The following is a 72,089-nucleotide window of genomic DNA, read 5'->3' as shown; positions in this document are numbered from 1 at the left end:
AAATAAGAAAGAAATAAGATAAGATAAAAAATAAAATAGAAAAATTATCCGGAGAGAGAGAGCAAAGGAGAGGAATTGGAAAAGAGGAAATAACGAGGAAGACAAGAGGGTGAGATAAATGGTGAAGTGATGAGAGAGAGTAAGGGGGAGGCATGGTTGGGTGCTAGAGAGAAAAAAAGAGGGATAAGGCTGTGGTGGTGGTAAAACTTTGAATGATTTGCATGGAAAAAAAAGGAGTGAAAGAGGTGGTCTTGCATAGGAGAAGGAATAAGCAAAGAATGGGGCTTGGGTGTGTTGAAATATTTGCTGAAAAAGAGAAAAACAAGAGAAAGAGAGAGAGAAAGGATTTTATATTTTTGTTCCATCATATTCGATACATCTCAAAGATTATGTCTATGTGTATAGTACAAAACAATAATATAGGTTGATACAAATCATCGAAAAAAAAGATACGGAATGAACAAGTTTTATATGATCCTTAAAATCACTCTAATTATAAGATCATGCTAATAAAGAAAATAATATGACTTATATAAAATCATGCTAATAAAAAAAATATATAATATAACACATATATTATATAATTTCTAAAATTATGCTAACATCTCTCTCAAACTCAAGACGTACTATAGGTGCCAAGTAGACCTGCTTATCGAGCGGGCTAGGTAGGATTTGGATTGGGCTCAACCCAAGGGAAGGTAGTGATTTTTCAGGTTCGAGCCCCGTTGGGCCGATCTCTTGGCCTCCTTGTCAAGTCTAAGTCCACTTCATGGGCTTCAGGCTTCCAGTTAGACCTCAAGCTTTTCTAAATTTCTTTCCTTCTTGATTGTATGATGATATTAAAAAAATCCATTAAGATTGGTAAAAAAATTGCAACATTTTCTGCTCTTATGATTATGATCCAATGCCTTCCACATCTAGGCCAACAATCCAACCAAGAAGAGACCACGTCCACTGTAGCAAGTCATGGACCACCCACATACATGCACTCCCTAATGTGTGATCATTATGGCAAGTCCCTTGCCCTCCTCCACTGCATGCTCCATCCCCCAACCCCTCACACGATGCTCCACCCTCTGTGCCACCCCTCCTCACTGCCACTATCCTCTCATTCCCTCCACTGCTATCCAGCTCCACTCCCATAACATCTTCTTTGGCTCCTCCCCAGCCCTTCATCCTCACTGCCCTCCTCTCCTCATACTCCTCCCTCTTCCTCCTCCTCCCCCTTGCCACCAACTCTTCACCGACATCTCCCCCTCCACTTCGCCGACACCCTCGTCATCGCCTTCCACCATAATGAAATCATGGATTAGTTTGGGAAGAGCCAAAGACTTTAAAAGGTGGCTGGGAAGATGGGACCATGTGAGGAGGACGTCAGGAGGTCAGGAATGAGGTGAGCTACCAAGCACACCAAGGAGGTGGCAACTGGCGAGAAGGTGCTGCAGGGAGAGCAACCCAAAGCTTTCATTGTGATGAAAAACATGGATTAGGTTAGGAAGAGTAGAGATTTGAAGAGGAATTAGGGATCAAACTTTAAAGAGTTGGATATATCCAGCTTGGATCTTGGCCGGGTCGACGTAAATCTAAGCTCGGGCCATTAAAAACTCAAGCTTGATTTTTAAGTCTGATCTGACCCATCAGATTGAAACTAAGGTCCAAGCCCATTTTAAGGGAACCCATAATAATGAGTAGATCTAGTGCCAGTTTGAGTTTGAAAATCATATTATGATTATATCCAAAAGTTGATGTGGTGAATCAGGAGATGAAATAGTAGATTAAAAAGCTGATGTGATATATTAGAAGCTAATACAACATCTTAAAGAACAAAGTGATAGATCAAGATGATGTAATAGCATAAAGACTGATGTGGCGATCAAGAGCTATCATAGTAGCTCAAATGCTAATGTAGCAAACAAGAGTTGACATAGGAACTTAGAAGCCGATATGGCATATTATGTGTCAAGCTAATGTGACCACATAAAATACGACATGGTAGATTAAGAGCTAATATAGTAGCTTAAAAACTAATATGGTAGATTAGGGAGATGACACAATAAACAGATATGTTTTGGCAATACTAACATGGTAACCAATGTGTCCACTAAAGTGACTAACTAATATGGCAAACTAGTGTATCTATTGATGTATCCAACTTACGTGTTTGCCAACATGGATGATTGACATTTGTAATGGCTGACTGATACATTTGATTATATAAACTATTATGTCTAATTAGTGATTGATAAGCTATGGTGTGGCAGGTGTCATGGGGGTAGTCAAGAATGATATAACAGGATGATGTAGCTTGTCTATGCTAACATACGCAGTGACATATTAATTACTATACTGCTTTAGATCATGTAGCTATAAAAAACATAGAAGTGTGGTTGCAGTGAGGATCAAGCATTCAAAAAAACGACAGCTGAAAGTTGATGATCCTTGTAGATAGAGGCATCATGGAAGAGGAGCAAGAGACCTCAAATTGGATAGTGAAGTAGCCAGAGATAGAAAATAAACTAGAGATGGAGAGAAAGGGGCCAAACAACGATAAGAAGAGATGATAGAAGATTTAAAGTTGACAAGAAAAGTAGTGGAGAGGAGCAAAAAATAGAGATCGATAGACCAGCAATAAAGGTCTTCAAAGCTTTTAGATATAGCATCGACGGTCATAGCAGAGGCAGAAGAGATGAACGACATCATGCTAAGTTATTGGTGACTCTGATATCATGTTAAAAATATTTACAGAAGAAGAAAAAAATAAAAGAGAAAGGATTTTATATTTTTGTTCCATTATATTTGATACATCTTAGGGGTAATATACACGTGTGCAGACTCTATACAATAAAAAAATAATATATGCTGATACAGGATCATGCTAATAAAGAAAAATATCAAAAATTAATATACAATTATTATGTGATCTCCAAAATCACTCTAACAAGATCATACTAACAAAGAAAATAATATGGCTAATATAGGATCATGCTAATAAACAAAAATATTATGGATTGATGCAAGTTGTTATGTGATCCTAAAATACACTAACGTGATGCATAATAGAAGAAAGTAGGAAGAGGCAAAATCATGTGATAGGGGGTCTCGTATGGGAGAAAGAAGTGGTAAGCAAAGACTAAGGATTTAAGTGCATAATGAAGAAAGTGTAGAACGGTGAGGGTGTCATGCAAGGAAAATAGAGAAAAGGGATATGCATGAGAGTTTCTCATGCTATGGAGGGTGAGATGGTTGGGAGAAGAAGTGAGATCTCCTGCAACTCCACTTAGCTCACTCATCCATTTGCTCTTTTTGAGCTGCACTTAGGGCAGCCTCAATCGAGTTGAGACTAAGTCACATAAAACCGACAATCTTCACAAAACTTTCAAATTCTAACTAGATTGTCCTCAATTTTCTCAAAAAAATAAGACTATCCTAAATGGCAAATTAAAAATACTTAGTAAATTTACTTAAGTTCTTTATATCTCAAATTATGAAATTTATTAATATCCAGTACATTTTTCTATAAAAAAGGATATCGGGCATATATGCAAATCACTCTAGCCATCCAATCCCCGACTAGTAGCCCATAAGATAAATACTTAGAATTACCCAAAAAATAAAGGTGTCAACAAGAAAGAAAAATCAAAGAAAAAAGAGAGAAAGAGAGGGTATATTTACATTATTTGAATGTGTGCAATGGAAAATACAAAACCAAATAACTATATCAATATTTACAATCATGCTGCTCTACTTCAATTATTTTCTTGCTTGTTATTTTAAAGCAATTGCTATTTCTTTCAAAGGATCATAAAATATGACCCACAAACATTCTTGAAGCTTCTCAATATATCTAAGCCAATTAAAGAGATCCATGAATCATAGCAAGGAAAAAGGAAAGAACTTGGAAGTAACTTAAAAAGTTATCCTTTGAATAGAAAATTAACATAATAAAAGTAGAATAAAATTATTTTAAATAATACAAAAGATTCATCAATCCACTTACATTTCAACTAAGAAATTCACATGATGCAAATGATGCTAGAATGATTATCCTTCTATAAATATAGCAAGAAGGATTCTCAATATAATAGCTCCCAAGCTTACTAGCTTGTAAACATCTAACTATATAAGGTTGTAACTCTCTTTATCTAATAAAATTATGACTCAAGATATTACTTTAAAAAAGATGTTCTTCAAAATATGAAAGCTTTGATTGGTTTGCTTTTTTTTTTGGAAGCATTATATAAATACATATATCTCAAAGAACAAGACAACGTGGAAAATTGTAGCCAATATAAGCCAACCAAATAGCTAATTCTTTATCTGTAACATGAAAATGATTTTTATGAAAAACATGCCTCCCTTAATCTTGTGCAAAACATATTTATAAAGAATGATGTGTTTGGATGATAACTTTGGTGATTAAAGTTCACCTTTCATGATTTAATAATAAAATTTTATAATTGGGTCTGACAATTGATGTATATCAAGGAGATCAATTTTAGAGTATCTATAAGGGAGGGATTTTGCTTTCTTTATTATCCTCATTCATAAGTAATGTGAGATACAGGGATGAATGAGTACCATAACTAAAAATTTGCAATGTTTACAATAATAGATAATAGATATTAAAACTAAAAATTTACATCCCATCCCATAATTATTTAACATTTGGCCACCATGCAAATTCTTGCTTAAAATTTTAGATGGAGTTTGAAAATTCTCTAGTTCATAATTGAAATTTACATACTCCTAGATTCATACTTGAACTCAGTCCATAGCTAAAATTTATAGTGCAGAGAGGATAAAAGGAAAAGAATTAATAATAAGCCTTTAGTGGTGAACTTTAAAGTCACAAAGCCAGGAGGGTGTGAGTGCATGAAAAACTTGGCACTTTATATATGGCTCCCATAACAAAGAGAGTATAAGATGCACTATAAACATACCAAAAGATTTTAGCTTAAAGACTATATGGTATGATTTCTTCGGAATGCTCAATAGTAACACCATCTCCCCACTCTTCTCCTCCTACTTCATCTAAGCCAACCAGCTAGAGATGAAGGGTTAATCTATCTCCATAACATTTTCAACATAAGGATAATTCTTAGCAATATCGTTACCATCATCAATAGGAAAAACCACATTAGTTTTTGGGTACTTAGTATATGAAAGGCAATCTTGAGTAGTCTCCAATCATCTCCATAATATTTAAGCCTTTCCACCATATATGACATGTGTTTTGAAGGGAAGCATGGTGGGTGATGTGCATGTATTTTTAAATCTTTTTTTTTACAGTAGAACATATATAGATTAAACAATTTAATCTATAATGCATGCATAGATCAAATCTAAATCACCATACATGATCTATGATATGAACTAATATACATATATGCACATCTGAAATATAAAATTTAGCAAGTATAGGACATATCTAATATATATTTAAATCATATCTAAATATTAATTGAATATAAAATTTCATACCTGGGTATGGATAGTAGATCACTGCATCCAAAATTTGTAGTAGATGGTTCTTTTGATGCTTGATAGCCGCACACTTGTCCAGCCTCTACGGATATCCACATGAAGTCCTCGTGCTGATCGATCTCCCCAAGAGTGCTAGCTCGTGAAAACACCATCTATTGACTGATTTGAGAAGAACATGATGGAAATGAAGAAAAAAGAGATCCTCTCCTTTTCTTTCTGGATCCATGCATCTGATCTCTATAATAGAGATCAAAAGAACCCTTTTTTTCAATTTTCCATACATAAGAGAGAACCTTTCTCTCTTCCTTTCATGTCCTTAAGAAGAACTTTTCTTCTCTGATTTTCTATGATGAAAATCAGATCTAATTTAATTTTTTATACTAAAAATTACATAAAATCTTAAGATCTAAAAAAATTCAAAAGAGGGATCCAAGGAAGAACCGTTCTTCTCTCTTTTTCTACTTGATCTAGAACTCTAGATGTTGCTCCTAGATTGATTTTGATGATTACAAAGCAGATTGAAGGGATACAAACAATTGAAAAAGTCCTTATGCTCTTCAAGGGCAAAATCATAATTTCACTAAAATCCTGATTTGATAGTACATTTGGTAGAACAAATGATTGAAATCTATTGGTGAAAATTTTATTGTGTTTGGACTAATATTTTTGAAGTTATGAAGGTTTGAAGTGCATGAGTCGACTCATGAGTCAACTCATGGCACTATGAGCTGAATGGCACGCAAAAAATTCCCATGGCACGCTGGATTTTTGACTTGGCACGACCTGTGAGTCGACTCATGAGTCGACCCACAAGGCATGAGTCGACTCATGAGTCGACCTCTGCTGATTTGAGCCGAAAAATCCAGAAATCAGATCTTCTGGTCTGTTGCAACAGAAGTCGACTCATGAGTCGACTCCTGAAGCATGAGTCGACTCATGAGTCGACCCCTGCGACGGGAAATGTCAGCAACGGCTATTTTTTTGCCCGTTTTAATTGCCATTTATGCTTCCTAAAAATCCTCTAACGGCTCTTTATCTGCCTAAATTATTTTCTCTTGCTACTAATGCCATAAAATGCTTAAAATGGTGAAAGAAATTGCAGATTAAATAGCAGATCAAATTGCAAAGAAAAGTGTGGAAATCGGGAGATCAAACGTGAGATCAAAAGAGAAGAGAGGATCCTAAATCTGAGATCAACGAAATATTCAAGAAGAAGAGAGAGGATCCACAATATTCAAGAGAGTTTGTGAAAAAGAAAAGCAAGAGCATTCAAAGAGAGAATCTTTCAAGTCGATTGTTTTCAACCTTGATCTAGAGATCGTTCAAAGCTTTCAAGAGATCTTCAATCAACAATCAACCTCTTCTCAAGCGTTCAACCGTTCATTCATCTTGAGAAAATCTGAAAAAGGGGTTCTTCATTTGAGTAAAGCTTTTATTGTTATATTTGCTCATTTAAGGAGCTGTTTTGTATTCATCTGTGCTCTAAATATTCTTACTCTTTGTGAGTTTTTGCTCTTGTTTTTGGAGGATTTCCAAAACAAGGAAAGGTTGATCCGAACCTGAAATCGGAGTGTTTTGGGTTTGCTTGTACCCGGGAAACAAGTGTTCTAGCTTGGGATAGCTAGGGTCGGAGTTTCCGACGTCTTGTATTCTAGCTTGGGATAGCTAGTGTCGGAGTTTCCGACGTTTTGTATTCGGGTTGAATACAAAGGATAGTGGATTGAAATTCCAAGTGGGATCTTGGGGAGTGGATGTAGGTGCAAGGTTAGCACCGAACCACTATAAATCCTTGTGTTTGTGGTGTGCTTTATCGCTTTATCTTATTTCTTTATTATATCCTTGCAATACTACTTTAGATAATTAATATTGATTTAAAGCCATTGTTTTGTTCTTCATAAGTTATTTGTTGGGCTTAAAATTTTTAGAAACCCAATTCACCCCCCTCTTGGGTTGCATAGCTGGGCAACAAGTGGTATCAGAGCCAGTGCTCTAGCCCTTCTTTGATCTAACAATCAAAGAGCCAAAGATCTATGGCAACCCATGTTGGAACTTCTCTAGCTGAGGGGCAATCAACAAACCGACCTCCACTTTTCAATGGGTCTAATTACACCTATTGGAAAGCTCGGATGAAGATTTTCATACAAGCACTCGACTATGATATGTGGAGTATCATAGTGAATGGTCCTCACACACCCACCAAGATTATAGATGGTGAGGAGTCAACCAAACCCGAGAAAGAATGGGATGAGGTTGACAAGAAATTGGCACAATTAAATGCCAAAGCTATGAATGTTCTTTATTGTGCACTAGATGCTAGTGAATTTAATCGCATTTCTACTTGTGCATCTGCTAAAGAAATATGGAATAGGTTAGAAGTCACCCATGAGGGAACAAATCAAGTAAAAGAGTCTAAAATAAACATGCTTGTACATAAATATGAATTGTTCAAAATAGAGCATGATGAGTCCATAACTGCTATGTTTACTCGTTTTACTGATATAATCAATGGTTTAAAGAGTCTTGGCAAATCTTATACTAACAGTGAACTTGTAAGGAAGATTCTCAGGTCACTGCCAAGAACTTGGGAAGCCAAGGTGACTGCCATCCAAGAAGCAAAGGACTTGAACACTCTACCTCTAGAAGAGCTTCTTGGATCCTTGATGACTCATGAACTTAGCATGATGCAACATCAAGAGGATGAAATCAAAAAGAAAAGAACCATTGCCCTCAAATCCACAACTTCACCTGATTATGAAACAGATGACTCTGAAGATGAAGATCAGGATGAGGAGATGGCTCTATCATCCGAAATTCAAGAAGTTTCTAAGAAAAAGGAAACAGGGGATGAGAAAGAAATTTACAAAAGGGGATCAAAGCATAGAAAAGGAGAAAGATCAAACCCCTATATGCTACGAGTGCAAGAAGCCAGGACATTTCAGATCCGAATGTCCTCAATTGAAGAAAGGTCCAAAGAAATTCAAAAAGAAGGCAATGATGGCGACCTGGAGTGCGAGTGATGACTCAAGCTCCGACGAGGAAACCTCAACCGAACAAGCCAATCTGTGCCTGATGGCACATGAAAATGAGGTAACTTCTGAATCCACTAGTGAATTTATTTTGAAGAATTGCATGAAGCTTTCTATGATTCAATTGATGAATTAAAGAAACTAGGGAAGAAAAACAAAGAGCTGAAATTGGAAAATCAGTCCTTAGTGAAACAAGCTGAAATTCTTTCAATTGAAAAATTCACATTGATTCAAGAAAATCAAAACTTTAAGGATGAAATTAACAGGCTGAAATCTATAGTAGATAAGTTCACCTTAAGTTCAAACAAGCTAAATATGATCCTTGATAATCAGAAAGCTATATATGATAAGGCTGGACTTGGTTATAAACCCCTGAAGAAACAAAAATTTTTGAAGGATATTTATGCAAATTATTCAAGCAAAAAGCCTACAAATATTACTTGTTTTAAATGTGGAAGAATAGGACATAAATCATACACATGTCTTATTAACAAATATGCAAACACAAAGAAAATATGGGTTCCAAAAGGAACCATTCTGACTAACCTGAAAGGACCCAAGAAAGCTTGGGTACCTAAGACAGAAACTTGATCTGTGCTTGCAGGTGTGTCTAGCATCCCAAGAAGGAAACAGGAAATGGTATCTTGACAGCGGATGCTCGAGACACATGACTGGTGATGAATCACAATTCATCACGCTTGATGCTAAGGATGGAGGGATGGTCACCTTTGGAGATAATGGCAAAGGAAAGATCATCGGGATAGGTAACATTGGTATCACTCCCTCCAAATACATTGAGAATGTTTTACTAGTTAAAGGTTTAAAGCATAACTTACTTAGCATCAGTCAATTTTGTGATAAAGGAAACAAAGTCATTTTTGAATCTTCATAATTAAATCAAATCCTTTTAAATCTAAAAATTAGCATGTTCTAAAATTAGAATGATTAAAAATTTACATCAAACTGATATAAGGTTGTCCTGATATAGGGTTTACCCCCTATACTGTAAAGGTTGTCCTAGTTTGATGTGAATCGATTTTTGAAAAGATATTTTTAAAATATTTTAATTATTTTTTAGATATATATTTGATATGTGTAAATTTAGTTTTAGATCTGAAATTTGATGTATATGTGATGCATTTTTATTTAGATCTGAAACTACATATATTTGATATATGAATCATCTGTTTGCATTGTGACTAGTCCTATCAACGATGGCATTAAATTTATAGGGCATAGGCATGGCAATATTTATATGGAAGACTTGAATGATTTAACTAAATTAGATAATTTTTAAAGAAAACCCCCTATGAACTTTGGAAAGAAAGAAAATCAAATATTGCATATTTTCATGTTTTTGGTTGCCGATGTTTTGTATTAAATAATGGCAAAGAAAAACTTGGTAAATTTGATGCAAAATCAGATGAAGCAATCCTTCTAGGTTACTCCTCCACTAGTAAAGCATTTAGAGTGTTCAACAAAAGAACCTTAGTAGTTGAGGAGTCCATACATGTTGTCTTTGATGAATCTAACGATCTTCCTTCAAGGAAGAATGAGGGTGTTGATGATGCAGATCCACTAATAGAAGGTATGAAGGAGATCACTCTGAAAGATTCAGCAACTTCAGAAGACAAGGATCAAGAAGATGAACAAAATGAGAAAGGTGAAGAAATTCAAGAACAACCTCAAGGTACAAATGACTTACCCAAGGAATGGAGGTATGTTCACAACCACCCTAAGGAATTAATTATCGGTGATCCTATGCATGGGGTAAAAACACGTTCTTCACTTAGAGATGTACTTAATCATTGTGCTTTTGTATCTCAACTTGAACCTAAAACTTTTGAAGAAGCTGAAAATGATCATAACTGGATTAATGCTATGCAAGAAGAACTCAGTCAATTTGAAAGAAATAATGTTTGGACCTTAGTGAAAAGACCTAAAGATTATTCAATAATTGGCACAAAATGGGTCTTTAGAAACAAATTAAATGAGCATGGAAATGTAATTAGAAATAAAGCAAGACTGGTTGCTAAGGGATATAATCAAGAAGAAGGAATTGATTTTGATGAAACCTTTGCACCTGTTGCTAGATTAGAAGCCATTAGACTTCTACTTGCTTATGCTTGCTTTATGAAATTCAAACTATTTCAAATGGATGTTAAAAGTGCATTTTTAAATGGATATATTTCTGAAGAAGTATATGTAGAACAACCCCCTGGATTTGAAAATCATGCTTTTCCCAATCATGTCTTTAGATTAAATAAAGCTTTATATGGTCTAAAACAAGCACCTAGAGCATGGTATGAAAGGCTAAGCAAATTTCTACTAAATAATGGTTTCTCAAGAGGCAATGTGGATACAACTCTATTTATTAAAAGAAACCAAAATGATATGCTAATTATACAAATTTATGTTGATGACATAATTTTTGGGTCTACTAATGAATCCCTTTGTCAAGACTTTGCTAAGCTTATGCAGGGAGAGTTCGAGATGAGCATGATGGGAGAACTCACTTTCTTTCTCGGACTCCAAATCAAACAATCAAAAGAGGGAATCTCCATCACCCAAAGCAAGTACACCAAGGAACTACTCAAAAGATTTGGAATGGAGAACTGCAAACCTATTGGCACACCAATGAGTCCCTCAAGTAAGCTTGACAAGGATGATGAAGGTAAAAGCATAGACTTAAAATACTATAGAGGTATGATTGGCTCATTATTATATTTAACTGCAAGTAGTCCTGATATCATGTTTAGTGTTTGCTTATGTGCAAGATATCAATCTAATCCTAAGGAATCTCATTTGAATGCTGTTAAAAGAATCCTTAGATACTTAAATGGTACACAAACTATAGGGTTATGGTACTCTAAGGACTCACAAATTAATTTGTTAGGATATTCTGATGCTGATTTTGCTGGATGTAAATTAGATAGAAAAAGCACAAGTGGAACTTGCCAATTTCTTGGAGTTAACCTAATCTCATGGTTTAGCAAGAAACAAAATTCGGTGGCACTGTCTACGGCTGAGGCCGAATACATTGCAGCCGGAAGTTGCTGTGCTCAAATCTTGTGGATTAAGCAACAACTCGAAGATTTTGGAATCAAACTTAATGAAACACCAATAAAATTGATAATACAAGTGCTATAAATCTATCTAAAAATCCAATACAACACTCAAGATCTAAACATATTGAGATAAGACATCATTTCATAAGAGAACATGTTCAAAACAAAAATATAATTCTTGAATATGTTTGCACTGAAAATCAATTAGCCGATATCTTTACAAAGGCCCTTAGTGAGGAAAGATTCTGTGAAATTAGGAGAAATCTAGGAATTCTAGATCCATTTATCTGAAATTTCTCAATTTCCAAAGAATAGATGTCAAAAACTCTTAGAGCTCAATTTTTAACATCTATCCTGGTTCCAAAAGCTCAGTTTTATCACTCTAAAAACTTATCATTGAGCAAAATTTTTCTCCCAAAATTTTGAATTTTTCTGGAATTTATTTGCATTTTTCCTGATTTTCTGAACTTCATGAGTCGACCCCCATGAGTCGACTCAATGGCAAACTTGTTAATCCCACCAACTTCCATCGGGTTCATTGTTTTTAAAACGGGAAACCTTGTTTATGAGACGACTCATCTTCTCGTTGTCTTCCTTCCGAAAGCCGTCCTCTCCAAACTTCTGTTTTGCTCCAAATCCAAGGATTAATTTCGAGGCAATTCTCCCTCCTCCTCTCCACCAAAAATCGTCTCCTTGAAAAGGATTTTTCTGTGCTTTCTCGCAGTGATAGGCGCGGGTGGAACGTGCCCTAGAACTTCACCGTTCATTCAAAATCCACTTCTTTTCTCCACCAAAATTCTTCTTTACTCTTTTGTGATCCCTCCTCCACTGAATTCAAGTCTTCTTGTCTGCTACCTTATTGGATATGGCTCCAAAGATAAAACTTCCCCAAAGAAGGAAATCAATCCGAGAGCCTGAGGAAATTATCCGAAAGAAAAGGCATGCTCAGTCTTCCACTGTTCCCAATCCAGTTTCAGTACCTGCTCAAGGTCCCTCTCAACCCTCCATAAGCCCCTGTGTAAATCTTCTTTCTGATAGAAAAGTAGAAACCGGGAAAAATATAGATTTTCGGTTCTTTGAGAAAGAAGGCTTTACTTTTGCAAGTAAGATCAAAAATCAAGGATGGGAACTTTATTGCTCTCTTAAGGAAGTCACCTATGTTGATCTAGTCAGAGATTTCTACCAGAACCTAAATTATGGAAACGGGTCTGTGACTTCAACTGTAAAGGAGATTGACATCTGTTTGGATTCTAGGATATTGGGAGAGATACTTCAGTTGCCTAGTGAAGGATACTCATATATGGAACTCCCAATTAAAGAAGAAGGGATCAGAATTATCTTAGGAGAAGATTTTTCAGGAAGTTTAAACAGATTGGAAGCAAAGCTACTGTCCATTGAAATGAGGGTCCTGCATCAGATTGTGACAAAACTATTCTTTCCTAGGAGTGGTAGACATGACTTACTATCTGGCAGAGATGTATGTGTCATGTTTCATATCATCACTCAGACCCCCCTAAACCTCCCTACACTTATGATAGAGGCCATGAGAGAAACTTTGAACAGATCCAAGGCACACTTGCCTTATGGTATGGCCCTTACTAGAGTTTTTAGGAGGTTTGGAGTTAGCTGTGAGGGGGAGACACCTACCAAGCTCTCACATGTGGACACTTTCAACCAACACAGCCTACACCGAATGGGAATTACAAAGACTGTTGGTGGTTGGATCAAGGGCTCTGAAGAAAGAGCTGAGGAGAGAGCTGAGGAAAGAGCTGAAGACAGAACTGAAGGCAGAGTAGAAGAAGAAGGTCCATCTTCTCCTTTACATGATTTCAGGGCAGCTTCACCAGATACCCAGTTCATTCATGATACTGAGGCTGGCCCTTCTGAGTTTACTAGGATGCCCACACCAGTGTATCAGCCAGAGAGCAGAGCACCTCATTCAGAGTTCAGACTGGCTGACGATCAGATCGAGCATATATCTCAGCGTGTGGCTTCTTTGTTGTCTAGCCAGTGGAGTAGTACTTCTTTTGCACCTGGAGCTACTTCTTCTGATCAGACCATTACTCCCCACATCTCCACTATATTTCAGATGATTTCAGATCAGTCCGTCAGGATACAGCAGCTTGAGGATACAGTCTGGAGACTTACTGGCAGAGTTCTTGACTTGCAGGGGCAAGTCCTTGCATTGGCCCATCCCCAGCCACAGGAGTCTACCATTGAGGTCACAGACCTCACTGCAGAGGCTGGCAGGCTCAGAGGAGCACTAGAAGGAGGATATGAGCTACTGAGGAAAGAGATCAGAGGATCGAGTGAGCATGCTACCACCCAGTTCACTGCTCTACTTCAATCTGTTTCCAGAGCACTGAACGTACTTGATTCTATCAGACTCATGATATCAGCCCTAGTATCTCAGCGTTCTCAGCCACCCAGTTCATCTCGTTCTCTTGCTCGTGGCAGAGGCAGACGGGGTAGAGGACGCACTTCTGATCCATCATCTCCTCACCCTATATCTGATGACTCTGATCATTGACTTATCTAGATCTTAGGAGTTAGTATCTTGTTCTAGGATCTATACCTTGGGGCCATGTATTGACATTTAGCTGGTTGAATTTTATGAAACAATTATGATTTTAATGGAATCATCTTTTACCTATATTTCTACCTCTTTGTAATGATTATATTTTGGTTATATTTCAATCTCCGATACATCTGTTGAAATATTATCTTCTCCTTATTGTTGTTTGCTATTGATAATTGCTATATTAAGGGGGAGCAAACATCTGTGAAAAACTCTAAAGAGGAAGAAACTAAAGAATATTTTCAGAAAAGGAAAAGAAAGAGTTAACTATGTTTGATGATGTCAAAAAGGGGAGAAATTAAAATTAAACAAAAATTGAAATTAGACAAAAAGCAAAACCCTAAATTATGAGAAAAAGGGGGAGAAATTAAATTAAAACAAATATTGAAGAAATTAAACAAATATTGGAGAAATTAGACAAAAACAAGGATTGAAAGATTAAACAAAATTTGAGAAATTTTGGTATCGAAATTTGGTATCAGACAGAGAAATTTGGTATCAGACAGAACTTTAATCCATCAAAAGCAAAATCATGAGTACAATGCAAATAAGTATTTTTTATATATATGCTCTGATATTCAAACTTGCTTTTGAAATTTTACTCACCTTGAGACATCAATAAGAAATTTGTTTTACTCTGATACATCCTACAATTTCTTTCAACTTGATCTGATACATGATAACATTTGATCCGATACAGTGTGAAGGTTTCTCTAAAATATTATAACATTTGCTCTGATACTGTATGAAATTTTCTCTGATACATTAAAAATTTTCTTGCTCTGATACATTATAAAATCTTTTCTGATATCATTGTAAAAATTATTTTTGCTCTGATACATAGAAAAAGTTATTTATCTTCTCTTGCTCTGAAATATCTTGAACTCAAAATGATCTAATACCCTTTTCAAATCTTTAAGAAAATGGACAAACTATTTTTGCATTTATATTACATGCCAAAAGAATCATACTCTTTTCAAGCATATACACCCATAATGGATTCTTTTGAAATTAATGCATTAACATAAATATTTTTGTTCATATGTTTTGTCATCATCAAAAAGGGGGAGATTGTTGCTCCTAGATTGATTTTGATGATTACAAAGCAGATTGAAGGGATACAAACAATTGAAAAAGTCCTTATGCTCTTCAAGGGCAAAATCATAATTTCACTAAAATCCTGATTTGATAGTACCATTTGGTAGAACAAATGATTTGAAATCTATTGGTAAAAATTTCATTGTGTTTGGACTAATATTTTTGAAGTTATGAAGGTTTGAAGTGCATGAGTCGACTCATGAGTCAACTCATGGCACTATGAGCTGAATGGCACGCAAAAAATTCCCATGGCACGCTGGATTTTTGACTTGGCACGACCTGTGAGTCGACTCATGAGTCGACCCACAAGGCATGAGTCGACTCATGAGTCGACCTCTGCTGATTTGAGCCGAAAAATCTAGAAATCAGATCTTCTGGTCTGTTGCAACAGAAGTCGACTCATGAGTCGACTCCTGAAGCATGAGTCGACTCATGAGTCGACCCCTGCGACGGGAAATGTCAGCAACGGCTATTTTTTTGCCCGTTTTAATTGCCATTTATGCTTCCTAAAAATCCTCTAACGGTTCTTTATCTGCCTAAATTGTTTTCTCTTGCTACTAATGCCATAAAATGCTTAAAATGGTGAAAGGAAATTGCAGATTAAATAGCAGATCAAATTGCAAAGAAAAGGTGTGGAAATCGGGAGATCAAACGTGAGATCAAAAGAGAAGAGAGGATCCTAAATCTGAGATCAACGAAATATTCAAGAAGAAGAGAGAGGATCCACAATATTCAAGAGAGTTTGTGAAAAAGAAAAGCAAGAGCATTCAAAGAGAGAATCTTTCAAGTCAATTGTTTTCAACCTTGATCTAGAGATCGTTCAAAGCTTTCAAGAGATCTTCAATCAACAATCAACCTCTTCTCAAGCGTTCAACCGTTCATTCATCTTGAGAAAATCTGAAAAAGGGGTTCTTCATTTGAGTAAAGCTTTTATTGTTATATTTGCTCATTTAAGGAGCTGTTTTTGTATTCATCTGTGCTCTAAATATTCTTACTCTTTGTGAGTTTTTGCTCTTGTTTTTGGAGGATTTCCAAAACAAGGAAAGGTTGATCCGAACCTGAAATCGGAGTGTTTTGGGTTTGCTTGTACCCGGAAAACAAGTGTTCTAGCTTGGGATAGCTAGGGTCGGAGTTTCCGACGTTTGTATTCTAGCTTGGGATAGCTAGTGTCGGAGTTTCCGACGTTTTGTATTCGGGTTGAATACAAAGGATAGTGGATTGAAATTCCCAAGTGGGATCTTGGGGAGTGGATGTAGGTGCAAGGTTAGCACCGAACCACTATAAATCCTTGTGTTTGTGGTGTGCTTTATCGCTTTATCTTATTTCTTTATTATATCCTTGCAATACTACTTTAGATAATTAATATTGATTTAAAGCCATTGTTTTGTTCTTCATAAGTTATTTGTTGGGCTTAAAATTTTTAGAAACCCAATTCACCCCCCCTCTTGGGTTGCATAGCTGGGCAACACTAGAGATCCCCAAATGCCCAATCAATTTTTTTTGATATTTTTTCTCTAAATTTTTATGTTAAAAATTAGATCTTATCTAATTTCTATCTTAAAAAAAATAAAAAAAATCTGAAAGAAGAACTCCTTCTTCTTCAAGGCTACGCACAAGAAAGAAGATCCATCTTCTTCCTTGATCTAAAACTTCAAGAAGCCCCAAACCCCAATCAAATTTTTTTTAGTATTTCTCCTCTAAATCTGTATATTAAAAATTAGATCTAATCTAATTTTTATCTTAAAAAAAATAAATAAAAAATTTGAAAGAAGAACTCCTTCTTCTTCAAGGCTGCGCACAAGAAAGAAGACCCATCTTCTTCCTTATCTTTCTCTCATTGAAAAGAACTTTTTTTCTTCAATTTTTTACTATATAACTAGAAGAGAAGCTTTTTTTTAATGCCCAAAAACCAGTAAGAAAAGGTCTCAAAAATATACCAAGATGAAAAGGAGAGGAGGGGTTGGCGTGTGAATATTGGGTTGGACGCCCTCTCCTTGTTTTGGCGATAAGAAAAGAAGGGAAGACCCCTTCTTTCTCACGGAAGAAATGAGGAGGCACACACCTCTTTTGGGGTGTGGGATCTCATGTTAAAAGGATTTGAGGCATGGAGAATTAATAGCACATGGTTTGGTTCCAAGTTGGTTAAGTCCTATTCCAAATAGGATTCAAGATCTTGATCAAATTCTAACTAATTCTTGGACCCAATTCTAACTAACTTAGAAATTAGTTATAACAAACTAACTAATTGGATCCTAGCTCAATTATTAGGCCCCAATTGAATTTGTAATTAGTTAGATTAAAACCCCATTGATTTAGGGATTGATTCTAAATGGAGGTCAGGTGCTTCATTTGATATTAGGGCTTGATCCAATCAAGTCTATTATTCCATAGGGTTAGATCCAATCCAAGTCTATATAAAATTAATTGAATTATATTTAATTTAGAATAATTTTAAATTCATGCATCTCTGAGATCAATTGAAATAAGTCCTGTTATTCAATAGAGCTGCATCCAATTAATTCAAAGCCAATCTAATTGAATCTAATTCAATTAGATCTAATCCAATCCCTATTGCTCAATCAAATTGAGCCAATTAACAATCATATTGTTAATTAATTATTTCTCTAATTTACTAACCATTAGTAAATAATTTATTATAATTCTTGCATAGGATTAATCATCAATCAAATTGATAATTAAATCTTCAATAATTCATAATCATCGATCAGCTATTTGATTAGACAGGTACTTCTATGTGTGTGATCCCATAGGTTCGAACCTAAGCTGATAGCACAAGAACGATTCTTGTACTAATCGATGTAACCATCTAGTAATGAGATCCGATATCTGGATAGGTCGAATGTATGTCTAGCAACATTCTAGAACCCATGTAGATATAGTTACTGTATAATTCATCTCTTTGACACTCGATACTTAAAGATGATTTTTGATTAAACTGTCAACCCAAGAAAAGTGATCCACATTGTGTCTCAATCTCCAAAATTCTGTGACTCCTCACTAGGACTACTTTGATCAAAGTTTTGCTGAATTGAAACACAATAATGCATCATCTCTAATTTTACTTGGAGCGGTCAATCCCATCTTGACTCGCACTCAGACTTCATAAGTACTTGACTGTACCCAAAAATTTTTCATCATCGAATTAAAAATTTGGATAGTCTGACACCAAAACACAGTGAGTTGCTTGCAAGTCACCGAGGCAGCCTCAGATCCGAGGGATACTTATACCCATATCCCATCAGAGCAGCTCCTAATAGCAGAGTGCTCTGGAAGTGATCACACTCAGTGAAATGTACTCCTATATATCACCCATATGCCATATCCATATCACCACATATCTTGGTTAAGAAGACAACCAACTAATATGGCATACAACGATCTATACTTGATACAATTATCGTTCTTGTGATAATTATATTATTTGATCATGAGCAGGATATAAAAACCACATGATAATCCTCCTTTATCATTTTGAAAGTAATTCTAAAGACTTCATCATAACATCTGAGTTCTATTTTAGAAGATGTATTCCTTATGATGAATCTGCCAGATAATATTTATTATTTTATAATTCGTATACTTGTATGGAACACAATCATCTACAAGCTAGATGATTGACTTTAGGACATATTTTCTAACAACTCCAACTTGGACTAAAGCTAATCTGATCAGTGTCAAATACCCATCTTCCATTTTAAATCATTGAACTCTTTAGATCCGATTGCTCTAGTCAATGGGTCGGTCAAATTCTCCTTTCAATCGATCTTCCTTAGGTTGGCTTTATTTTGATCTTATCGAAAAAGTTAATTGCAATACAGAAAGTGTTTGGTTCATAGATAGAGCATCAATTCTTCAGCTTGAGCTATGGCTCCAGTACTACTGTCAATATAGCAAAATTAGACCATCAATGGAGGGTGCCTCTCCAAGCTTGCTAATGAACTTCCATAACCAAACAATTTCTTTACCAGCATCAAATACCGCAAAGAACTCCATATCACAAATAAAATTTACTACTGACTATTACATGGAACCTTTCTAGCATGTCACTCCTCTTTTAGGATAAAAACACAATTTGACACAACTTTGTCATTTTGATCTGACTAAAAATTGAAATCAATATTCTATATATTTTAAGTCAGACTCTCCATAAACGAGTCATTGGTCTTTAGTATTTTATAAATACTTAAGAATGGTTCTCATAACCTTCCAAATTTTTATAGAGAATAGAGATGACAACTAAGCTTTTACTCCATGTAATGTAGGGATGTCATTCTCGATTAAGAGAATTTCATCTCAAACAACACAAAGAATAATTTTATAGAACTAATAATATATTTGTACATACAGGATTCTGTTTCATTCACAATGAAACTATACATTCAAAACGTATATTCCAATTTCTGGAAGTTTGATTCAATCTGAATGGATTTGAGGATTGTCACAAAAAAAAATATTTCTTCATAGTCAACACTATAACTTTGATGAAATCCTTTGACAACCAGACAGAATTAATAGGTCTCCACATTTTCATCTGCACCTCTTATCCATTTGAAATCCACTTATACCCTATGGGTCTTACCTTTTCAGGTGAATCAACGAATGTCCATACATCGTCGATCTTTATGGACTTTATTTCAGATTTTTAATAGCTCCAAGCTACTTTTCAAAGTTAGATCCCTATATTGATTCGTATGAGAGATCAAATCTCCTTTTCAAACTTAGAAACTGAAGTATCTGTTCGGCTGATACAGTACTCTACCATATCTATTTAAGGATGCTTTTACATTGGACTTCAAATTTGATCTAATCAACTCTAGTTCTGTTGGTCTATGTTAGAGTCAGTTCCTCTATCTATCAAGCTTCACCAAGATTGCTCTTAACGGTATTAGTTTCTTCATCAAGAAACTTTTTTTCTAAAAAGAATACCTTAAGATTCATGAACATCTCATGTCCATATGAAAGGTAGAAGAAATATTTTTAAAATAATATTTATCAGATCAAGATCTAAGCTAGTCGATTTGTGAACATTTCACATAAGCTCGACACCTCGAACCTAAAGTAAGAGAGTATCAAATTATTCAAGTCCATATCTCATATGGAGTTTTGGTGATCGATTTGCTTGGAATGTTCTCGAGTATATATCAAGTAGTCTCTAAAACATAGCCTCAGGCAGACCAGCAAAGCCCATAGTGGATCAAACTATATCTAACAAGGTTTAATTTCTCCTTTCAGACATCATTTTAAATAGTGATGTCCCAAGAGAGATCTATTAAGAGAGAATCTAATTTTCTTCAAGACATGTCAAAACTTACTGTAAAAATATTTCCTTCATCAGTCAAATCGATGAATTCTAGTACTCTTTGCAGTTCATTTTTCTACTTCGTTACGGAATCATTTGAATATGTCAATCGATTCGAATTTGTGCTTCATAAGCAAAACACACCCATGTCAAGATAGATCGTCGGAGATTTTAATGAAGTAGTAAGCCCTCTTTTGGCACTAATGTTCATGAGTGTAAATACATCAATATGTACCATAACTCAGAACATCGCTAACTCATTCATCTTTTTTCAATAAAAGGTGACTAAGTCAATTATGCCAAATACAGGTTTCAATGATATTGTCTAATCTAAGGTACTAGTTAGATATGTACTTTACACTAACAGGCTATGGTAATAAGTTTATATCATTTTCAATGGTCCATATATTATTGCAGTATCATTCACAATAATATCACAATAATCATACTTATTGACACCATCAATAAGATTGTATAATAGTGACAATCACCTAAAATGATATCTTCAAGATTGAAAACAAGCTCAATGATTCTTGATGTTAAGACTGGAACAGACTTCCATATCTTACATTTAGGAGTCTCTTACCATTTTCAAACCTTCTACTATCTTGAAGTCTTTTGTAACTATTTACAAACATGACTTATACTGTCGATATCCTATACCTTGATAATAGAATTACCAATAGAGAAACCTTAAAGAATTATCATATAACTATTTTGACCAGTAATCATTTGCTGATTTTTCTTTTAAGCCTGTTTGGGTTAGCCTGAGATTTCTTGATTAATTTACTCAAAAACTATATTCAACTTCTGATACTGGCTATTGAAGTTAGATCTGATAATATTTTCACTGTCTAGCAGTGAAGAGAGTGATTATTTTTCAGCCATTTCTAAAAAGAGAATAATTGATCTATTAGTATATGAATTATTTCAAGCCTAAAGACTTGGACTCTAGTCTAAAAATTTTTCTACTATTTTATACGAATTCGTAGCCTCTACCTCCAATCTGAGGAATTACTTTAATTCCTTAGTGGATGTTAGAATCCATACATACTGCATTTAGGCTCGAGTATGGCTCAGTCAATCTTAGTGCATCCATAAATAAGTTCACAATCAATTATTTCTCCAAATAATTTTTAGCAATCAGATTTTGCCCTGAGCATCTTTTCAGCAGGCGGTGGCGTCTCCATTGAAAATCCTAGTTAAGTCCAACTATTAACATGACAATATCAAGTGCATCCAATAAAATGAATGTCCAGATTCGAGTGTGGCTCGACCAACCTGAGCATTGATCTAAAGGTACAATAAGATAGTCATATAATGGATGATAATTTTAATACATAATAGACACTAGGCGTGGCGCCTCCAATGCCTATTTGGAATATTAGACTCATTATCACACACCTTAATAGGTGGCTATGATCTAGTCATCCCCATAACTAACTCATTTTATGGACCAAATAATTTAAAAGATTTGGTTAATATATCTTAGAGGACATCAGTCGACCTACAAGTCATAATCCTCCCACTGACTCATCATGCCATGAGAAGGATTAGTGACTAGTAGGTCCAACCGACATGTCGTAGATTCTCCCACTGACTTTACCAAGTCATGAGAAGGATTAGAGATAAATTGGTCCAGGATACTTAAATCAGTCATACTGATTAACCTTAACAACATGGGTCAACTCGAGTCACCTAGTGATCTAATCAGCCTAATGACTCGGGCTCAATCTTTGAGCCTGGATCAAGGTCCATTTGGTTTGATCAAAGATATGGTTGAGCCTGAATCAAGGTCCATTTGGTTTGATCAAAGATATGGACTCGATCAACTACAACTATTATTTTTGATCTAGAGTAGCCTTGATCTAATCTAAATCAACTATTAGTTAGATTGGATCAACTACTCTTTCTAGTCCATTAAGTCTTTGATTCTAACCTTAGGTCTAACCCAATTAAAAGGACCTGATTTGAGATATCCCATGCCCCATGTTTTATGCAATATCATTAGATCTACAATTATAATTCTAGATCTAAAATATATTTCTTAATTCTTAATTAAGTATAGCATCAACATGGGTTAAGATTATGAAATAATTTTTTATGTAAACTTTTTACATTAAATCATAAAATTTTTTAAATCAAATCTAAATTTTTGTGATTTTCAATCAAAGTAATTTTGATGAATCAAGATTTGATGTAACTAGTTTCTTCATAACTTGTATCACATACAACAACACCTAGGGTTTCAAGATCTAAGATTTTGCAAGAAAGTAAGTTTTCTCTTTTCGCTTTCTTCTTCATGGGACCTCACAGTGGCACCCTTACACGCCATGAAGAGCACCCCATTGAATGGAAAGAGAGGGTCATGTAACCCTACTAGCTCCTATATCGGACTGCCTGATAATTATCCAATCTGAGTACTTTGCTACTCAGAACATCTAATCTTATTCACATATTATATATGCAAAAATTTATATCAGATCTAAATTGTATTAGATCTGATTTTATATTAAATCATATCTAAAATTAGATTATAACACATCTCATGCATTGCTAAATTTAGATTTCAACTCTACATGCACATGTGTTTATGTCATAACGAATCTGGCTCTGATACCATTTGAAGGGAAGCATCATGGGTGATATTGAAGGAACTAGATCTAGGGTTTCAGGGTTAGATCTTGAAACTTTTTCAAGATCAGACAGCGAAAGACTAAAATAAATCAAAATTTATTTTCTAAAATCAGAGAATCTCTAGATCTAAGATCCTATTACATAATTATTGCATAGCATTAAATCAAAAATTAAAATATATAGAGCATGAACTACATGTTGATCATATCAACATGTTTCTATACTACATCTAATGTATGTATTAAATAATAGATCAGATCTATTACCTTGCAAGTTAGACGTTCTAACCTCGCTGATCCAGGTTTGAGGATGATGTTGCAAGCCGCACATGCATCCGACCGCTAGGAGTCATCCACACGAGTGCACGAATCTCGACCAGAAGTCCTGCTTCAGGAAATTAGCACAGTATGCTAGTACTGCGCTGATCCTTCTTTGATGGTTGATCAGGTGCCTCCTTCTTCTTGATTTGGGCTCTTTCAAAGATAAGAAGTAGGAGGAGGAGTTTCAGATCTGAGACACTCTCAGAAAACTCAAGATGGAGGAAGGAAAGAGATGAAAATGAAAAATCTTAGAAGAAGACCCTCTTCTTCTTCTCGTTTCTCTCTCTAAACACCCTATCTTGTGTCTATTATATCTCCATGACCCAAAGGTCTTTCTCTCTGATTTTTGGAAGACTCAAAGGTATCTCAAATCTCTATTTTATAAAAAAATTTAATGAAGAAACTCATTTTATAGAGAGAGATATGATAGAGTCCTTGTCTAGGTCAAATACCTAGTCAAGGCTTATCCAAACATGGCAAGATAAGGGGCGCCCAACTCTTGAGCACCTCCTCCTTATTTTCATACATGGACTATTAGAAAAGGGTGTACAATATGTATCCTAAAATTCATAAAAATTTCAAAAAAAATTTGGATAAATTCGGTGCAAAATTGAAAGAGTTTTGGATTTCTAAAACTCTATCTCATAGAATTCGAAATCCAAACTTATTCCTCTTTGATTTGATCCAAACCACCTTCCATGTAAGAAAGAAGAGAGAAAACCTTTTGTGGACGTAGGAGAGACCTGGGAGAGGACTTTTATTGCACAAAATAAGAGGAGATTGGCATGGAATAAGAGAGAGGGCGTGGGGAAGGCTTATGTGGTGCAAGATGGAATCCTAGTCTTACTAGGATTCTAACTCATGACTTATTTTAATTTAGTTTGTCAAACCAAATCAAACTAAAATTAGATCAACCCAATTAAAATAGATCTTAACCCAATTAAAATCTAATTTAATCAGATTAAATTAGATTTAAATTTGATTTAATTTTCTAATCAAATTAGAAATTAGATTGACCCAAGTCCTAGTTGAACTAGGACTAGTTTTTCCTTGCACTTGGCTTATCCAATAAACCAATTGGACTTGATCCAATCAAGTCCAAACCAAATCTAATTAAATTATATTTAATTATACTTAATCTCAATCCATCGATTTAATCAAGTTAAGCTAATTAGCAATCAAATTGCTAATCGATCCTCCTGCAACACTTGCACTGGGTTAAATATCAATCATATTGATCATTTAACCCTAGAACGATTCTTAATCATTGATCAACCATCCGATCAGATCATGAACTCTAATGTGTGTGACCTCATAGATCCGAGCCTAAGTCGGTAGTATAGGAATAAATTTTTATACCAATCGAAGTGACCATCTAGCAATGGTACCCGACGACCGGATAGGTCGAATGTGTAGAACAACATTCTTAGAACCCATGCGGATATAGTTTTCATATAATTCATCCCCTTGACCAAAATGATCATAGGACATCTCAGAGTTCAACTGTCAACTCTGATTAGGTTGTCCACATTGTATTTCAAAATATCAAATCCATCTGATGGATTATCCTGGCCAAGGTTTTGCTAAATTAAAATATAGCGACTCATTCTTCTCCAACTCTTGGAGTGGTCAATCCCATCTCAATCACACTCTGACTTTGCAAGTACTTGACTGTGCCCAGAAGCCTTCCGTCCCTGAATTAAAAATTCAGTTAGTCCAGTACCAAAGCACAGTGAGTTGCTTGCAAGTCACTGAGGCGATCTCAGGTCTAAGGGACACTTATACCTATATCCCATCAGAGACATTCTCAACAGCAGAATACTCTGGAGTTGGTCATGTTCAATGATGATGTACCCTTACATCTCACCTGTATGCCATACCAGTGTCTCCACACTCCTTGGTTAAGAGGACAACCAACCCATATGGCCTACAGCGACCTATGCTCGATAGAAGCTGTCGTCCTTATTAACAGCTTATCATTTGATCGTGAACAGTTTTAAGGACTAATCGATAAATCCTCTCTTTATCGAACTTAAATAGTCCTAAGGACTTCATCATAACAACGGAGTTCATTAGAAGATGAAAGCTTATGATGAAGATGCCAAATATATTTTATTTATTAACAAATCAATTACAATACTTGGTTGCTCAACCGTCAACAGCTTGACGATTGGCTTTTGAGACATATTTCTCAACAACTCCCACTTATCCTAAAGCCACTCGGCATAGTATCTAATACCCATCTTCGACTTGTGGTTGTCAAACTTCTTTATTGCCAGGGCTTTAGTGAAGGGGTTGGTCAGGTTCTTCTTTTCGTCGATCTTCTGAAGGTCGACGTCACCTCGATCCAAGATCTCTCGGATCAAGTGGAAGCAGTGCAAGATGTGCTTCGTCCGCTGGTGTGCTTTGGGTTCCTTCGTCTGAGCTATGGCACCAGTGCTGTCACAGTAGAGCAGGACTGGACCATCGAGGGAGGGTGCTACTCTGAGCTCAGTGATGAATTTCCTCAGTCACACAGCTTCCTTCGCGGCATCCGATGCTGTGATGTACTCTGCTTCACAAACAGAGTCTGCCACAGTATGCTGCTTGAAACTCTTCCAGTAGATAGCTCCACCATTCAGAGTAAAGATATAATCCGACATGCTTCTGCTGTCATCATGGTCAGATTGAAAGCTGAAGTTTGTGAACCCTATAAGTTTCAGATCTGACTCGTCATAAACCAACCATTGGTCCTTAGTATTTCTTAAATACTTAAGGATGGCTTTAACCACTTTCCAGTGGTTTTTTCTAGGATCAGATTGGTATCTACTCACTACTCCTAGTGAGTATGCCACATCTGATCTTGTACATGTCATGGCATACATGATAGATCCCACGACCGAAGTATATGGGACTCTACTCATACGCTCTCTCTCTTCAGGACTTGTCGGACAATCATTCTTAGAGAGAGAAATTCCATGGCCTATCGGTAGATAGCCCTTCTTAGAATTCTCCATGCTGAACCTCTCCAGCATAATATCTATGTACATGGACTGGGATAACCCAAGCATCTTTTTAGATCTATCCCTATAGATCTTCATCCCTAGGATGTAGGATGCTTCACCCAAGTCCTTCATGGCGAACTGTGATGACAACCAAATTTTTATTCCTTGTAGTGCGGGGATGTCATTTCCGATTAAGAGAATGTATCCACGTACAAGACAAGGAATACCATAACTAGACCATTTGCCTATTTATAGATGTAGGGCTCTTCTCCATTCTTAATGAAGCCATACATTTTGATCACCTTATCAAAACGTATGTTCCAACTCTGAGAAGCTTGCTTCAATCCATAAATGGATCTCTGAAGCTTGCACACCTTGGACTCATCTGTGGATGTAAACCCCTCAGGTTGTATCATATACACCTCTTCGATCAGCTCTCCATTCAAGAAAGCTGTCTTTACATCCATCTGTCAGATCTCATAATCTAGATGGGCAGCTATTGCAAGCTTTATTTGAATGGATTTGAGCATTGCCATAGGAGAAAACATCTCGTCATAGTCAATACCATAACATTGACGATATCCCTTGGCAACCAAACGGGCTTTATAGGTCTCCACCTTTCCGTCTGCGCTCCTCTTCCTTTTGAAGACCCATTTACACCCAATGGATTTAACCCCTTCAGGTGGGTCAACCAATGTCCATACATCGTTGACCTTCATGGACTCCATTTCGGATTTCATGGCTTCAAGCCATTTCTCAGAATCAGATCTCTGTATTGCATCCATATAGGTGATCGGATCCTCATCGTTCTCATTGAGTTTGATGGGATCATCGTTCTGGATCAAGAAATCATAGTATCTGTCCGGCTGACGTGGTACTCTACCGGATCATCTTAATGGTGTAGGTACATTGGGCTCCAAATCTGATCCAATCAAATCCGACTCAGGTTCAGCTATTAGTGTCGGTCCTTCTACTTGTTGAACTTCATCAAGTTCAACCTTAAAGGCAATGGTTCCTTCACCAAGAAACTCCTTTTCTAAAAAGATTACCTTAAAACTGACGAACACCTTTTGTTTAACAGCATGGTAGAAAAAATATTCTTTCGTCTCTTTGGGGTACCCAATGAATGTACATTTGTCAGACCTAGGTCCAAGTTTGTCTGTGACTAATCGTTTGACATAGACCGGGTACCCCTAGACCCTAAGGTGTGAAAGTGCTGGCTTACGCCCTATCCATATCTCATATGGAGTCTTAATTACAGACTTACTTGAAACCCTATTTAACATATAACAGATCGATTCGAGTGCATATCTCCAGAAGGATATCGACAAGCTAGCAAAACCCATCATGGATCGGACCATGTCTAACAGAGTCCGATTCCTCCTTTCAGACACACCATTATGCTGTAGTGTTCCTGGAAGAGTCCATTGGGAGAGAATCATTCTCACCTAGATATGTGAGAAACTCACTAGAAAGGTATTCTCCTCCTCAGTCAGATCGAAGAGTTTTAATACTCTTTCCAGTTTGTTTTTCGACTTCACTTCGAAATTGTTTGAACATTTCAAATGAATCTGACTTATGTTTCATCAGATAGACATATCCATATCTGGATAGGTCATCCGTGAAAGTTATGAAGTAGAAATATCCACCTCTAGCACTTGTGCTCATGGGCCCGCATACATCAGTATGTACTAGGCTCAAGAGCTCAGTAGCTCTCTCACCTTTTTCAGTAAAAGGTGACTTGATCATTTTACCAAGAAGACAGGACTCACAGGTTGGAAGTGATTCACAATCACTAACTTTGAGGATTCCCTTTTGAGTCAACCTGTTTATCCTGTTCTTGTTTATATGACCTAGCCTACAGTGCCATAAGTAGATATCTGACACACTATCTAATCTAGGGTGCTTGCCAGTAGAATAGACTCTTATCGGGCTTGATCTTTCTGGTCTGGCTCTGCACTGATGTCCCAGCCTGAACTTGCACATTCTTCTCTTTCTTTTTCTTGTTCTTCTTTCCTTTCTTAAAAGGTCGAGAACCAGAAGACGAACCTCCCATTAAGTTCACCGACTCCTTGTGAAGTTGGTGATCATTCTCAAAGTTCTGAAGCAACCCTAGTAACCCGTGGTAGTTTACTTCAGGCTTTGTCATTCTATAATGAGTGAGGAATGGGAGATAAGACTTGGGCAGCGAGTTCAATATTGCATCTTTCCCAAGCTGCTCATGCAAGGGAAAGCCGAGCTTGCTCAATCGTTCCATCAGCTCGATCATGTACAATACATGATCAGTGACAGAGGCACCATCCCACATTTTGGCTTTAAAGATGGCACAACTAGTCTTGTGCCTCTCCACGTCATCGGATGTGCCAAAGGCATCCTCCAACACTTGAAGCATGTCCTTTGGCTGAGCCATCTCGAATCTGTGACTAAACTCGTCGCTCATGGCAGCCAGCATGCTACAGCGCACCGTGGTCTGGTCATTGAGCCACTTCTAGTAAGTGTCTATGACTGTTCCACGTGCATTGGCCGCTGGCTCCTTAGGTGCAGGATCCATTATCACATATAGGATCCGTTCATGCTCTAAGACTATCTTCAACTTTCGGTACCAGCTACCGAAGTTGGGTCCCACCAACTTATCATTGTCCAACAATGATCGGAGTGATAGGAAAGTGGCTATATATGCACAAAGAAAAACCATAACCTAATTAGTAATTGATTCATTAAACCTAAAGATTTGGACTTTAATCAAAAGGTTTCTCCCACTATTTTATTCAAATTGGTAGCCTCTACCTCCAATTCGAGGAATTACCCTAATTCCTTATTGGGTACTAGAATCCACTTAGACTGCACACTAGCCCAACTTTGATTGGCTAATCCATGTACATCTAAGGGTAGGTTCATAACCAATTGTTTCTCTAAATAATTTCTAGTAATTTTAATTTTACTCCGGAAACCTAATCGTAGGCTTTGGCCTCTACTGTAAGGATCCGGTTAGGTCCAACCATTAACATGACCATACTTGGTGTATCTAACCAACGAATAATTAAGCCCAACTTTAGTTGGCTCACCTAACCACCATTAGAGAGATCCTTCCAAGTCATCATATAATGAGTGATAATTCCATTAGTCAACAATCACCAGGCCTTTGGGTCTGCAATGATTATTGAGTTAATGGACTCATTATCAAACACCTTAATGGGAGGCTATGACTCAGTTATTTTCATAACTTTATCATTTTAAGGATCTAATAATTTTAGAGGATTTAAATGATTTAGAGGATGAGGTCAGATGAACCAGCGTATCATGATCCTCCCACTGGCTTCACCAAGTCAGCTTAAGGGAGACCATTAAAAGGGCTGGTCTAGGAGCACCTAAATCAGTCACACTGATTTACCTAGCTGACATGGGTCAGCTCGAATAGTCAATTGATCCAATCAAAATATAATTTCACCAAGAGGCCAAGTAAGTTCGATCAGTGGAAGGGTTGGCCAAAGCTTGCTTTAGACACCATTAGAAATGGACACCATCAGAAATGGCCAGGTAAGCGGGCTTTCAATTAAAAACCACCGGTCTGGTTTACTTTAGACATCAACTGGTTTAATTAGTTTCGATTAGATCAACCTAACAGTTCGTGCTAGATCACTTAGCCCAGAATCAAGTCCATTTGGTTCTCGTTAAAGACATGGACTTGACCAACTATAACTATTGTAATTGATCTAGAAAATCCTTGACCTAATCTAAGATAATAATTGATTAGATTTAGTCAATTCTCTAATTAAGTCCATTTTTAATCTAACCATAGGTCTAACCCAATTAATGGACCTAATTCCCACTAACCCATTAACCCAATGTGTTATGGTTTGTGTCTTAGGTTCTTCAATTCACAATCCTAGAACCTAATCAAAATAACTTCTTAATTCTTAATTAAGTTTTGGGCTGAGGGTTGGGTTCGATTTTTCAAAAAATAATTTTCATATTTGTAAAATAATTTTACAATATGATTCTACCAACCATATTGCATGTTTGATTCATAATCAAGATACAAGTGAAATAAACATGAAACTACTTTAGATCTAATCTAAACAGGTTTATGTAATTGAAATAATTTCAACTTTAAACAATTTTTTCCACAAAAATTATTAACAAAAAGATTTTATTTCAAATTTAAATATCTTTTAAATCTAATAAATTATAAATTTAATCCATATCATATCTAATAAATTTATGATTAAAGACAGATCTACACGAACTAGGACAATCTTTGCACTGTAAGGGGTAAATCTTACAGTAGGACAACCTTGCAGTTCGTGATTGATCTAAAATTTTAATTTTAAATTTAATAATTAGATTATAAATTAGATCTAATCTAAGAAATAATCTAAGTATGTATAAATAATCATATAATGAAGAACTTAGGCTCTGATACCAATTGAAGGAACCAGATCTAGGGTTTCAGGGTTAGATCTTGAAATTTTTTCAAGATCAGGCAGCGGAAGACTAAAATAAATCAAAATTTATTTTTTAAAATTAGAGACTCTCTAGATCTAAGATCCTATTATATGATTATTGTATAGCATTAAATCAAAAATTAAAATATATAGAGCATGAACTACATGTTGATCATATCAACATGTTTCTATACTACATCTAATGTATGTATTAAACAATAGATCAGATCTATTACCTTACAAGTTAGATGTTCTAACCTCGCTGATCTAGGCTTGAGGATGATGTTTCAAGCCGCGCATGCATCCGGCCTCTAGGAGTCATCCACACGAGCCCACGAATCTCGATCAGAAGTCCTGCTTCAGGAAATCAGCACAGTATGCTAGTACTGCACTGATCCTTCTTTGATGGTTGATCAGGTACCTCCTTCTTCTTGATTTGGACTTTTCCAAAGATGAGAAGTAGGAGGAGGAGTTTCAGATCTGAGACACTCTCAGAAAACTCAAGATGGAGGAAGGGAAGAGATGAAAACGAAAAACCCTAGAAGAAGACCCTCTTCTTCTTCTCGTTTCTCTCTCTAAACATCCTATCTTGTGTCTATTATATCTCCATGACCCAAAGGTCTTTCTCTATGATTTTTGGATGACTCAAAGGTATCTCAAATATCTATCTTTTGAGAAAATTTCATGAAGAAACTCATTTTATAGAGAGAGATATGATAGAGTCCTTATCTAGGTCAAATACCTAGTCAAGGCTTATCCAAACATGGCAAGATAAGGGGCGCCCAACTCTTGAGCACCTCCTCCTTATTTTCATACATGGACTATTAGAAAAGGGTGCATAATGTGTACCCTAAAAGTCATAAAAATTTCAAAAAAAATTTGGATAAATTCGGTGCAAAATTAAAAGAGTTTTGGATTTCTAAAACTCTATCTCATAGAATTCGAAATCCAAACTTATTCCTCTTTGATTTGATCCAAACCACCTTCCATGTAAGAAAGAAAAGAGAAAACCTTTTGTAGACGTGGGAGAGACCTGGGAGAGGGCTTTTATCACACAAAATAAGAGGGGATTTGATAAGTGATATATTTTTATATTTATTGAAGGTATTTTTGGTAATTTATGGTGCTAACATCTTCTTAAAAACCCTAATTTCATGAATTTATTGAATTTTTTTAAAAAATAAGTGATTTTTTAAAAAAATATGAAATTAGATATATTTATAAAAAAATAGATATTAATTTAATTGAGCAATTTAAGCACCAAAATGAAGAAAAATTTTTGAAGAATTTAATGCATATTTTTTCCAATTTTTCAGGTGAAAATCAGAGTGAAAATGGAGCTAAAATATCTTAAAAAATAAAAAATATTACCTCCGATGCATGGTGGACCAGTCGGTCGGTCCACAGAGTCAGGGCACAGTCCACAGAAATAGTTACGTGGTCCACAGGCGCGGCTCACAGCGAGAGAAAGATCTGGGCGCGATCCAATGGCTGAGATTCAATTAGACCCAGATCCGACGGTTCAGACTCGTTGCCGACTTTGAATAGGATTCTTTTACGCGATCTGACAGCTCAGAAGCAATCCATCACGCGATCCAATGGCTGTTATCATTCCTGACTTTGAATAAGACTCTTTTGCACGATCTGACGATCAGAACTTCATCAGAACCCAGATCCAACGACTGACATTTGATCCAACCCTGATAAAGATTATAACTCTGATTTTTGAGTAGATCTGGATGGTCCGAAGCTGATCCGATGGCTAAAAATATTCTTAAGGAGATTAATACGATTTCTAAGAGTTTTAGGACTCCTTTTCCTACCAAAAAATTATGAAAAATTTATCTATAAATAGGAGGTCCGAAAATAAGCTTTGAGAGCAGAAAAATTGAGTAAAAAATATAAAAAAAAATAAAAAAAAAATTAGATACATTTAGGGACCCAAGAAAAAGAAGGAGAAAAGTCAGTTCGCTCTACGGAGTATAGCGAAAGATGGAGAGGTCATCAACCATCTTTCCGACGAGGCTTGACTGATCAACTTCAGATCCTTGTTATAGTTTTATTTTTATTTTATTTTATTATTTTTTTAAATTCTTTATACTTGAATTTTAATTTTAATTAATATAAAATTTATTTTTCTGCACTTTAAATTTTTATCTTTTATTTTTTGCATGTAGATGCTAGGATCTAATTAGTAGATCTTAGTACTAATTTATTTTTATACTTTTTAAATTTTTATTATTTATTTTTATTGCAAGTAGATGCTAGGATCTAGTTAGTAGATCTTAGTACCCGATTTATTTTTCATACTTTTAATTTTTGTTTTCCGACTTAAATTGCTTTCTCCAAACTTTTATTTGTAAAATCAAAGATTTTAAATCAAAATCTTACTTTCTCTGTGGATTCGACCCAACTCACTACTTTCTATATATTTTTAATTTTTATTGAAGTCAAAATTTGATTAATAATCATGATGTCCTAACGACAGCATCTTGATCGCATCAATTTTTGGCATCATTGCCGGGGAAGGCAACAATTTTAATGTTTGATTTCTTTGATTTTCTTGTAAATTTAACTTACTAACTTTTCTATTTTTTTATCTTTTTGCAGAAAATTATTCAAAAAAAAAGGAGAGATAGAAAGCTTCCAAGTTGGTGAGATCAATCCTAACCCTAGCCTTAACTATTTTTTTTAGTATTAATTACTATTTTTTTTAATTAACCTAAAATTTATCCACATAAATCTAATAAAAATTGCATGACAAGAGTAGAAACTTAATTTTTAGGAGCATTCATCATTGTAGATTTATTTTTGGTGATCGCTGGAGACAAAGTAAGCTTTCAAGTTTTATTAGTTTCATGCATCTAATTTAGTTGCGTAGAACCCCTTGTTTGAAATTAGTTGTGCATATTCATCTCAAATCAATTTAAGGGCAACACCCATAACAAGATAAGGTAGGAATTTTATCACCCTTCCTTGGCCCAAAAATAACCAACTAGCATTCCACATTAACCCTAGCCTAACTAAAATCAAGTAGACATTGGCCCCTAGTATTAATCGAGTTCAGTTTTGAGTATTGTGGTGAAGTCAAATGCAAAGTAAGTTTGAACTCACCCCTGAAACTGGTGTCTAAGGCTAGAGGTTACAAAGGCTCTGCCTAAGTGGACTCGTGGTTATTTAATTGGTTCCGTTAGCTTACTTGGCCAATTCAATTGGTGTCTAAGGCAAGCAACGGGGGGACCCTCACGATCCCACCTCTTACCTGGCTAGTTGAAGGAAGTGAGAACAAACCCAATTTGCATTTAAGCTAAGCCACTCTACATCGAACTGTTAGGTCTAAGAAACCAGTAGGTGTCTAGGTTTAACTGTTTGCTAAATTGATTGCAATTAACACTTAACCACAACTAATTCTTCTCACCTTATGTATCTAGGTCTAGAGCTCTTTCTTTCTTTTCTCTCCTTTTTCTATTTTCCTGCAAAAAAAAAAAACTTGAATCATACATTAGGGTTGGCACTGGTATATGCAAGGTAGAAGATCTCTCTATCCTGACCTAGTTAAACCCAATCCTGTGATTGAACGGTTGATTCATATTAAACCTGAAAATCAGATGGCTGGAGATCCTAGAGAACCACCTAGGCAGATGAAGGAATATTTTATTCCTTCCACTTATAACCCATCGACTTGTATCCACTTACCTGATATCCCTGCAAGCTACTATGAGATCAAGTCGACCATAATCCAGATGCTTTCGTCTTTCTATGGGAATACTAATGAAGATCCTTACAAGCATCTGGATGAGTTCTTAGAAATTTGTTCCACGATGAAAATTCAAAATTTTTCTGATGTTGCACTTAGATTGACCTTATTCCCCTTCTCACTTAAAGGCAAAGCCAAGTACTGGCTTGGCACAATAGGGAGACCAATCCAAACTTGGACTGAAATGCAGCACGAGTTTCTTAAGAAATTCTATCCCATAGGTCGAACCAACACCATGAGGTGAGCCATCATTGGATTTGCTCAGCTTCCAGGAGAATAAATTCATGAATCATGGGAGAGACTTAAGAAACTTCTTAGAAAATGCCCACATCATGGTCTGTCTAAGTGGCAAATTGTTCAAGCTTTTTATGAGAGTTTAGGTGACTAATACAGACAGATGGTAGATGCATCTTGTGGGGGTGCATTCATGAGTAAAAGTGAGGATGAAGCCTACACTTTATTTAAAATTTTGAGTAAAAATTCAATCAATCATGCTTCATTATCCTCCTATGAAAGATCAATTCCTCACCAAAAGTGGGCAAAAATTTTTGAGATCAAGCAAACAGACTCTAGTCCTAAGACCGATCTAAACCTAATAGCCCAAAGATTAGATAAAGTCGACCTTCTTGCCCAGAAATTTGATCAGTTCCTAGTATTAGGTCAACAATCTCCTGCACAATACACACCACCACCTAATTATCAGGAGATTTATTCTATCTGTGCTAGCCTGACCCATCATGTGAGCGAATATCCCACGGCTGCACAGTTTTACCTTTCATTCAAGAACAAGTTCAAGCTGCTCAAGGTTACTCCAAACCTATCAATGATCCATTCTCTAACACATACAATTCAGGCTGGAGGAACCATCCTAATTTTTTTTGGAGACCCCAACAGACTCGGGCTCAGACCCAAATTCTCCTGTGCAAAATTTTCAGAGTAGGCCTCCATATCAAAATTATGCATACAATAGAGGTCAGCCCAGTCAATCTATCCAGCCACCATATCAAAATCAGCAACCATACCCACCTCCTCAACAGACTAATCTAGCTGATGATAGATTAAACCAACTACAATAATTGATCATGACCCAACAATAATCTATTGCTAGGCTAGAAATACAAATAGGATAATTAGCTGAGTCTACCATGAGGAGAGAAACAAGTCAACTCCCAAGCCAATCAGTACCAAATCCTAGGAACAACCCATCCACTCATCAACCACCTGGACCTAATCAGAATCCACTGTCCCATCTAAGAATCCTCAATTTAAAAATGCCAAAGCAATTACTGAACTTAGAAGTGGTAGGATTCTTAAGGATCCATATCAAGATCAGGTGAGAGAAGCTAGTATTGATGCTAGCCCAAATAAAAATTTGGAAGAAGAGATTAGAACTAAGACTAACCCAATAGATGAACCAGAACCAGAAATTACTACTGATCTAAGTAGAAAAGACAAAGAAAAAAAAAGTAGATGAGTTACCCGAGACATATAGACCAAAAGTCCCATTTCCTTCAGCCTTAGAAGCTGGTTCTTCCCGTAAAAAGCAAGGAGCAAGCAACGAAGAACTGATGGAATTGTTTAAACAAGTTCACATTAATCTACCCCTCCTCGATGCAATTCAACATATCCCAGCCTACGCTAAATTTCTTAAGAAACTTTGCACCCAAAATCGTGAGCCACGAACAATAAAGAGAATCATGTTATCTGAGGATGTTAGTGCAGTCTTGTTAAATTCATTACCTCAGAAAATGAAAGATCCTAGTGCTCCTTTGATTTCATGTGTTATAGGAGGCATCACCTTTAACCGAGCTTTGTTAGACTTAGGAGCTAGTGTCAACCTACTTCCAATCTCGGTCTATGAAAAATTTGAGATAGGAGAACTAAAACCCATGTCGGTTATTTTACAACTAGCTGATAGATCTGTCAAGACTCCATGTGGTTTGATTGAGGATGTTATAGTTAAAGTCAATACATGCTATTTTTCAGTAGACTTCCTCATACTTGATATGGAACCATCCCAAGAGCTGAATCAAAATCCTATAATTTTAGGTCGCCCATTCCTAGCCACTGCCAATGCCAATATTAATTGTAAAACAGAAGCTATGGATATTTCTTTTGAGGATCAAAAAATGAGAATCAATATTTTTAATGCCTCAAAGTATGCTCAAAAGGAGGAAAGCTATTCATTAATTGATCTGATAGATGAGATAGTTGAAATTGATTTCTCCTTAGATTTGAAAGAAGATGATATTCAGAATGAATTCAATGACGAAATTCAAGATCAGGAGGTGAATGCCTTGCTTGATTCACCTCATTTAGCACAATCACTACCTTGGTCAATGAAATTGAGCCTTTACCTAAGTTAAAATCGGAACCACTACGTCCTTCAATCCAGGCCCCACCACAACTTGAACTGAAACTTTTGCCTGAATCACTCAAGTATGCATTCTTAGGACCTGAGAAAACTCTGCCAATAATCATTGCCTCTGACCTAACCCACGAACAGGAAGACCAATTATTAAATATATTAAAAGCACATAGAGAGGCCATAGGTTGGACTGTTGCTGATTTAAAAGGTATCAGTCCATCAATATGCATGCACCATATTTACACAGAGAATAATGCCAAACCCATCCAAGAAATGCAAAGACGGCTTAACCCGAATATGCAAGATGTAGTCAAGAAGGAAGTAATTAAATGGTTAGATGCTGGTATCATTTATCCTATTTCTGACAGCCACTGGGTGAGTCCCACTTAAGTCATTCTAAAGAAATCTGGACTCATGGTTGTCCGTACTGACCATGGAGAACTTGTACCAATGTGACTTTCTACTGGGTGGCATGTCTGCATAGATTATAGAAAACTTAATGCAGCCACCCGTAAGGATCATTTTCTCTTACCCTTTATTGATCAAATCTTAGAGAGATTAGCTGGCCAACAATATTTTTGCTTTTTAGATGGATACTCAGGATACAATCAGATAGCAACTATCCAGGAGATCAGGAAAAGACCACCTTCACATGTCCCTGTGGAACCTTTGCTTTCTGTAGAATGCCTTTTGGATTATGTAATGCACCCGCAACTTTTCAAAGGTGCATGATGTCAATATTTTCAGACATGGTAGGAGATTTTCTAGAGATATTCGTGGATGATTTTTCAGTCTTTGGGGAATCTTTCGAAAGTTGCCTCAATAACTTGGAGAAAATGTTAAAACAATGTATTGAGGCCAATTTAGTTTTAAGTTGGGAGAAGAGCCATTTCATGGTTAAAGAGGAAATCGTATTAGGGCATATTGTTTCCAAGAGAGGGATTGAGGTTGATAGAGCAAAGGTTGAACTGATTTCTAAACTTCCTCCACCCACTTCTGTCAAACAAATTCGATCTTTCCATGGTCATGTAGGATTTTACCATCATTTCATCAAAGACTTTTCTAAAACATCCCGCCCTCTATGTAATTTGCTTGCAAAGGATGTCCCCTTTAACTTTAATGAAGAATGCCTTAAAGCTTATGAATTTTTGAAAGAAGCTATGACCAAAGCTCCAATCATCCAATCACCAGACTGGTCACTACCTTTTGAGATCATGTGCAATGCTTCTGATTTTGCCATAGGAGCTGTCTTGGGCTAAAGGGTAAACAAATATCCTGTAGTAATTTACTATGCTAGTAGAACTCTGAATGAAGCTCAGATGAATTATACCACAGTCGAGAAAGAGTTACTAGCTGTAGTATTTGCCTTGGAAAAGTTTCGATCATACCTGTTAGGATCAAAAATCATGATTTATTCAGATCATACGGCTTTGAGATATCTACTCTCAAAGAAAGATGCCAAACCATGATTGATTAGATGGATTTTACTGCTACAAGAGTTTGATATTGAAATTCGAGATAAGAAGGGATCTGAAAATATTGTAGCAGACCATCTATCAAGGATCTTAGTTAAAGATTGTGAACCTACATCAATTGAAGAATCTTTTTCAGATGAATAATTTCTGGTAGTTTCACATACAAAGGCCCCTTGGTTTGCAGATATTGTGAATTACTTAGCAATTGGACAAATTCCTGATGGTTGGTCTAAAAATGAAAAGGATCGATTCTTTGCTCAAATCAAGTATTATCTTTGGGAAGATCCTGAGGTTTTTCGAATTTGTACTGATCAGATCATTCGTAGATGTGTTCCTGAGACTGAACAATGGAGTATCTTAAAATTTTGTCATACTCTTCTTGTGGAGGGCATTTTTCTGGATGAAAAACTATGGCTAAAGTATTGCAAAGTGGATTTTATTGGCCCACATTGTTTAAGGATGCTTATAATTTTAGCCAGGAATGTCTCAAATGTCAAGCGTTAGGAAATATTTCAAGGAAAAACATAATGCCTTTGAATCCCATCTTGGTAGTTGAAATTTTTGATATTTGGGGAATTAATTTTATGGGACCTTTTCCACCCTCCAATGGTTTTGAATATATTTTGGTGGCCATCGACTATGTTTCTAAATGGATTGAGGCAATAGCAACACGAACCAATGATCATAAAGTAGTCATAAAATTTGTCCAAAGGAATATCTTTTCTAGGTTTGGATTTCTACGTGCTATCATTAGCGACGGAGGTACCCACTTCACAAACCACCATTTTCGAATTTTGCTACGAAAGTATGGGATCACACATAAGATAGCTATACCATACCATCCACAAATAAGTGGCCAAGTTGAAGTATCCAATAGGGAGATTAAGAACATCCTGCAAAAGACTATTAGGCCTGATCGAGAGATTGGTCAGATCGATTAGATGATGCATTATGGGCTTATAGGACAGCTTATAAAAATCCTATTGGGATGTCTCCCTACAGATTGATTTATGGAAAAGCATGTCATCTTTCGGTAGACCTTGAACACAAAGCATATTGGGCAATTAAGCAATTAAATTTTGATTTAAAACAAGCTGGTTTCAACCGGATGTTGCAATTGAGTGAATTGGATGAATTGAGACAAGAGGCTTATGAAAATTCATGAATTTATAAAGAACAAATGAAAGCCTTTCATGACAAACATATTTTGAGGAAAATCTTTGAGCCAAATCAACAAGTCTAGTTATTTAATTCAAGGCTAACATTATTTTCAAGAAAATTAAGATCTAGATGGGATGGACCTTATATTGTAAATCAAGTATTTCCACATGGTGCAATCAAACTTTATGATCCTAAATCTAAAAATTTCTTTAAGGTAAATGATCAAAGATTAAAACCATACATATAAGGGATATCATTAAATCAAAATATTGATCAAATAGCACTAACAGACCCACACTAAACTGAATAGCATGGTCTGGTTGAAGACAGTAAACTTAGTGCTTCCTGGGAGGCAACCCAGTTTTTTCAATTTTTAAGTTTTCAATTTTTGCTTTTGCCTTTGTTTTCTTTTGCATTTTGTTTAGGATAATCGAGTCTTGCTTTGTGTTTTTTGTAGGGATCTAAAAATAATCTTGGCTAAGTTGGAGGGAGAATCAGTTTTAAAAAGACTTATTGATCAGGTGATATCTCTCCTTTTCTTTCTCTTTACATGCACTGTTCATATTTCCTACTCCATTGAGGACAATGTTGATTAAGTTGGGGGAGAGAATAAAATTTTTTAAGTCCTCAAGTAAGTTAGTATTTAGTATTTAAGCATCTGATTACCCTTAAGAATTGAGTTAAATCAAGTATTTTTTTTAAAAAAAATTTGATGTACAGATCAGAGAGTTTGTGAGATATTGAGGAATCAAATATTAAGAAAACTCAATAAAGAGTTAAGTTTAGAACTTAAATTATTTTCTTTGAGCATTTCTAAATTTTTCTACCAGCATCAAAGAAGAGTTTATTTTCTATAAATTTGTGTAGAGTAACTATATGTTTCTTCATATATTTAAAAAAAAAAAATTTCAAGTACTTCATGCTGAGTAACCGGGCCTCTTTGCCTAAGCAAGCATTGAGTTTCGTATCAAAAGGTATAAAGGGCAAAGAAGCTTTGTTGTAAAGCTAGTTTTAACTCGTAGCCTGTTTGATTCGAACAAGTAGGTTCGAGGATATTTTATACCTAGTGCCCTAAAGCCATCTGGTTTGCGAGTCATTGACTAAAAACTTGCTACATGGGTCAAACAGAAAGCTTAAGGGGTTAAGACACTCAATAGTGGTACAACGTTAAAAAAAATAATAATAATCAATAAATGAAGGATAGAAGTAACAATATACTTGTCCATACGAAGGTTAATGATTTGGAGATAAAGATAGGGATAATTTGGAAAAATTCAAAAAAGTTTAGTGTTCTTAGTTTAACTCTCATATTGACTAGTATTAATACTCCAATGACATACCTCATTTACACTCTATGGAACATCAGTGGCCTTTTTGAAAAATTATTTGGTGAAATTTGAGATTTTAAGTTTAAAGGCACTTGATTCTAAATTCTTTCTTTACTCGAGGATGAGCAAAGTTCAAGTTAGAGAGTGTGATAAGTGGTATATTTTTATATTTATTGAAGATATTTTTGGTAATTTATGATGCTAACATCTTCTTAAAAATCCTAATTTCATGAATTTATTGAATTTTCTTAAAAAATAAGTGATTTTGAAAAAAATATCAAATTAGATATATTTATAAAAAAATAGATGTTAATTTAATTGAGCAATTTAAGCATCAAAATGAAGAGAAATTTTTGAGAAATTTAATGCATATTTTTTCTAATTTTTTAGGTAAAAATCAAAGCAAAAATAGAGCTAAAATACCTTAAAAAATAAAAAATATTACCTCCGGTGCACAGTGGACCGATCGGTCGGTCCACAGAGTCAGGGCGCGGTCCACAGGAATAGTTACGCAGTCCACAGGCGTGGCTCACAGTGAGAGAAAGATCTGGGTATGATCCAACGGTTGAGATTCAATCAGACTCAGATCCGATGGTTCAGACTCGTTGTCAACTTTGAATAGGACTCTTTTGCACGATCCGACGGCTGTTATCGTTTCTGACTTTGAATAGGACTCTTTTGCACGATCCGATAACCAGAACTTCATCAGAACCCAGATCCAACAGCTGACATTTGATCCGACCCTGATAAGGATTATAACTCTAATTTTTGAGCAGATCTGGATGGTTCGAAGCTGATCCGACGGCCAGGAATATTCCTAAGGAGATTAATACGATTTCTAAGGGTTTTAGGACTCCTTTTCCTATCAAAAAATTATGAAAAATTTATCTATAAATAGGAGATCTGGGAATAAGCTTTAAGAGTAGAAAAATTGAGTAGAAAATATAAAAAAAATAGAGAAAAAAATTAGATAGGTTTAGGAACCCAAGGAAAAGAAGGAGAAAAGTCGGTTTCGCTCTACGGAGTACGACGGAAGATGGAGAGGTCATCAACCATCTTTCCGACGAGACTTGACTGATCAACTTCAGATCTTTATTACAGTTTTATTTTTATTTTATTTTATTATTTCTTTTAAATTTTTTGTACTTGAATTTTAATTTCAATTAATGTAAAATTTATTTTCCTACACTTTAAATTCCTGTCTTTTATTTTTTACACGTAGATGCTAAGATCTAATTAGTAGATCTTAGTACCAATTTATTTTTATGCTTTTTAAATTTTTATTATTTATTTTAATTGTAAGTAGATGCTAGGATTTAGTTAGTATATCTTAGTATCTGATTTATTTTTCGTACTTTTAATTTTTATTTTCTGACTTAAATTACTTTCTCCAAATTTTTATTTATAAAATCAAAGATTTCAAATCAAAATCCTACTTTCTCTGTGGATTCGATCCGACTCACTACTTTCTATATATTTTTAATTTTTATTGAAGTCAAAATTTGATTGATAATTACGGTGTCCTAACGACAGCATCTTGATCCTATCAGGATTGGCGTGGAATAAGAGAGAGGGCATGGGGGAGGCTTATGTGGCGCAAGGTGGAATCCTAGTCTTACTAAGATTCTAACTCATGACTTGTTTTAATTTGGTTTCTCAAACCAAATCAAACCAAAATTAGATCAACCCAATTAAAATAGGTCTTAACCTAATTAAGAATCTAATTTAATCAAATTAAATTAGATTTAAATCTAATTTAATTTTCTAATCAAATTATAAATTAGATTGACCCAAGTCCTAGTTGAACTAGGACTAGTTTTTTCTTGCACTTGGCTTATCAAATAAACCAATTGGACTTGATCCAATCAAGTCTAAACTAAATTTAATTAAATCATATTTAATTAGACTTAATCTCAACCCATTGGCTTAATTTGATTAAGCCAATTAGCAATCAAATTGCTAATCGATCCTCCTGCAACACTTGCATTAGGTTAAATGTCAATTGTATTGATCATTTAACCCTAGAATGATTCTTAATCGTTGATCAACCATCCGATCGGATCATGAACTCTAATGTGTGTGACCTCATAGATCCGAACCTAAGCCGGTAGCACAGGAATAAATTTTTATACCAATCGAAGTGACCATCTAGCAATGGTACCCGACGATCGAATAGGTCGAATGTGTAGAACAACATCCTTAGAATCCATACGGATATAGTTTTCATATAATTCATCCCTTTGACCAAAATGATCATAGGACATCTCAGAGTTCAACTGTCAACTCTGATCAGGTTGTCCATATTGTATTTCAAAATATCAAATCCATCTGATGGATTATCCTGGCCAAGATTTTGCTAAATTGAAATACAGCGACTAATTCTTCTCCAACTCTTGGAGTGGTCAATCCCATCTCGATCACACTCTGACTTCGTAAGTACTTGACTGTGCCCAGAAGCCTTCTGTCACTGAATTAAAAATTTAGTTAGTTCAGTACCAAAGCACAGTGAGTTGCTTGCAAGTCATTTAGGCGATCTCAGGTCTAAGGGATACTTATACCTATATCCCATCAGAGACATTCTCGACAGCAGAATGCTCTGGAGTTGGTCACGTTCAATGACGATGTACCCTTACATCTCATCTGTATGTCATACCAGTATCTCCACACTCCTTGGTTAAGAGGACAACCAACCTATATGGCCTACAACGACCTATGCTCGATAGAAGCTGTCATCCTTATTAACAGCTTATCATTTGGTCATGAACAGTTTTAAGGACTAATCGATAAATCCTCTCTTTATCGAACTTAAATAGTCCTAAGGACTTCATCATAACAACGGAGTTCATTAGAAGATGAAAGCATATGATGAAGATGCCAAATATATTTTATTTATTAACAAATTAATTACAATACTTGGTTGCTCAACCGTCAACAGCTTGACGATTGACTTTTGGGACATATTTTCCAACAGTGATGTACATGAATTTTTAAATTTTTTTTTTTACAACAGAACATATATAGATTAAATAATTTAATCTATAATACATGCATAGATCAAATATAAATCACCATACAGGACCTATGACATGAACTAATATACATGTATGCACATCTGAAATCTAAAATTCAGCAAGTACAGGATATATCTAATCTATATTTAGATCATATCTAAATATTAATTGAATACAAAACTTCATACCTGGGTGCGGTTAGCATATCACCACATTCAAAATTCATAGTAGATGGTTCTTCTTGATGCTTGGCAGCCGCACACGCATCCACCCTCTACGGGTATCCACACGAAGTCCTCATACTGATCGATCTCTCTGGGAGTGCTAGCTCACGAAGACACCATCCATTGGCTGATTTAAGAGAAACATGGTGGAAATGAAGAATAAGAAGATCCTCTCCTTTTCTTCTTGGATTCATGCATCTGATATCTATAATAGAGATCAAGAGAAGAATCCTTTCTTCTTAATTTCTCATGCATAAGAAAAAACCTCTCTCTTCCTTTCATACCCTTAAGAAAAACTTTTTTTCTCTAATTTTTTATGATAAAAATTAAATCTAATATAATTTTTTATATTAAAAATCATATAAAATCTTGAGATCTAAAAAATTTCAAAAGAGGGATCTAAGAGAAGAACCGTTCTTCTCTCTTCTTCTCTCTTTTTCTACTTGATCTAGAACTCTAGAGATCCCCAAACGCCCCATCAATTTTTTTGATATTTTTTCTCCAAATTTTTATATTAAAAATTAGATCTAATCTAATTTTTATTTTAAAAAAATAAAAAAAATCTGAAAGAAGAACTCCTTCTTCAAGGCTGCGCATAAGAAAGAAGATCCATCTTCTTCCTTGATCTAAAACTTCAAGAAGCCTCAAACCCTAATCAAATTTTTTTTGATATTTCTCCTATAAATATATATATTAAAAATTAAATCTAATATAATTTTTATTTTAAAAAAAAAATAAATAAATCTGAAAGAAGAACTCCTACTTCAAAGCTGCGCATAAGAAAGAAGACCGTCTCTCATTGGAAAAAACTTTTTTTCTCTAATTTTCTGCTGTATAACTAGCAGAGAAGCTTCTTTTTGATGCCCAAAAATTATTAAGAAAAGATCTCAAAAATATACCAAGATGGGAAGGAGAGGAGGGGTTGGCGTGTGGATATTGGGGCATCCAACTCTTGGATGCCCCCTCCTTGTTTTGGCGACAAGAAAAGAAGGGAAGATACCCTTCTTTCTCATGTAAGAAATAAGGAGGTGCACACCTCTTTTGGGGTGTGGGATCTCATGTTAAAAGGATTTGAGGTGTGGAGAATTAATAGCACATGATTTGGTTCCAAGTTGGTTAAGTCCTATTCCAAATAGGATTCAAAATCTTGATCAAATTCTAACTAATTTTTGGATCCAATCCTAACTAACTTAAGAATTAGTTATAACAAATTAACTAATTAGATTCTAGCCCAATTATTAGGCCCCAATTGAATTTATAATTAGTTAGACTAAAACCCTATTGATCCAAAGATTGATTCTAAATGGAGATCAGGTGCTTCATTTGATATTAGGGCTTTATCCAATCAAGCCTATTATTCCATAGGATTAGATCCAATCTAAGTCTATATAAAATTAATTAAATTATATTCAATTTAGAATAATTTTAAATTCATACATTTCTGAGATCAATTGGAATAAGTCTTATTATTCAATAGGGCTGCATCTAATTAATCCAAAGTCAATCTAATTGAATCTAATTCAATTAGATCTAATCCAATCTTCATTTCTCAATCAATTGAGCCAATTAATAATTATATTGTTAATTAATTATTTTTTTAATTTACTAACCATTAGTAAATAAGTTATTGTAACCTTTGTATAGGATTAATCATCAATCAAATTGATAATTAAACCCTCCAACTATTCATAATCGTTAATCAGCCATTTGATCAGATAGGTACTTCTATATGTGTGACCCCATAGGTTCGAACCTAAATCGATAGCACAAGAATGATTCCTGTACTAATTGATGTAACCATCTAGTAATGGGACCCGATATCCGGATAGGCCGAATGTATGCCTAACAACATTCTAGAACCCATGTAGATATAGTTATCGTATAATTCATCCTTTTGACACTCGATGCTCAAAGATGACTTTGGATTAAACTGTCAACCCAAGAAAAATGATCCACATTGTGTCTCAACCTCAAAAATCCTGTGACTCCTCACTATGACTACTTTAATCAAAATTTTGCTAAATTGAAATACAATGATGCATCATCTTCAATTTTACTTGGAGTGATCAATCCCATCTTGACTTGCACTCAGACTTCATAAATACTTGACGGTACCAAAAAACTTTTCGTCATCGAATTAGAAATTCGGATAGTCCGGTATCAAAGCACGGTGAGTTGCTTGCAAGTCACCAAGATAGCCTCAAATCTAAGGAACACTTATACCCATATCCTATCAGAGTAGCTCCTGACAGCAGAGTGCTCCAGAAGTAGTCACGATCAGTAAAATATACTCCTATATATCATCCGTATGTCATATCCGTATCACCATACGTCTTGGTTAAGAGGACAACCAACTAATATGACATACAACGATCTATACTCGATACAATTATCATCTTTGTGATAATTGTATCATTTGATCGTGAGTAGAATTTAAGAACCACATGATAAATCCTCTTTTATCATTTTGGAAGTAGTTTTAAGAACTTTATCGTAACATATGAGTTTTATTTTAGAAGATGTATTCCTTATGATGAGTCTGTCAGATAATATTTATTATTTTATAATTTATATATTTGTATAGAACACAATCATCTATAACCTAGATGATTAGCTTTAGGATATATTTTCTAACATGTCATACCCCTAACTCGAGATCGCAAGCCAACGAATCATGGCAACTACTGCATATCCATGAAAAATTTTCTCCACAAGCTTGTAAAGTATTTCAAATATAATATCAATGCATTATAGTAGAGTTAATTTAAATAACTAAAAATCAAAATTTAATTAATTAATCAATCCAATGGATCATGAAATTTAAAAGTCTTACATCAAATAATCTCCACTAAAAATTTTAAAATAATAGTAGTAGATCTAAGTCTAATGATGTTGTTAGTACCAAATCTCGCTTCTAATCTCACTTTCAAGTAACACCCACTTTTGCAACTAAATATCTGAATCTAAAAATAAAGAAAAGGTGATAAGCTTGATAGCTCGATTAGCAATGAATATCTAAACTAAATATTTTAAATATTATTATAAGATATGCTATTCAAAAATATTTGCCATGAATAAACATAAGTATATATTTCATATTAATTTATGTAAATCAAATACTCTCGAATATTTATATACATATATAATCAAAAAATCTAATTCAAAACAGATCACATATACTCAACAGCTTTTAACTATGATTATATTAATACCCTATAGCAAGGCCAGTACAAATAATCAGCTCAATAATACTTAGAGTGCTAATGCATAACTTCAATTAGTAGGATCCAAAGAACCAATGCACCATCCTTATTATTAGGATCTAGAAAACCAACGCACAATCTTCATTGGTATAGTCCAAAAAATCAACGTATAACCTCTATTAGTAGGGTTCAGATAATTTAGTTAGATTGAGAGCTCAAATACAATCCATACTAAAATATTTTTGTAAGATAATATATATATATATGTATGTATGTATGTATGTATGTGTATATATATATATATGTATGTATGTATGTATGTATGTATATATGTATACTATAATTCTAGTCAATGTATGCATATTCTATAATAAATCAATAAACCATGATTTTTTGAAAATCTTAAATTTGCATATTACTCTCCATTTAAATATAGTTTCATAAATTACACATAAATCAAAACTAATTATTTACTTTTATAATTAAATTATTTTGAAAAAAATCTCTAGAAAATGGTTCATTACTTATCTTTGTAAAAACATCTCGAATCCCAATCAAATTAGAATTCCTTTGGTCGAAGAAAAGAAAAAGGAAGAGCTCCTTCAGGAGTTCCTTCCATCATATTTTCTAGCACATGCATTGCATGTGTTGGCTCCTCCCTTTTTATTTGGGCCTGATAAGGATTTAGGTCGAGTCAAATAGATCAGGCCCAAATCAGGATATTATAATATGAATATGGTTCCTCCTCTTTTAAGTCTTGATCGGTTACATATGTCCTTCAGACTCCTTAAAGTAAAGAACCTTGTGGTGCAAGCCTTTAAGTATAGTTCATAACTGTGTTTCCTAGATGGAGTGTTGCTTAATAATAAAGGAGACTACATAGTGCCCAACTATATGCTAATCTAGTTCATGGTATTGTTTCAGAAGGTTCCACACTTGAGATGGCCTTCTAGGAGAAGGTACACTTGAGATGGCCCTCTAAAAGAAGGTAACTTTAGAGAGGTCCAACATGCTAGTCTCCAATGAGTAGACCTCAAACCTATAGTAGGAGTGAGGAGTCACCAATGCCATGAGATGGATGATGCACTATGAAGGGTTATCAAAGGTTAAAGGCAAGATTGATGTCTGCAAAGAGGAAATCATAGCAGGTGGTGAACTACTTGCACTCCCTGGTGGTTGGATAACAATCGTGGAAGTCATGGTTGGATAGATATATATCATATTAAAGGATCAAATCATTGCAATGATAGCAGATGTAAAGTTTTTTTTACATCAAGTTGGCAAGGAAGGAAAGAGAGGGAGAGGTCAAAAAGAGCTGATGAGAGGATATGGAGAGAGGAAGAATAGGAGCGCCAATCATCAGAATTGCAATGGATCAAGATGATGCCAGAAATAGTATAGAGATTGATTGTGGCAAGTCTAAGTGCTAAGGGCGAGAGGGGTTTGGTTGAAGGAGAGCCACTGCTGGCAGATAGTCTAAAAGTATAGGACAAATATAAGGAAATCGAGAGAGGATCTAGAAGGTGATATTTAAGTGAGAGATATGGCAGTGGAGGCCTACGAGGATTGTGTTCTAGCTTTCTTCACTTGATCTTTGTCATCAACTCTTTTAAGTGAGAATCCTTGGTTTGGTGGGATGAGAAAAAAGCCTTTATTATATAAAGGAGTAGACATGCATGGGTTGCCCTATCCAGCTAGTCTCGACAAGCACAAGTTTTTAGAAAGAAATATTTACCACTGTTATAGTGATATATATCTCAGGATGAACACTATCACATCATTGTACACTAATTACTATATACAAGACTCACACATTAAAGGAGAAAAAATAATATAAGATGTAGAGAAAGGAGAGCAGGACACACCTCATGTTAGTGGTGGATACATGATGGAGAAGAAACTAAGTTTTCTTATACACTCTACCTTGATATACCATAGTATATGGGTTTATGGTGGATACGTGATGGAGAAGAAACTAAGTTTTCTTATACACTCTACCTTGATATACCATAGTATATGGGTTTATGTAGAACCAAGAAAAGAGGTTTATGTACAACCAAGAAAAGACTAGCTTAGAAAAAAGCAAATAAAAGTTAGATTTTAACTAATATAGCACCATATAAAAACATATTAATAGCAAAACCTTTCTCTAAATAAAACTATATAATATTTCAAAATAGGCAACTCCATTGAGTTCATTTAGTATACTATTTAGAGACTATAGTGTTGCAATTGAACTCAACTATAGAGTCTATGTCAGACTTCTACTTCACGATAAACATGGTATAATTCAATAATGATGTCAATGTTATCTTCAACACTATCTTCGTAATGCTAATATCCTTTACTCCAAACTTATCATGGCAAAAATATAGACTTTTCTAAAAATAAAAGCTTTGTAGAGATCTCGGCAAGTTGCTCCTGGCGTAGTAAATCAACTGGATTTTTCTATTAGCCACCTTCAAACTTGATGTATAGTGCAGGTTCACTTTTAAGGCACTAAAAATTATTTTTACTAAATTATGCCTCAATCCTACTGTACTATGCCTTTAGTGCTTGCTTTAGCCGATAAAGTGCTTTCTTAAATCCATAATCCTTCTCCTCCTATCTTTTAATATTACAACTTTGAGGTTGCTTACCCCACCTTCCAAAATATAAGTTGGAAAAGTTAATTTTATATCAAATTGATAAACTTTGCATTTGTTATGTGTAGCTAAAGCCAAATCAATTCTAATAATATTAAATCTAACTATTGAAGTAAAAATTTTATCAAAATCCATACATTACTACTATAGATATCCCTTCACCTCAATTCTTGCTTTTAACTTTTGAATTGAGCTATCTAACTTGTACTTTGTCTCTAAAATCCACTTAAAAAAATAGCTTCTTCATTTGAAAGAAGATCTACAAGTTCCTATAATGATTTTGGTCTAATGTTTCATTTTTTTTATCCATCATGTTATAGTAACCCTTCTGAAAGTTATTTGTATAAAAGAATTTGTCTGTAGTATTATCATATGAGGTGGGACTTGATGAAACTCAAGTAACCAAGGTTTTCACTACCAAAAGGACTATGACTTTTGTCGCCATCATTTAATTCAAGTATCAAAGGCACATCACTAGAATAGTAACATGCTTTTTCTACACATCTTCCTTTCACTTTCATGATTTTTTGTTCATCAAAAATAACATCATCACTAACAATAAAAAAAAATTATTATGGGATTATAAACTCTAACATAAAATATGCTTTCGGTTCTTGCAATTTTGTGTGATTTTTTATATGGTTCCTTAAGTTCAAAAGGCTCAAATTTGTCCTCTCTATTTTCTAAATTATTTTAATGTGATATTTTTCTCAAATTTTGATTACTTTCCCTCACAAAAAATCTTAACTATCATATATGACTAAAATTAATATTTTTATGATAAAAACTATCAAAATGAAGATGACACGACATTAACCGATATGTCATGGTATAGATGATATGGCATAAGGATGTTGATATGTTATAAGAGGTAAAAGTTTTTTATTTTGATGATATTGTATATGGGTGATGATGTGGCATATAAATGATGACATGGTATATATTGTAAGATTTTCTATCTAAAAATATAAAATTTCTAAATGCTACATCATTATCCATATATCATATCATTATCTATATATCACATTATCACCTATGTACCACATCATTATCCATGTACCATAAATTATATTTTTGATCATTTAAATTTTATAAATATTTTTTTATAGTCCTTGTAGTTTAAAATATTTAATAAGATCTCTTGATAAAACCAGAAGTGAGGTTGGTGATGACAAAACTGAGAATATCGAGCTTGCATACTTCTCCATCATCATCACCATGGCCAAGGTGGCGGTCTTCAAATCTCTGAACTTGATTTGCTTCAGAACCATGTCTAGGTCTAAGTTCAGACCTCTCCATTTTGAATATTACCATAATTTTCAGCTTTTCAAACACATACAATGACTTGCCCTGCTTGAAAATCACCACTTATCTCACCACTAGGTCGAAAAGGTTACATTAAATCATACTTGAAAACTCAAAAGGCCTAATCAAAGATTTTTTTAACTATAACGACTATGTAAAAATATATATGAAACTTAGAAGATCAAAAATATAACATATGGTACATAAGTGATGATGTGACATATAGATGATGATGTGGCATATAGATGATGATGTGGTACTTGAAAATTGGATAATTATTAGATAAAAAATTTTACAACACATGCTATATCATCTTTTCTAAGCTCATGCCACATCATCACTTATATGCCACATCATCATCTATATGTCACACTATCACTCATGTGCCATATCATCAAAACAAAAATTTTAATCACCCATATGCCATGTTATATATGCTATATCATCTTAGTTAATGCCATATCATCTTTGTTTAGATGATTTTTACAATATAAGTATAAATTTTTATCATATAAGTATCGATTATTGCTAGCTAGGATTTTTGGTGAGAGACAATGGTTGGAATTTGGAGGAATGACTATATTAAAATGGTTCAAAAATTAAAAAGACCACATTTGAACCTTTTTTTTGAACTTAAGCAACCATTTAAAAAATTACGCTAAACTTCAAGGACTAAAAGCATATTTTATCCAAAAATCTATATGCTTTACTTCTTTCAAAATAGCTCAAAAAATGCATTTATCATCCAACTTTTATCATTCTGAGAGGGAATATAAACATAAGCAAGTCAAAATTTGAAGTGATCTAAATTTAGCTTGCATCCTGTTCATGCTTCATATGAGTTAATATATTTTAGAGATGCTATTGAGCAATTATTGAAGATGTAAGCTATCGTAGTCAATACACAACTTTTGTTGGAACATCATTTATCTTTTAGCATGCTTTTCTCCATCTTCACAAAACACTTGTTTTTTGCATTCCACTACCCACAAGTCATACTATTAGCTTCATAAAATTTCAAAATCATTAGCAAGAAATTCTCCTCCTCTATTAGTGTAAAAGATTTTAATCAAGTAACCACCTTTCTTCTGACAAAATAAACTCAAGTCATCTGATTGTAATCATTCATAAGTACAACAAAAATAAAGATTTCATTCAATAATAGTATCCGCATCGAACTATAAACATCTATATATAATGAAACAAGTGGATATTTAGCCCTCCAATTACTTTTTTTTAGGAATGAATCGTGGTGATGCTTCTCTAGCATACAAATTTCACAAATTATGCCATCATATTAAACTAAAGATAATTCTTCTACTATAACTTTTTTATGCAAAAGATTGAGCCTTTTAGAAATTAAAATATCCTATCTATGGTGCCATAACCATCAAATACTTTTTCATAAAAATATGCAAAAGAAAAACTTAATTTTTAGTCACAAGAATTTTAAGGAAAAGATTTTTTGTACTTCTATAACCATAAATAAGATACTCTAAATCTTCAAAAATAACATCCAACATTGACCCATGCAAAACAAACTTGAGTCCAATCTAAGAACTTAAAGTATATTATATAATTTATTAATAGCAAAAATCTTTACCTCAACCTAGCTTTTTCTATGAACTGCTCTGACAATAACATCACCTACTTTCACATAGCCCATCATGGAGTTGTCTAAATCAACCAATAAGTCTGAATTTCCTATCATATGATTACTGCAATCATTATCGACATAACAAACATTGTTAGTATTTCTTTCATACTTTTTCCTCAAAAATATGAATTTATTTCATAGCCTGATAAGAAATAATTGGATTTTCAATTTTGTTTAATACTTTTCTTTTAAAAAATTTAGTATATTGCTATTTTGATCAATAAAAATTTTTAATATGCTAAATTGGTCTCTTAGAATAATGACTTTGAGTATTTTCGTTCAAAATTGGGTCCATTTACCATATATTTCCTTACTCTAAACATTGAACCCCTTTGTTCCTCTAACTAAAGCTACATATTGCCTCTACCTCTCCATCCATAACTACAATCATGTCTTGGGCCTCTGTGTTAGATGTATGTCCTAGAAACTAATATAACTGACACATTGTAATTAATCTAGGATATAATTTTATACTTAATATATTGATATGATCAATAAAAGAAAATTTTTTTTTTCATTCAAGTGTAATGTGTCCTTGAATCATCCATGAAATTAGTTTCAATACATATTTTCAAGGTATTAAGAATTAGATACATGTATTTAATTCTTAAAGGCTTTCGATCATAGGATCATCATGAGGATGGTGATGGATCCGGATAGACTGATGCACAAATTGCTTTCTTTGAAATAAATAGATCTCTAATCTACTGTGTAGAGACATAGGGCGACGAGTGCGGATGGTTGTTAGAGAATAACTAACACTAAGCGTGACCATACGAAAGATCACTTGAATTTCTATTCAATCATCAGTGATTGTCTTGATGCTGTAGTTGTGTGACTGATCTTATGACTTGAGATGATACTACTGCTTATAGTGAGGCTGCTAGAATTTGATTGACATATAAACATGGATCTCAATGAGTCCTTATAGTGGATATTGACGATAATTGATCCACCATAGGAGTAGGGTGTGTATCAAAATAGGATCTATCAATCTTGATAGAGAGGAGTAGTCTTATAGAATTTGAGAAGCTAAATCCATGAATCTGTGGCCACAGTAGAGTGATTGATGGAAAAGAGCATCCATAGACATCACATCTAGACTTGAGCTAATCGAATATATAATATGACTGATGTTGAGGTTTGATGATTTATCCATGACCTGCCATCTAGTCGGAACTCACGATAGAGGGACTGAATCAATATTAACTACACCTAGAGATTTATTTCAATTTTACTAGATTGTCACTATATACTGCTAGGTGTCATTAGTGGATTGTGAGTGCTCACTAGGGTTGTTTTGGATCAACAATTCTTGATTGAGTTAGAGTGAAATTATTTTGACCTATTAAAAAGAGTTTCAATGATATAATGATAGAGATCATTGTATGTCTCATTACCAGATAGAATTGAACCTATGAGGTCACACAATAAAGGGATCATGCCTGAAATTAGTAATTGAGCTTATGAAATGTCAATTGGGTTTAAAGAAACCTATTGGGTTCATGATAATCTTGCTAGCGTATGGTTGGACCCAATTCTTTTTTTAGTTAGGATTACTTATTTGATAAGTTAATTCAAACTTAATTATCTGCTAATTACCTATATGAATAAGATTTATGAGACTCCAATTGTTGGATGTCTAAGGTTATGGATCACATAAATTAAAGATGCAAGTCCCTTATGAATCTCCTTGATAGTTATTATGGGGCGCCACTTTGAATTATTCAATTTGGGTGTGTCCATTGATTAGAGAATTTTTAGTTTTCATATGAAGTGTCTCTTGGGTGTAAAAGAGGGTGTCTAATTATGGGTACAAAGGCTCCAATAGTTGGTGCCTAATGGGCTTCCTAATGTAAGTTGGATAACTTAAGTTAATAGGAATCCTAATGCAAGTAGGACTTGTATTATACGATTGAATAGGATTCAATCTTTGTGCCTATAAAAGGGGTCCTCTCCTAAGGTCCTAATACTATCCAAGCTGTCCCCTCTCCACATCCAAAGAGCTCCCCACGCCCCTCTTCCATCTCCCTTTCTCTTCTTCTCCTTTGGGCATCCCATATACGCCCCATACTTGGGATGCGCATCCCAAGTGTTGCACACGCCCAAGGTGTTGGGTGGCCCTTCATCTGCTGGTTGTTGATCTCTTGTAGCACCACAAGGTAAGGAGAAAGGCTAAAGAGGAAGAGAAGATAAAGATCAAGGAGAAAGATCAAACGTTGATCATGATCCAAGCTTCGTTCAGATTCAGCAGGCTGAATTTTGGAGAATCAAAATTCAGACCTTAGAGGACTGTTCCAGGCTGATCTCGAGTAGATACTCATAGAGACTGAATATTTGTGCAGCTAACAGAGAGCCTCGTCTCTTCTAGATCCAGATTTGAAGAAAAAGATTGCGAAAAAGGTATATAATTTAATCACAATGTAAATTTTAGCATATATCAATTTCCGCATATAAAATAGATCCATGTGATTTTATATTTTTATGCATACAAAATTTAGATTAAAATTATTTTAATCTTATTCTTTACTGTGATGTTTAGAAAATTAAGTTTTTGAAACATATATGCATGCTTCAAACCCTAAATTCTAACAGTGGTATCAGAGTCACGGATTTTCATATGCTAAATTTTGATATGCATATTTTTGAAAAGATTTTAAAATTAATTTTTTTCTTGATACATAAAATATATAGATGGATCTTCAAATCTGAAATCTAATTTTAGATTTAGTTTTAGAATATATAGTTGATATGTTGTTATATGCATAGATCTAAATTTTGATATAGAAAGAATTCTAGTTAATATTCATGTAAAATATAGATGCATGCATAAAATCTGAATTTTTTTTTATGATCTAAATTTTGATTCATATATATGATATATGATTACATATTTTGATCATAAATTTATTTTTAATCTCATTCATGACTAGTATATGAGATATATGATATCATGCTTAGATCTGAAATTTTGTTTAGATTAAATTATACATGCATATATATGATATATGTTTATATGTTAAAATCTGAAAATTATTTTTATATTTTAAAATTTACTTTCATGTAAAGAATTTAGATCTAAAATATGATTTTATAATCTAAAATTTATGTTTGTGTATGAGTGTTTTGGTCATGAAAAAATCAAAAATTAGGTCATGTAATAAGATTACATTAAGATTTTGATTTAAGTCATATGGGTCTAATTCGATTAAGTAATTGGTCAAACCGAGTTAAGTGTTGAATTGAGTTAGATCAATTAAGTCAATGATCATATAATTATTATTGATCAAATTGATTGAGTCCCATATGTAGAATTGATTAACCTAAGGACCTAATTTGGCTCGTTGGTTTGAGCCTGATTCGCTTAAACTAACCAATTCTGATCAATCGACCTATTGGTGTCCAAGATAAGTTAATGAACATGATTATTTATTTGATTTCATTAACTGATCTGGCCAATTCATTGGTGTCTAAGAAAGGCAATGGGGGGACCCCCACAGTTCTCCACTTATCTGGCCAATTTGGAAGATTGGATCTTGAATTAGGTTGTTTAGCATTTTGGTCTAACCCATGTCAGTTAGATCAGTCATATGATGACTGATTAGATGAGATCTAAATCCAAACCTCTCTTCAAATATTAAGTCCATAGATCTTCCACTATTGTAGATGTGCGGACGTGTTACCGACGTTGATTATTCTCGACTAGTCATAGTGGTTTAGTTGCATCAAGAACATGCAACCACTCTATTAGCAAAGAGTTACTCCAGAGTAAGGATGGAGTTGGGTCCAATAACTGTTAGATGAGGGACTCAATGACGGTCTTGCACCTGCTTGTAAATGATGGGTCAAGCTTAACTAAGAAGTGTAGGCAATAACTATTAGGTGAGCCCATATGACTTAGAGACCAAGTAGCTGCAACATGCTTAGTGAAGCATCTGGGCAAAGAGTTATCTACATGTCGGTGTGCATGTTACTAATAACTGTTAGGTGAGATGCATGTCATCGATGGGACCGCAGCACCCACTAAAAATCTTTGGTCATGTTAGAGTTTTCGTTTCCTTCTCGAGGAGTGAAGGGATCGAAAAAATTAGTGAGAGTCATTATTTGCATCTTAAAATCTCCAGAAGTAAATTAAAAATTAAGTACAAAAGTCTAACTTGAATCTCTACTCTTGTAATTAAACCATCATGTCAGTCTCAAACCCTCTAGCTCGCATCCTTGAAACCAATCATTTGATCGGTAATAATTACAAAGACTGGCTTAGAAATTTTAGGATTGTTTTAACCTTAGAAAAGTTAAGTCATATTCTCGATCAGGATCCTGTTATGTTACCAAATCATCCTACTACTAAGTAGAGAGCTGCTTTTGAGAAGTGGATGGATAAAGATAGTCGAATCAAGTGTTACGTGCTGGCGTCCATATCAAATGAGTTTCAAAGCCAGCACGAGCATATGCCCACTTCCCGAGCCATGATTACTCACCTACAAGAGTTGTATGGTGAGCAGAGTCATACTACACACTTCGAAGTATCCAAGAGACTCTTCAACCTAAAGATATGTGAAGGGCAGTCTGTCCATGAGCACTGTATGACAGTGATCAAGGACATTGAGGAGCTTGAAAAGCTCAGACTGGATATACAAAAAGAATTATCGATGGATCTGATCCTTCAATCCCTTACCAGTTCATACAGTCAATTCATTATGAATTTTCATATGAACAAACTTGACTATACTATTCCTAAACTTGTCAACATGTTAGTCATAATGGAGGGTACCTTGAAGAGTTCAAGGGATTTTGTTCTTGCTGTGGAGTGGACTTCTTCTTCCAAGAGAAAGTCTGTTGGAAGGAAGAAGGCTAAATCCACAAAAAAGCAGAAGAGAGAGAGCAAGCCAAAGAAGGATGGTCCAAAGGCGACTGAGGTAAAGAAAAAGTGTTTCCACTGTCATGCTGAAGGCCACTGGAAGAGGAACTGTCCAAAATACCTGGAGAGCCTAAAGATCAAAAAGGGTGATAAACCTTCTAAGGTATGCTCGTAATTGAGTCTAACCTTATGGTCTCTTCTACTTCTAGCTGGGTATTGGACTTTGGTTCGAGTGTTCATATATGTACCTTAATGCAGGGCTTGATAGAAAATAGAAACTTGAGGGAAGGTGACATGATCCTTTGGATCAGCAATGAAGCAAAGGTTGCTACAGAGGCCGTTGGCACTAACCCTCTTCGATTATCGTTTGACGTTAGATTAAATTTGAAAGACTGTTATTATATTTCTGTAGCTAGTCAGAATTTAATTTTCATATCTGTGCTAGCATAAGAAGGTTTTGAAATTAGTTTCAATAAAGACTTTTGTTCCATTTATTTATGAAATAAATTGGTTACACGAGGTCTTTTAATTGACAGTCTTTATCACTTGCATATTGATACGAATGTGAACTAAACGAGCAAATAGTGAGTGCCGTAGGTCAAAAGAGATCCAGAGATAAAATTAACTAGAAATACTTGTGACACCATAGACTAGGTCATATTGGAGAAAACAAGATAAACAAACTAGAAAAGGATGGGATCCTTGGTTCTCTTCGCCCAGAATCATATCCAGCTTGTGAATCTTGCCTTCGAGGAAAGATGGCCAAGTTGCCCTTTGTAGGACATGGAGAAAGGGCCATAGAGCTACTTGCCTTGGTACACAACGACGTGTGTGGGCCATTTGATGTGCAGGTCAAGGGTGGTTACACCTACTTCATTATCTTTACCAATGATTTATCTAGGTACGGATATGTGTATATAATGAAATACAAATCTGAAGCTTTTGAAAAGTTCAAAGAATTCAGGCATAAAGTAGAAAAACAGACAGACAAGCCCGTTAAGGTTCTTCGATCTGATCGAGGAGGTGAATACTTTAGTCAAAAATTTTTGAGATATCTTAAGGACAACAGCATAGTCTCTCAGTGGATCCCTCTTGGAACACCTCAGCTCAACGAGGTATTCGAAAGGAGGAATAAGACTCTATTGGATATGGTCCAGTCTATGATGAGCTTTACTGATCTACCCTTATTTCTTTGGGGATATGCCTTGTTAACTGCCATTCACTTATTGAATAAGGTTCCTTCAAAGTCCGTTTCTATCGCACTGTATGAGATATGATTCGATAAGAAGTCGAGTTTGGATTATCTTAAGATTTGGGCATGTTCGACCTATGTCAAGAGATAGATGATGGAAAAATTGGAGGATAGATCTACTATAGCTCATTTTATTGGGTATCCAAAAGAATCCATGGGATACTACTTCTACTTTTCACAAGATCACAATGTAATTATGAGTCAAAATGCCATATTCCTAAAAAAATAGTTTATCTAGGATGGCGGCAGTGGGAGGATGTAGAACTCGAAAAGAAGATCTCTGAAGAGCCCAGAGATATAGATCCTTAGGAACTCATAATTCATGAGCCAGTTGTTGATGTTTCTCTACCACCTCGTAGATCTAATAGGGTCTCCCGATCTCCTGAAAGGTATATGAGTATGTTTAGAAGGAAGTAAAGAAAATGTTTCTTATATGAGATAGGGGTCATACTGATAATCCTAATACCTTTGATGAGACGATGTCTGACATCGATTCTAAGAAGTGATTAGATATAATGAAGTCAGAAATTGACTCGATGCACTCAAATCAAGTTTGGACTTTAGTGGATCCACCTAAGGGCATTGTACTTATTGGGTATAAATGGATCTACAAAAGGAAGATAGGCATCGATGGTAAAGTAAAGACCTATAAAGCTAGGCTTGTGGCTAAAAATTATAGTCAGTATGAAGGCATTGACTATCAGAAAATCTTCTGATCCGTAGTCATGCTGAAATCTAACTGTACTCTGCTTGCTGTTACAGCTTATTACGATTATGAAATCTGGCAGATGGATGTAAAAACTATCTTTCTGAATAGATATCTTGAAGAAGATATCTATATGGAGCAATCTATGGGTTTCATGTCCAGTGACGGTGCTCACAGAGTCTGTAAGATGCAAAGGTCCATATATAGATTGAAGCAAGCTTCTCGGAGTTGGAATCATCATTTTGATGAGGCAATCAAATCGTTTGATTTCATCAAAAATGAAGAGGAACCTTGTGTATACAAAAGGGTCAATGGGAGTGAGATCACTTTCTTCGTATTATACATGGATGATATTCTCCTTATTGAGAACGACATTCCCATGCTGACCATAGTCAAAAGATGGTTGTTCAAAGAATTCTCCATGAAAGACCTAGGGGAAGCATCTTATATTCTCAGAATAAAGGTCTATAAGGATAGACCTAGATGGATGTTTGGCCTGTCACAAAAGCTATACATAGAGAAGGTGCTGAAAAGGTTTAGCATGGAAAACTCCAAGAGAGGTCTTCTACCTCTCAGGCATGGTATTCGTCTCTCCAAGAGGATGTGTCCGACCACATCTAAGGAGGTTCAGTGCATGAATAGGATTCTTATGTTTCGACAATAGGAAGCCTCATATATGCCATGCTATGTACTGGACCTGATATTGTCCTTGTTGTGAGTGTCATAAGCAGATATCAATCGAATCCAGATGAAGAGCACTGCATAGCTGTGAAAAATATCTTTATATACTTAAGAAGGATTAAGAATTTATTCTTGATCTTTGGAGGAGACTTTGAGTTGCGATTTGAGGAATATACTAATTCAAACTTCATGTTTAATCCTAATGATAGAAAGTCTACATCAGGATATGTGTTCATTTACAATGATGGTACAGTCAGTTGGAAGAGTTTCAAGTAATCCATCATAGTGGATTCGACCACGGAGGCTGAATATATCGCTGCTTCAGATACTGTGAAGGAAGATTTCTGGTTCAAAAAGTTCATTATGAAACTTGAGATTATGACATCGGATGCCATACCACTGTACTGCGACAACAATGGAGCCATAGCACTTGTTAAGGAGCTGAGGTCTCATCAGAAATCAAAGCACATCGAGCAGTGTTATCATATCATATGTGACTACCTCGATAAGAAATATGTCGAGATGTGAAGAGTAGACTCCGTGGATAATATGGCAGACCCACTGACTAAGCAGCTGAGCCAACTGAAAATGAAAGTCTACCTTGAAAAGATGGGACTTAAATTTATGACCAACTGACTTTAGTCCAAGTGAGAGATTGTTAGATATATGTCCTAAAAGTCAATATGGCTGACACATTGTAATTAATCTAGGATATAATTTTATACTTAATATATTGATATGATCAATAAATAGATAAATTCTTTTTCATTCAAGTGTAATATGTCCTTGAATCATCCATGAAATTAGTTTCGATACATATTCTCAAGGTGTTGAGAATTAGATATATGTATTTAATTCCTAAAGGCTTTCGATCATAGGATCATCATGAGGATGGTGATAGATCCGAATAGACTGATGCACAAATCACTTTTTTCGTGATAGATGGGTCTCTAATCTACTGTGTAGAGACATAGGGCGATGAGTGCAGGTGGTTGTTAGAGAACAACTAGCACTGAGCGTAACCATATGAGAGATCACTTGGATTTCTATTCAATCGTCAATGATTGTCTCGATGCTGTAGTTGTGTGACTGATCTTTTGACTTGAGATGATACTACTGCTCATAGTGAGGCTACTGGAGTTTAATTGACATATAAATATGGGTCTCAATGAGCCCTTGTAGTGGATATTGACGACAGTTGGTCTACTGTAGGAGTAGGATGCGCATCAAGATAGGATCTATCAACCTTGATAGAGAGGAGTAGTTCTATAAAATTTGAGAAGCTAAGTCCATGAATCTGTAGCCACAATAGAGTGATTGATGGAAAAGAGCTTCCATAGACATCACATCTGGACTTGAGCTAATCGAATCTATCATATGACTGATGTTGAGGTTTAATGATTTATCAATAACTTGCCATCTAGTCGAAACTCACGATAGAGGGACTGAATCAGATATTAACTATCCTAGAGGTTCATTTCAGTTCTACTGAGTTGCCACTATATACTGCTAGGTGTCATTGGTGGATTGTGAGAGCTCACTAGGGTTGTTTTGGATCAACAATCTTTGATTGAGTTAGAGTAGAATTATTTCGATCTATTGAAAAGAGTTTCAATGATACAATGATAAAGATCATTGTATGTCTCACTATCAGATAAAATTGAACCTATGAGGTCACACAATAAAGAGATCATGCTTGAAATTAGTAATTGAGCTTATGAAGTGTCAATTGGATTTAGAAAAACCCATTGCGTTCATGGTAACCTTGCTAGCACATGGTCGGATCTAATTTCTCTTTTAATTAGGATTACTTATTTGATAAGTTAATTCTAACTTAATTATCTACTAATTACTTACATGAACAAGATTCATGAGACTCCAATTATTGGATGTCTAAGGTTATGGATTACATAAATTAAAGATGCAAATCTCTTATGAATCTCCTTGATAGTTATTATGGGGCACCACTTTGAATTATTCAATTTGGACATGTCTATTGATTAGAGGGCTTTTAGTTTTCATATGAGGTGTCTTTTGGGTGCAAAAGAGGGTATCTAATTATGGGTGCAAGGGCTTCAATAGTTGGCGCCTAATGGGCTTCCTAATGTAAGTTGGATAACTTAAGTTAATAGAAATCCTAATGCAAGTAGGACTTGTATTATATGATTGAATAGGATTCAATCTTTGTGCCTATAAAAAGAGACCTCTCCTAAGGTCCTAAGACCATCCAAACCGCCCCCTCTCCATGCCCAAAGAGCTCCCCACGCCCCTCTTCCTTCTCCCTTTCTCTTCTTCTCCTTTGGGCATCCCAAGTATTGCACATGCCCAAGTATTGCACACGCCCAAGGAGAAAGATCAAATATTGATCATGATTCAGGCTTCGTTCAGATTCAGCAGATTAAATTTTGGAGAATCAAAATTCTGATCTTAGAGGACTGTTCTAGACTAATCTCGAGTGGATACTCATAGAGGTCGGACACTTGTGCGGCTAACAGAGAGCCTTGTCTCTTTTGGATCTAGATTTGAAGAAAGAGATTGCGAAAAAGGTATGTGATTTGATCACAATATAAATTTTAGCATATGAAATAGATCCATATGATTTTAATTTTTATGCATGTAAAATTCAGATTAAATTTGTTTTAATCTTATTCTCCACTGTAGTATTTAAAACATTAAGTTTTTGAAACACATATACATGCTCCAAATCCTAAATTCCAATACTCTAGAGTTTTATCCATACTACTCATCTATTCATCTTTTTTTTTTTGATGTATTCAATTTAGATTCTAAAGCATGCTCAACAGGTCTTTCATGGGATCTATTAAATTAGTTCTTGTGCGATTACAAAGAATTAAACAACTCACTAACAAAAATTAACTCAAATTTTTAGATTATTCGATGGCAGCAATAAGATGATCATAACTTCTAACTTTGGAGAACTTTTTTAACTATTTTTTCTTTTAATCTTCAACTATTTCATATACACACGCATCCAATTAATAGTCTATATATTTTTGTATAAAAATCATACAGAGATTCACCTTCTTGCATAAATAAATTATAAAATTTTCTTCTAAGAGTCTGAAGTTTTTAATTATTGTTATCTTTATACTACCATAAAATCCTACTTCAAAGTAATCTATGTCTTGTGGAAATTCCTGGCGGCTGGGATTTATTACAAGATGGCTTTGTCTATGCCCTACTGAATGTAGGACAAGGTTTTATAATCCTTCTTTCTTGGCATCATTGAGGACATCAGCTATCAATCGTTCTTATTGTATCTCTTGTCCACCATTCTAAAGATCTTGCAAAAGGAACACTCTTCACCACACATATATTGTCTCTGTTGAGGATTGAGGTTGCTAACTACGAAGATCCTAAACTTAGGGCAACATTCGCCATCTCAAAACTCTTCCGAATAGTGCTTTGATACCACTTTGTCATGGTCATATCCAAGGATCAGCACTATTACATCACTATACACCAATTAGTGTATATAGGACTCACACAGAAAAGATGGAAAAATAATATGAAATGGAGAGAGGGGAGAATTAAAAATTCAAAATTTTCTCCAACCAATTCCAAACTAATAAGTTTGTGTTGTTTAGTCCCACATTTGAAAAACAAAAAGATGGAAAGTGGTTTATCTTGAGGACCCTTCTCTTGGGCCTGGTGAACATACTAGCATGGCCTAACCCAACTTGTGTTGGAGTTTCATAGTTTCATACATTCAAAAATTTTCAAAACAAGTATGCAGTGGAATTAAAAATTTTTAGATTAAATCTAATTTAATCTAAGCATGCAGAAGATCAAATCTTAAAACCATAAACTGAATCATCATATGTGAGATAGGATTCAGATACAAAAATTAAATAGAAAAAAATAAATAAAAAATATACCTTGGTATGGATCGATCTTTATCACGAACTGATGATCATGGATATCTTCCGAAGGTTCCTTGTAGCCGCACAAGTTCTGGCCTCTACGGGTATCTACACGAGATTCTGATTTGATCAGAAGCTTATTGATCTCACCAAGGTACTAGCTCCCTTACAGAGATCACATTTTGATGGTTAAAATTTTTTTTTCTCTCAAAACACTCTTAGAGAAGAAGAAGAAGTAGGAGGATGTTAATCTCTACACTAGAGATCATGAGAAGAATCCTTTCTTTTCTTTTCTTCCTAAAATTCATGCACCAAATCTCTACAATAGAGATGTAAAAATTTTATCCAACTTTTGAATAAAGAGAAGAGAAGAAACCCATGTCTAAACATAGATAAAAGAGATAGAGAAGAGGCCCCCAACAACCAACCTTTGGTTGTTGGTAAGAAAGGAAGGATAGGTGCCATACTTCATGCCCTCCCTTCATGATGCGATGCCTCTCTTTTCTCCAATATTCTTACACACACCTCAGATTTGGGCATCCAAAATTTGATCTCCATCAGCTATCCAACGTCCCAAAGATACATGGTTTAAATAGGGAAGAGAGGACATATAGTTTAAGTAGGAGATAAGAGTCCAAACTCCTTTGGACTCTAGGATTTTTTTGTGCCACCCACCACCAGGTTTTTGCACCCCATATACCTCATAGAAATTAGAGATTAAGACTCCTTCTTACATGCTAAAAAGGGGTGGGATGTGGATCTATTTGGCATCCAAAAACTAGGTGGACGTGGAGCGGGTTGTGCCACATGGAAGGGAGGAGTTTTATCCAATTAGGACTCTTCTTTTAGGTGGCTGATTTAAACCAATTTAAATTTTTAACCAATCTTAATCATATTAGGAACTGATTAGATTCAAATAGATAGAAAATCAAATTTGATTTGGAGCCCAAACCATCTAGATTAGATGTCACCTAATTAGAGAAGAAGTCCTAGTCCTTTTGGACTCTCTCTTGATGCTTGAATCAAACTCAATTTAATCCTAATCTAATTAGGATTTGATGCATCCATGAAAATAAAAATTTCTAGTCCAAATAAAAATTTAAACATTCTTGTTTAGATTCTAGTCTAATTAAGAATTGAGTCAAATCCAAATCTTAATTCAATTAGGAATCATTCTCCCATGCAATTTGGTTATCTCATAATCCAATCAGGTTTGATCAAATCAAACCTATGTCAAGTCAAATTAAATCCAATTTAATTAGACTTGATGCAAACCCAATAGCTCAATCAAATTGAGCCAATTAGCAATCCAATTGTTAATTAATTCTCCTATAACTCACTAACTCTTTAGCAAGTTACTTGATTGCAACTTTTGTATTGGATCAATCATCAATCAAATTGATAATCAAATCCTATCATGATTCATAATCATAATTCAACCATCTGATCAATCAAAAGCCTCTTTTGTGTGTGACCCCATAGATTCTATTCTGTCTGGTAGTAAGATATGTTGTGATCCCTATCATAATATCATTGAAACTCTTTTCAATGAGTTGGAACCGTTCCAACTTTGTCCACCAAAGATCATCGATCAGCAAGATGATGCTCGTAGATCTCATAATCCACCAGCGACACCTAGCAGTATGTAGTGACAATCCAGCAGAATAAAATGTGATGAATCTCTAGGTGTAATAACCTATAACACAGTCTCTCTATCATAAATTCCGATCAGATGGCAGGTCATGGATGAATCGTCAAACCTCATCATTGGTCATATGATAGATTCAATCAGTTCGAGTCTATGTATGATCCTCATAAAAATTCTTTTCTATTAATCACACTACTATGGTCATAGACTTAAAGATCAGCTTCATAAATTTCATAGGACTACTCCCTTCTGCTAGGATCGATAGATCCCATCTAGGTGTACACCCTACTCCTACAATAGACCAACTATCGCCAACATCTATTACAAGGGCTCATTGAGATCCATGTTCATGTGTTGTCAAACTTCAGCAGCCTTACTGTGAGCAGCCATAGCACTATAGGTCAAAGAACCAGTTATACAACTACAACATCAAGAAAGTTACTAATGAGTAAGCAAACATCCATGTGACTTCTCATGTTGATCACGTTCAGTGCTAGTTGTTCTCTAACAACCACCTACACTCTCACTCCAATATCCCTACACCGCAGACTCAAGACTCATTTATCCGAAAGAAGCGATCTGTGTACTGATCAATCTGGATCAATCACCATCTCTATAATGATCCTATGACTAGGAGCAATTTAGGAATTAACCATCAATGACACATGTCTCAAATTCTCAACTCTTTAAGAATATGTGTCATCATCTTGTTAATCCTTTGGATGATTCATGGATACATAAAATATGAATAGTAATATAAATACCTATAAAGTACAAAATCATGCCCTAGAGATATAATTTGTGTCAGTCAAGATTGGCTTTTAGGGCATACATCCAACAATCTCTCACTTGTATTAAAGCTAATCTGCCATATACCAAGCCCATCTTCACAAGACAGGCTTTAGTCTTTGGCTAGCTAAGTGACTTACTAGTGGATCATCCACATCTCATGTAGAGCTTGCTCTCAGCATCTCTATATATTTCTACTTGAGGTAGTCGCATGTTCTGCTGCTCTATGTGCTTGGATATCTGGTGAGACCTAAGCTCCTTAGCAACGGCTATGGTGCCACTGTTTTTGCAGTATAGTGTCATAGCATCTGATGGTATGACATCCAATTCTGTAACTAATATTAGAACTAGAATACATTCTACACATTTACAGTATACTCAACTTCCATCGATCGATTATTTGGAATCCTGCCAAAATATCGACACAGAAACACACCCATGACGTGGACATTCTACCATCAATATCAGACATAAAATCTGAATCGATGTATCCTCCAACTCCTAGCTTTGATCTTTCTCCAAATTAAGAATAAATCCTTAGTTCTTCTTAAGAACTTAAAGATGTTTTCACAGCAATCCAGCCCTCACAGTCTGGATTCAACTGATATCTACTCGTGACATCCACAATATTAACTATATCAGTTCAAGTATATTATATGGCACACATCTATGTCCGAGAGGGTAGCAGACCCCTCTCTGAGATTTCTATGCTGAATCCTTTCAGCATCTAGTCTTTGTACTTTATCTGTGAAAACACAAGCATCCAATTGTATCTCTCTATAGATCTTTAGGACGCTTGCTTTATGTCTTTCATGGAGAGTTCTATGTTCAACCATATTTTAATCGATGTCAGTATCGGACACTCCCACTGACCCTTTTGGAATCACATAATTCTTTATTTCTAATCAAATAATTTGATCATATCATCGAAATGACTGTTCCAACTCCAAGAGTATTATAGACTTTGTGATCTCCTATCACAAGAAGTGAAATTCATAAGCTATTCCTTTCAAAAATCTTTAAAAGATATTCTATCAGAAAATCTAATTTACATCTTTTTCTTGGAACCGATGTCTTACATCACCTCGTTGTAGGTTTTGGAATCATCTCTATGTTCTCCATCTTCCATGAGAAACGATTTACTCTATATCCTCTGTTAAGCATATCCAAGTACCTTTCGAGAGGATTGAAGATCTTACTATGTGTACAAAGTGGAGAAGGAATATACGTCTACTGGCTTATCTTGAATAGGTTCTTTAGGTCCTACGGCTCATTGCTCTTCAGAGACACTCTCTTTGAGCTTAACTTTCCTCCCACTACTTCATCTTGGTTAAACAATTTTCTAAGAAGATAGCATATCGGGTCACAATCACATTATAATCCTTTTAGAAGGTAGTATCTCAAACTCTTTTAGGATGAGCTTTATAGACCTATCCTCTAACATATCCATCCGCTGTCCTTGATATAGGCTGGACATCCTTGGATCTCAAAATAATCAAGATTCAATTCTCACTATGCCATATCTCATACAGTGTAGTAAGAACAGGTTTAGAGAGAACCCGATTTCATAGAAATAAAGCATGTCCTTAAAGAAATAAAATAAATCAGTGAAGTTCATTATGGACCAAACCATATCTCATATAATCCCATGACTCTACTTATCTCGTTGAGCTAAGATGTACTAAGAGAGGTCCAATATGAAACTATGTCATTTTATGAGATAATCAAAAAAAAATTTTCTTCGATATTGCATCCTCGATCCGATTGAAGTACTTTTAAGAATTTTTTGATTTGCTTCTCTACTTTACATTTAAATTATTTGAACCTTTTAAAAATTATAAATTTGTATCTCATATACTTATTCATACCATGATTGATCATTGATAAAGATAATGAAGTAGAGACAACTCTTTTGTTAGCACATCACATAGGCTACATACATCAAATGTGTACAAAGATAAGTATCTCAGTGGTCCTTTTTCTCTTGTCCCACAAGAGTAGCTTGATCATATTTTCTCAAAGAAATAATGTACAAACTAGATATGACTCAACAGTCAATGAGCCTAAAGATTCATTTTTTTTCAGTTTGTTAATCATTTCTTCTTCAATATGACTTAGCCTAAAGCTCCACATATACTTTAGGTTTATCTCAATTTTAGATCTCTCAGATCCAATGACATTCACTGCTTGCTCAATTAAGTTCACAAATACATCACTATGCAAATGATAGAGACTGTCTCTAAGAACTAAATCCAAACAATAGTCACAAAGGATAGATATCCATGGCCATAGCAGCAACTCTTGTCCTATTGCCAATTTCAAGGGTTACTTCCGCAGCCCTCTACCTTTCCATCGACTCTATAAAATCACTAGAGTCTATAGCTTAACTGGAAGAAGAGAAAATCATAAGGATAGTATTGAGCAATTTTGACATGCCTACTCTAGGCATATCTTTATTTCTTTAGGCTCTCCAAGTATTTATCTTTGAACTCTTTCAAGATTCCTTTGTTAGCAACAATTTGATCAATTCAGATAAGATGCAAAGATGATCATTTATATAGTAGTTTACCATAAACTATCCATATAAACTAATCAGGGATCGCAGGATCAAATCCACAAGCAATTCCTTGTGCATGATCATGTTGAGCCTTTTAAGCTCCTTAATATCTTTGATCATTATCAAATAATGATCATAGACTGACTGCCTATCACGCATCACATGCGCTGTACAACTCTGATCCCCTCACAATACTTGTAGATGAATCAATGTGTCATTGGTAGTGCACATGTGCTCATACATATGTTAGAGTTTATTTAACATGGACTTCAACATATAGCACCTATCTTTATTATCATTGTCTATCTGCTTATCAAGTATAGCTCATTGATTTTGGACTGGACAGGCTGTTAACATTAGAATAACTTGGTATAGAACATTACTTAATTTTTTAAAATTAAGAATGATTCTTAGATTTGTGAGCAAGTCTATGTAATTGGTTTTAGTTAATCAATTCATATCTAGGATTTGAGCTAGAGAGTTGGAAGCGGATCCAATAAACAGTAGAGAGCAAAGATTCTAATTAAATATTTGTACTTATTTTATAATTTATTCTAGAGATTTTTAGATGTAAAAAGAAGACTCTCACTATTTTATCAAATCTCTTACACTCTTTGAATAGAGAAACGAAAATTCTAACACGACAACTAAGTTTCTAATAGGTGCTACGGTCCCACCAATACCGTGCACCTCACCTAACAGTTATTAGTAACACGAACAAACACTGATGCATAGACAACTCTTTGCCTAGATGCTTTTCTAAACATGTTGCAGCTACTTGGTCTCTAAGTCATGTGGGCTCACCTAATAGTTATTGCCCGCACTCGTTAGTTAAGTCAGACCCACCATTCATAAGCAGGTACAAAGCCGTCATTGGATCTCTCACTAACAGTTACTGGGCTCAATCCCATCTTTATCCTGGAGCAACTCTTTGCTAATAGAGTGGTTGTGTGTTTCTGATGCAACTAAACCACTGTGACCAGCCAAGAACAATCAACGCCGGTAGCATGCCTGCACATCTACAACAGTGGAAGACCATTGGATTTAATATTTATGGAGAGATTTGGATTTAGATCTCATCTAATCAGTCTTCATATGACTGATCTAATTGGCATAGGCTAAATCAAACCGTCAAGCAACCATATTTGAGACTCAATCTTTCAAATTGATCAGGTAAGTAGAGATCGTTGTTTTTTTTAGACACTAATAAATTGACTGTTGGAAAAGATGCAAGATTTCATGCATGAATTTCAAAATAATTTTGAAATATAATACAGTGAAATATATAAATTAAATAATTTAATATATAAATACATGTAATCAAATTACTAAACTCTATAATTAAGACCTATAACATGTCATATTATATTTATAAATCAAAAAATAAAAGCTTTGGTATTGATTAAATCAATACCCTAGATCTAAAATAGTTTTAGATCTAAAACCTAGATCACATCTAGATAAGAGAAGAGATCAGATCTCTTACCTTCATGCGGGTCAAAAACTCTGTGATTGATTTTTTTTGTTATCTTTAGAGCCACACATGCATCCGATCTTTACAGGTGATCCACATAAGGCTGTAACAAAATCGGAGGTTCATCGAATGAAGCTCCGCTCGAAGTGCTAGCTTCTTGCAGATCCCTCCGGATGGTTAATCTAAAAAATATTCTTTAGATCTCTTGGACATTCTATGAGATGAAGAATATGAGGAGGAACAAGGGAGAAGTCAAATCTTTTGATCACCCTAAAATCATAAATAATATGTAAAAAAAAAGGATCCTAAGAGAAGACAGATCTTCTCTTTCAGTATATCAACGATTGATGTCCTGAGAACATCTCTATGCTAGGACAAGAGAAGACCTTCTTCTCTAGATATTTTTCTAACTTATAGATCTTATGATGTCTGATTTTTTTCATAGAAAAATCTCATAATTTATGGAGAAGAAGGGTTCTAAAAGAAACCTTAAGAGAAGACCTTCTTTTCTTCTTCTTCTCACATCAGAATATGATCAGATCATGTCCAAAATTAGATCACCATGCTCTAACTCATTGGAGTATGGATCTACCACACCATCCCTCTCTCTCTCTCTCAAATTTTTATCACATAAAAATATAAAATAAAGAGAAAATAAATTGAAAAGAAAAACAATAAGAGAAAAACATCTTCTCTCTTACCTTTTGTTTCTACAAGACATCAAATTTTGATCTCTTGATAGAAGACTCTTCTCCAAAAAATTTGATGCCTCAAACCATCCATTTTATCCTCTTTCTCTCTCAAATTTTATCACATAAAAAATATAAAAAATAAAGAAAGAATAATATGAAAGAAAAATAATGAGAGAAGATAATCTTTTCTCTTACCTTTCTCTCTACAAGATATCAACCTTTGATCTCTTGATTGAAGACTCTCCTCCAAGGATACCCATGCCATTTCTTTCTCCTCTATTATTTTTATCTTAAAAATCATGAATTTTTTACTCATATTTCATAGCATATGGGGCGGCAACTTTTTATATGGCAAATTAGGTCAAAAGACCTAATCAACAAGGAATCCATGGGGCGTCCAACTCTTGGATGCCCCCTCCCTTATAAATTTCATGGAGATCAGGATAAGATG

The sequence above is a fragment of the Elaeis guineensis genome, chromosome 9, assembly GCF_000442705.2.
Source record: "Elaeis guineensis isolate ETL-2024a chromosome 9, EG11, whole genome shotgun sequence".
In the NCBI taxonomy this organism is placed as follows: Eukaryota; Viridiplantae; Streptophyta; class Magnoliopsida; order Arecales; family Arecaceae; genus Elaeis; species Elaeis guineensis.
This window is presented reverse-complemented; position numbering follows the sequence as displayed.